Source organism: Gossypium arboreum, chromosome 6 (assembly GCF_025698485.1).
Source record: "Gossypium arboreum isolate Shixiya-1 chromosome 6, ASM2569848v2, whole genome shotgun sequence".
In the NCBI taxonomy this organism is placed as follows: domain Eukaryota; kingdom Viridiplantae; phylum Streptophyta; class Magnoliopsida; order Malvales; family Malvaceae; genus Gossypium; species Gossypium arboreum.
Genome location: NC_069075.1, coordinates 636,453 through 696,353, shown reverse-complemented (window position 1 = coordinate 696,353; position 59,901 = coordinate 636,453). Strand labels below are relative to the sequence as shown.

At 32.2% G+C, this 59,901-nt stretch overlaps 8 protein-coding genes across 8 annotated transcripts; 4 read left to right on the top strand and 4 right to left on the bottom strand.

The window, feature by feature from the left end:
* Positions 1-1,253: 1,253 nt before the first annotated feature.
* Positions 1,254-3,567, bottom strand: LOC108483507 (uncharacterized protein At4g28440-like). Its single transcript, XM_017786953.2, has 2 exons — positions 3,226-3,567; positions 1,254-1,925 (listed from the first exon to the last, which is right to left on the bottom strand). The coding sequence occupies exons 1-2, from the start codon at positions 3,482-3,484 to the stop codon at positions 1,708-1,710; spliced, it is 477 nt and encodes a 158-aa protein (XP_017642442.1). The 5' UTR covers positions 3,485-3,567; the 3' UTR covers positions 1,254-1,707.
* A 1,652-nt stretch (positions 3,568-5,219) lies between these two features.
* On the bottom strand, positions 5,220-8,924 carry LOC108483506 (MACPF domain-containing protein NSL1-like). Its single transcript, XM_017786952.2, has 7 exons — positions 8,451-8,924; positions 7,657-7,895; positions 7,316-7,502; positions 7,058-7,141; positions 6,802-6,985; positions 6,458-6,624; positions 5,220-6,329 (listed from the first exon to the last, which is right to left on the bottom strand). Exons 1-7 carry the CDS (start codon positions 8,718-8,720, stop codon positions 5,637-5,639), a joined length of 1,824 nt encoding a protein of 607 aa, XP_017642441.1. The 5' UTR covers positions 8,721-8,924; the 3' UTR covers positions 5,220-5,636.
* Positions 8,925-14,700: 5,776 nt separating this feature from the next.
* Positions 14,701-15,852, top strand: LOC108482256 (ethylene-responsive transcription factor 4-like). Its single transcript, XM_017785374.2, has one exon. It carries the CDS (start codon positions 14,862-14,864, stop codon positions 15,546-15,548), a length of 687 nt encoding a protein of 228 aa, XP_017640863.1. The 5' UTR covers positions 14,701-14,861; the 3' UTR covers positions 15,549-15,852.
* Positions 15,853-20,726: 4,874 nt separating this feature from the next.
* LOC108480734 (protein FRIGIDA-ESSENTIAL 1-like) lies at positions 20,727-24,764 on the bottom strand. Its single transcript, XM_017783822.2, has 5 exons — positions 24,366-24,764; positions 23,321-23,759; positions 22,969-23,189; positions 21,459-22,891; positions 20,727-21,246 (listed from the first exon to the last, which is right to left on the bottom strand). The coding sequence occupies exons 1-5, from the start codon at positions 24,520-24,522 to the stop codon at positions 21,217-21,219; spliced, it is 2,280 nt and encodes a 759-aa protein (XP_017639311.1). The 5' UTR covers positions 24,523-24,764; the 3' UTR covers positions 20,727-21,216.
* Positions 24,765-26,339: 1,575 nt separating this feature from the next.
* LOC108483720 (30S ribosomal protein S5, chloroplastic-like) lies at positions 26,340-29,213 on the top strand. Its single transcript, XM_017787278.2, has 2 exons — positions 26,340-27,106; positions 28,706-29,213. The coding sequence occupies exons 1-2, from the start codon at positions 26,454-26,456 to the stop codon at positions 28,953-28,955; spliced, it is 903 nt and encodes a 300-aa protein (XP_017642767.2). The 5' UTR covers positions 26,340-26,453; the 3' UTR covers positions 28,956-29,213.
* Positions 29,214-45,927: 16,714 nt separating this feature from the next.
* On the top strand, positions 45,928-46,671 carry LOC108481131 (protein RALF-like 19). Its single transcript, XM_017784298.2, has one exon. The coding sequence runs from the start codon at positions 46,068-46,070 to the stop codon at positions 46,380-46,382; it is 315 nt and encodes a 104-aa protein (XP_017639787.1). The 5' UTR covers positions 45,928-46,067; the 3' UTR covers positions 46,383-46,671.
* Positions 46,672-48,792: 2,121 nt separating this feature from the next.
* Positions 48,793-49,476, top strand: LOC108481130 (protein RALF-like 4). Its single transcript, XM_017784297.2, has one exon. It carries the CDS (start codon positions 48,929-48,931, stop codon positions 49,289-49,291), a length of 363 nt encoding a protein of 120 aa, XP_017639786.2. The 5' UTR covers positions 48,793-48,928; the 3' UTR covers positions 49,292-49,476.
* A 2,329-nt stretch (positions 49,477-51,805) lies between these two features.
* LOC108482688 (uncharacterized) lies at positions 51,806-53,660 on the bottom strand. Its single transcript, XM_053029956.1, has 2 exons — positions 53,071-53,660; positions 51,806-52,335 (listed from the first exon to the last, which is right to left on the bottom strand). Exons 1-2 carry the CDS (start codon positions 53,567-53,569, stop codon positions 51,917-51,919), a joined length of 918 nt encoding a protein of 305 aa, XP_052885916.1. The 5' UTR covers positions 53,570-53,660; the 3' UTR covers positions 51,806-51,916.
* Positions 53,661-59,901: the final 6,241 nt, after the last annotated feature.

The window sequence follows — 59,901 nt, the reverse complement described above, 5'->3', positions numbered from 1 at the left end:
TTATTTCTGTATACAGTAACAGATGATAATCTTGTCTAACCCTATTGTTTAATTTATTAATTTTATATGTATTTTTGAAACTTAATATTTATTATATATATATGATCCAACTTAGCATCATGATATAGAAATCCGAAAAATTAATATATTATAGTTGAAAAGATAAAAAAAATTGTGTTAAAAGGTCTAAATTGAATAAATAATTCTTTGGAAGAGCCAAAATTACAATTTTTCGTTTGGTCAATGTTGAAAAGGATTAAAATTTAAGTCTTAATTTTTAAGTGGGACTAAAATGGGTATTATCCTATTCGACAAGGGATAAATGCTAAAACAGACCTTGAAGTTTTATAGGTTCCTACAAGCTTTTGGTCGTTAATTTTTAAGTCTATATTTCTCTCATTAGTCGTTAATTTTTAAGTTTATATTTCTCTCATTAGTACTTAATTTTTTTTTTTTGGTTTTATTTTTGTACCTAAACACTTCCTCCTATATACTTTGTCTAAAAAGTTATCATTGTTCAAAAAAAATAAAAAAATAGGAGTAAACTACAAGTTTTGTCACTTTATTTGCTTTAAATTATGTTTCAATCACCGAACTTCAAAAATTTTCTATATGATCACTACCTTTATCGATTTTCGGTATCAAAATGAGATAAAAAAAGGCATAATATCAAATTTAGCTCTTAACATTTATATCTTTTGTCAATTTAGCCCTTATCTTTTTTAAGCTGAATTTGACCATCCACCTTTTAAAAAGAGTTTAAATGATATTTTTTTGAAAAAGAGTTTAAATGATATTTTTTACGAGAATACTAATTAAAATGTTAAAATTTTAAATATAACAATCTACGTGACAATCACAAATTTTTATTTTATAATTTTTAAATTATTTATTGACATGACATAATACGAATAATGTTATGATAACATGACGTGCAAATAAATTACCATGCAAATTGTCAAGTCAATGTTAAAAATTAATATTTTAGTCATCTTTTCCGTTTAAAAAAATACAATTTGACTCTTTTTTTAAAAATTAAGGACCAAATTTAACTAAAAGAAACACCAAAGGGAAAAAAAATTAAACATTAAGAGTTAAATTTATCATTATGCTTAAAAAAACCTCCAATCCCTTTTCGAGGAATGGAACCTTCCTCGCTAGTGTCTCAAAGGGGACCAAAGTACGTTCGGAAAATATTCATGCAAATACTGGTCGTGATTGACGTTAACATTGCATGACCAACTTAGAGAGAGTTGCCCCAATCATTCAAATATGAACACTTCGGCAATCCAACATGAACGGCCTTTTGCATGGATGTCCAATACAAATATGTAAAACAAATACCTATTCCCGAAACTAGACCAAACTTCGCATCACGGGATAATTACAATAAACCGAGAACATCTCGATGTATACGACGTATCCAAAGCAATGATCTTGGGAGTACTGATCATAATCGCTAATCCGTTTCGCCGCCGATATAAAACACTAAGGTATGGACATATATGAATTGAAAACTATGCAATTTAACCACAAGATAAGAGAAATAGTATTCTTCATAAATACAATGGCATAAAGACTAGCAAATCAAAGCAAGATTTGTATACCGAAACCCGACACTTTTTCGCAATGAAAACCTTGTTTTCCGTACCGACATTATGAGAAAAAAGAATCATTAGGCCAACTTCGTAACAACTTGATTGGGATCTAGTCATTGGTGTTCATACCAGCCTCTACTTCTTCGACAACGTTAACCAACTCGTACTCGACAAGGGAGAGATTGTTGTCTTCTTTAACGATGAAGTTAGCAGGTTCGGTGACCTCGATACGACCCCATTTGTCAACAGCTAGCCTCATTGAACCTTTAAACATATCTATCTTTGCATTACGAAGAATTACGGTATTACCTGGCTTCATCAACTCAACTGCAAAATGATTCAAACATGATCAGATTCGAACGCCTTTCTCTTGATATAAACAAAATTGAAAACTCGAAACAGGTTTTAAACAAAAGAAAAGAAGCTCAAACAATGGTAAATCAATTCAATCACAATACATTAATCACAGTAAGGAACTCAATTCATGTAATCAAACAACCATCAGAATACAAAATAACTCCTAAATGAGAAGATAAAAAGTAAGATCCTTTCTTTGATTATATCAAATTCAACCAAAAAAAAAAAAAAAGCAAAGATCACATGAAAATCATCAAAAATGGCAATGGATTTCACCTTTTAAACATGCTAAAAATTGAAAGAATAAAGCTTTTAGTATCAATAAAATGTATCATTCAATCACAGATACACTTTTTTGTTGCAGTGTTTATGTTCGGGGCTCGTGACTGCCCCTCCAAATAATGTCAGTCTCCAAGGTTCGAATTTATGCAATGTGCTTTACCACTGCACCCAAATTCATACTTGCACTAACGAAAACAAAAATATCATAAAAGTCATAAAAAAATGCAATAGATTTCATCTTTAAAACAAGCCAAAGATAAAAAACCAAAATGAAAGAACACAGCTTTTAGTATCAAGGATGAAACAAAATGCATCATCCAATAACAAGTCATTTTTTTGGTATCCTAAATTCGTAATATCAGTTTTACAGTCCATATTCGGGGCTTGTTGAACCTATGCTCTATCACTCTTTTTAAGTACAATACGACTTAACGCTGCAACCAAATTTCACACTTGCACTAACAAAAACAAAGAAACAAAGATTTATTTGGTATTGTTCATTTCCGTTTCAGGGTTCATGTTCGAGCTTATGTAAGCTATGTTCGAAATTCAATGTGACTTACCACCGCACCCAAATTCACATTTGCACTAACAAGTAACAAAAACAAAGATATTATAAAAAATAATAAAAAATTGCACTGAATTTCCATCTTTGAAACAAGCCAAAAATGAAAAAAGAAAACCCAAATTAAAGATCCAAGCTTTACCCTTTTTTGAGAAGAATTAAGATCAGATAAGTGAAATCATAAAGTTGTAATCACAATACAAAAATAACCCTTAATCACAGCTAAAAAAAGCTAAGATCCGTCATCATATCAAATCCACACTATCATAAAAAATGGCACTTAATTTCATCCTTAAAACAATCCCCAAAACTTTTTAAAAAAAACCCAAAGAAAAGATCAAAATTTTTACATACCCATTTTGGTAAATCGTAAAAATTCTTAAGATAAAAAGCAAAAAGAAAATGGGTTTTTAAAAAAAGGACCTTGATCATTACGAGCAGTGAAGAGGACAGTGCCGGTTTCATCACCGATAAGGCATTCTGCGATTCGGGTTTGACGGAGATGTTGAGAAGCAGCTCGACCTTTTTGAAGGACCATGTTTGAAGATAAGACCTTAGCGATTAAGGTATGGCCTTTGGTACCTGGCTTTAAATGGTCCACTTTCACAAACACTGGTTTTCTCTTCTCCGTTGATTTGATCTGTTGTTCTTGTTCTTGTTGTTGCTGCTGTACTGTCGCCATTGATTTCAATGGTGTAAAGCTCTTCTTTTTCTATAGTTTTTAACACCATACGTATGCGTGTGTGTGTATATATACTATCAGAGATTTGAGGGAGAATTGAGAAATGTGAAAGCCCTAGAACAGCAATCGAAGCGTTTCTTATTTGGGTAAATTACATCAAGGTCATTAAATTATTAGCAAGTTTACTTTTTAATCATTTAACTTAAAAAAGTTACAAAATGGTCACTAGACTATTAGAAAGTTTTTAAAGTCACTAGGCTATTAGTTTTTTTTTTTTTTAAAGCTCTGACTAGAGAGCTTTAAGCAGACGATTTGACAATCAATACCCATTGATGAGTAGAATAACATACCTTAGATTCAATTCGATGACAATCAATGTTGGAAATCGAAGAAGAAAGTTATTCACATTTTAATTCACGTATTTGTAACGTTCAAAGTTAATTCATGATATAAATTTTTTGAACTGTAGAAGAGAAGGGGATTGAGAGCTTTTAATTAGTACAATCAATGCAAATAGAGAAGGCTATGGGCGATTTTAACAACCTAATGACTTAAATGAAAACTTTTGAATAGTTCGATGATGATTTTGTAACTTTTTAAAATTGAGTGACCAAAACGAAATTTGCTAATAGTTTAGTCTTGAACTTGTAAATTTTTTTTAATTTGGTCCTTGATTTTTTTTGTCCACATTAATCCTAGAATTTGACAATTTTTTTCAATTTGATCTGTGAAGTTATATTACATTAAGGTATAATGACATAGCACTCAGAGAATCTACCATGTTATCATTTGTTAACAAGATCTAAATTCAAAGACCAAATCATGAAAAGCTTCCAAGTTTCGAGGTTAATATGGACTAATAAAAAGTTCAAGGACTAATGTGTCCTTGAAAATCACTGTCGATTTTTATACTATATAGTCCCTAAACTTTTAAAAAAAGTTCTAATTTAGTCTTCAATAGTATCTCATCAATAAGATACTTATGTTCTAGTCGTGGATATTTATACAAAAACTATCAATTCAAATCTAATATGAAGTATATTTAAAATATGTAGATTAAATTGTAAATACATGTGTACTTATCACATGAGTAGCTTGGGTGATCAGATTCAAGTTGTCCACATAACAAACATACACGTCTTTACAATTTGATTTATGTGTTTTAGATATATTTCATGTCATAATTAAGATAGCATCGACAAAATGACTTAACTAACCCTCAAATTATACTTTTTTTTCTCACTTAGATGTCGAAAGTTTTGTTTTTTAGAAAACGGTACAAAAACTATTAATTCCATCTCATTTTACTGAAAAAGTAACAACATTCGATAATAATGTGCCAAATGATAAGTTCTTATTGGTTGATATTGTGAATTAGGGTAAAATGAAACAAAATTGATAGTTAAGACACCATTTTTGACCCAAAAAAAAATCTTTTAAGTGTCTAAATGAGAAAAGTAATAAAATTTGAAGGCCAATTTTTATTGAAGCCTTATATTTAAGTTTAATTATTTAATATTTTTAATTAAATAATTATAATTTATTGACTAAGGTTCAGCCATAAAACTAAATTTGCCAATTCTGGTTCAAACCCAAAAATCCTATCAGATTAATGCAAATTTAAAGTTGATACAATTTGATTTTACCAAAAAAAATCAACCGAAACAACCTAAATCTATAATGACCAAAACATGAAAGCCCAAATGAAATAAACTCATAACAACTCAAACCTGGATTTGACACGAATTAAAATTACTTGAAAACTTTAAAACTCAAATAATCCAGACTTGACTTGAACTCGAACCTGACCCAACCTTTTCGATTCACTAACTTTGTATAAAACACAATTGACAAGAATGACCTCATAATTTGGAATAAATGAAGCAAATGGTAACATTTTTACAATGGCACAAATAATGCACATGAATTATATGGTTTCTCTTGGTAAAAGTAGCATGGAGGCTCTTGTAATAAGAGTCGAATTGTATTTTGTCTCCTCTACTTAAAAAATAGGTAAATTAATCCCTACACGTTAAATTAAAGAGCAAATTGATCCTTATACAAGGACTAATTGCCCATTTTCTAAGTAAAGGGAGCAAAATACAATCCGACTTTTAGTCCAAGTGCTTTCGTAGTACTTTTATGGTTTCTCTCACATTAACATCATACTATCTTCAGACAATATTGTCAACAATGAATACTTGGCTTTGATTGAGATTTTGCCACCTTCTACACAAAGTTTAGCTCCGGTAACCACCCAATATCCCGGTAAGTCCTCCGGACCCCTTACCGTCTCGTTCGTGTCAACGAAGCTGGTCAATTTCGGTGCTTTTGGAGGTAAAGGTGGACCTCCGGGGAAAACAGCCGAATTTAAATCCACTTTGGTTGGTTTCTCCGGTTGAGTCAGTCCGGAACTAAACCTAGTGCTGATCAACATCGAGAAAACTCCTGATTTCCGTGACAATGTCGAGGGTCCGTCCCATTCAGATCGACGGATCTTAGTGAAACTGACCATGGAGAATCCAAGCCTCAGGAATAGAACTTTCCTCATCCCGACAGACTTTACCTCAAACCAAGCCTTGGTTACGATGGCAGCGGTATCATCAAAGTGGCTTCCATTGTATTGTATAGGTGCAGTGTATACATGCGAGAATATGCTCCACTTGACTGGCTCGAAGTACCCGCGTCCGAGTGGCTCGTCGTTAGGCTCGTAATTGTGGTCATCCGAGAGCTGAAGGATTGTAGGAAGAGTTGAAAGATGCTGAAGATGGATTGCTAGATGGTCGTTCTTCTTACCTTCCAAGTATAAACGTATTCCCGTCACAGGTCGGTTTCCGGTATCAACCTGTAAATGACGGATTCGAGAACAAGTCGGAAATGTGGGACTTTAGTAGAACCGTGAGTATAAACTTTGACTTAAGCAGCAAGCAATTGTAACGAACTAGAATGTTAAATCGTGGTGCAATACGATACCGGAACGGTATTAACATAAAGCTTAGGCCCCATAAAAGTGAACTGAAGTGACGGCGATGCTTGTTTTCTTCGCTTGAGACTGAGAGGCAGATCGCCATATACAGGAGCCCATTGTCGGGGTACTTGAAACTCGAGAAATTCACGAAGTTCCTCTATCGGTGGTTTATCTGCACGGTAATAGTACATCGACATTTTGTCGAGTATAAACATGTGAATGAGCTCACTATGATCCAAGCAACAGGGAAATCTTTTCGGTTTATAGAAACTAAGTCATTCAAAGATTCGACTTCCTTTACCAGTCGGAAAATTTAAAACAGAAAGTATAAAAATTTATGCAAACTCACATCTTAGGTATAAATTCACCGCATGGCTTAAAAATCCGTTGCCTCGAGAACCACCCAGTAGGGAAGTAATAGGCACGAATTTCATCGATATAACATTGGGCGACTGCGATATAGTTGAAAGCCATTGACTATGACTTTGACCATAATCGACTCCTCCCCTTCGAATATAAACATTCACAATATCCTACAACGTTAAATGTAACAGTCATCACCATTACCGAATTTCTTAATCAGTGCATGTAACCGAGAAACTTACATTATTCTTTGATCGAGTAACAACGGGAGGCCTAATCGATGCAGCAGGCATGCCTTGAAGGTCCCACGGCATATAAGGTTCTTCCTGAAGCAATAAATAAACAAAATTGGACTGTCATTATTCCCTGAGCCTCATGGGCTGACGGTTTTTCATAAACTCGCATATATATTAGGTGCAAAGTGAACATTCCCCAGAAATTCGTCTAACTACCATAGAGTGCGAAAATAGAACAGACTAATACACATGCATTGTTTATACCTTTGGTTTTTCCGAGAATACGGGAGCTTCTTCATTTTCTGAGAACCTCTCATCAGCTAATTGCTTTAAAGTTTTCTGTACTTCATTAGGGTGGAGATTCGAATTGTTTGATTGCTTTATGTGTATAACATCTTTACCTCCCATTTTAACCCCAACGATGATGTGAGTACCGTATTTTTCAATGAACCTGAGAAAAAAAAAAGGAACAAAACAGGGATTGTTTTGCAGGTGTTATAATCCGAAAAAAGAGGACTGCAATTCATTACAAAATATGAAACTTCAAGTCCAAGCAAGTCTTTTACGCAAAAACGATCCCAACATCCGTAAAAAAAAGTACTTACTCGGCAATGGCAGTAGGGTCCCATGTCTCGGGCACATCTTGTTTTACACGCTCAGACAAAGTTATGTGAGCTCTGTCGAGCTCAACATTGTACAGCGTTATGAACCAACCGTCGAGAGCAAGACATTTTGTAGAACCGGCATCCTTTTGCCAGCAACCCTTGAACTCAAACATGGCATTGAATAAACCCGAAGGTATCTTGCCAGATAACGAGAGATCTTGGTTGAACTTTTCCGACATCTAAGCACATAATGAAACCAACAAGAAGTTAAATTCAGAGAAACGGAAAATTCCGTCAAGCAAAGACTAAAGAAAACACTCGAACTCCGGCCTCATTTATTTCCAAAACAACTTCCAAAGAACAAAGATGCATAATAAACAGCAAAAGTAGAAATGAGAAAAATATACATCTAAATATACATATACATTCACAAACATATACAATATATGTATGTACATGCATATACACATACACATAGACACATAGGCATATATACATATATGTATACGTATATCCATATCCATATCCATATCCATATCCATGTCCATATACATATACATATACATAACAGCTCAATTGAATGCTGTTTCACAAGAACGAATCAAAATTTTTCTAAATTCATTATAAAACAGTAAAAAAGAAGCTTTTCTTTGTCACTCTACACTCTATGCAGTAGCAAATTGTATAAATTTCATTAAAAAATTTGAATCACTATTAAATTTGCAGAAATTCCCATAACTACATAATTAAAATATATAAAAAATTGAAAAAAAATGAACAAAAAAAAAATTTACCTGATTGAACGAAAGAACATCGGAACGAAACCTAGTACGCTCGCCCTTATCGCATTTAATCGAATTGGGCACGTTTTTAACAGCAACCCCACCAGGAAAAACCAGTTCCCGACTCACCACTGAGTCAAGTTCAATCAATCTCGACCCGGAAGGACCAGGTTTACAAGCCGATAGCCTTAAATCATTATATAAATCGTACCCAAACCCGATAACCGAAACGGCCTTTTCCGCCGCCGATTGAGGATCCAATTGATGGAAGTTTCCAGCCATGGATATCGGAATCGACGATGTCTTGAATTGCTTGAAAGGTTTAATGAAACTGAGTTTGGATTTTGAGGTTTTTTAGTCCATTGCTGATGAAGGAGACGACGACCCATTGAATGGTCTTCGGTTCGATTAATTATTTTTTAATTTAAAAAACATATAATAATATATTTACTCAAAAAGTAAACTCTTGAAGTTTGACTTCAGACATAAGCTAATGTAAACGAAAGGACCAAAAGGCGGCTGGCGACTCTCTGAAAATGCTTACTTTTACGACACGTGGCGACGTACTGAATAGTTTCGGTTTTTTTAATTTCTATTTGCTTAAGAATATACGCAAACGTTTTTAAATTATTGGACATAATTTTGTTTTTTCAGAGTTTAGAATATTTTAAAATATTTTAGAAAATGTTTATAATTAATATATTATTTTTCAATTAAATAAAAATAAAATTGATTAATTGTTTTATGTTTTAAATTTTATAAAATATTTTAAATATAAAAATAATAATAATTCTCAAAATATATATTTAAAAATAGGTATTTTTCATTCGACTCAATGATGCTTCCGATGGCACTTTCAATTAATCGTGTCCGAGTAGAAAACAAGAGAATTGTTTGTAACGTTTTTCCCATTTTATTTATTTATTTATTAATAGTAATTTAATATATATATATATATGAAATGTTGCTTTAAAATATAAGCAATACCATTTTGAATTCAGGTGGGTCAGTTAAATTGATTGGAATATTAATTCTAAATGAGAGATTATTTCAGTTAATTCGTAAATTGATATAAATTAATTTAACGATTTTCTATAATTTTAATAATTTTAATTAAATTGATCGGATTAATGAATTAATGATAAAAATAATGAGGAATTACTGCTCAGATGAATTATAGGTAAAATCATCAAACTTTTATTAATATCATTATCAATTTTGATGTTTAATTATAAACTACATTAGTAGACACATAATTCTTCTTAATATATTTTTTGTTATCAAATTATGGAAGTTACTGAATGGTCATTCAACTATTAGTGAATTTCTTCTTTAATCACTCAACTTTGAAAAATTACAAAATAGTCATTGAACTCTACAATTTTATCTTTTTGGTCACCTAAGCATTTGAATTTTTGGTGTTTTTATTTTTACCTTAGCTCACTAGTGATCAATAAATACTAAATTGAATAATCGATGATCATTTTGTAACTTTTCATAATTGAGTGACACAAAAATACTAATAATTGAATGATCATTTTATAATTTTGATAATTAGGTGATAAAAAGATATTAATAATTTGGAATTAAACATACTGAAAAAAATACTTATAATTGAATGATCATTTTATAATGAATGAAATTATTTGTTTATTAACAATAAATTAGTTAAAACTTTATTTTTAAATATAAACTATTTATTGAATGAAAGGGTAAATTACACCATTAGTTACTAAATTGTAAGTAAGCTTTCGTTTTGGTCATCTAATTAAAAAATATAATTTGAATATTGAATTATTCAAAAATTTTTATTTAAGTAACTAAACTATTCAAAAGTTTTTATTTGAGTCATTAAGTTTGTAAACAATGAATTTTTCGAACCAATTAGAAAGTGCCACATGTAAAGTTAAGATTACAGTGGGTCAAAATCAAAATTATCATGGTGAAAATGATGAAATCATATATGTGTAATAATTGGATCAAATGGGGTAGTTAAATTCTCTGAAGAAGACGAAGATCTTGAAGAAATTATGAAGAACACCACATTAGTTCAGAAGAAAAGTCGTCTTCCAATCCAACTCAACCGTGGAGAAGAAGTCAAAAGTCGTTTATAAAGAAAGTTGCCTTTCAATTCGTTTCAACTGAAGAAATGAGGTCCAAATCCGTTTCAAGAGCAAGTTGTCATGACACTTGAAGCAATTCACATCTATCTAAAATCAAGTCAAATGACTCTTGGATCAAATTCAAACAAAAGAGAGCAATCAAAAGATATTTTTCTTTGTATTTAAGAAATACCCAAAGATTGTTACTTTTCTTTCAAAGTTATCAATAAATTTGATTTTGAATTTCAAGTCAATTTTTGACTAAAAATTTGAGTGTGCAAGGTTGTTAAAGGGTTTTTTTTTTTTTAAAGTTCCTCCAGCGGAGTTTCAAGTGATGATTTAATGATCGGTATAGTGAACCAGTACCAATTGACAAGTAGAAGAACATATCTTAAATTCATGTAGATTTGACCGTTAGTGTCGGAGATCAAAGAGAAAAACTATTTGAGTTTTGGTCCATGGATTCTTAACATCCAAAAATGTTTCATGAAAAAAAAATGAATTACAAAAGAGGAGGAAAGAAAGCTTTTTATAAGACCAATACGCACCAATTCTAATAAAAAAACAATGCATTTTCCTATATAGTATTGACTACATTTCGAACTTAGATTTCTTTAGGTCTGAAATTTTTAGATTCAAGCTCAAGTCGAGCCGAGCGGGCTCTAACGAATTTAAATAAAATTGATTTTTTTAAGTTATATATATTTTAATTTCGAATGTAACTATTTATTTTACTTTCATACGACGACAACACAATTCAGACGTGTCTTATAAAAAGCATCTTTTGAAACTGAAATAAAGGCATCCCAAACATCTCCTTCACTATTGCTAAATCTGTTTGCACCTTCACCACTAAAGTAAACGACTACCATGGTCATTTTTTTAGCAAAAAACTAACCATAACCATACATTTGACAAAACTCAAATCATTAAGCCAAAGGCAAATGTTTCAAATGTATAAAACCCAAAACAACAAGAAAGTGACTAGTTAACGAAAATAGACTAACAAATCTAACCATTTTCTTAAAAAAAACTACAATAACACTAATCAAGAAAAGTTGTAAAAATTATTTGTAACTCATATTTGATTAAAAAATCCCATAGTGCATACATCCACCCATTAATCGAGTAAAGGAGTGCAAACTTGTTCCATGTTAGGTAATTGAAATTTTCCACTCAGTTCCTCTGATTCTTCCGAGGCATTGAACTTACAAAGAAAAATAAATTTGGATATCAATGATGATAATGAAGATGTGTTGAGTTCTGAACTCAAGGTCTAGATTCACAAAGTTTCTCACAGCATCAAAGAAAATCATTTGGGAAAGAGAAAGACTGGGAGAAAGGGCTTTATTCCAATGTTAAAATAAGAACCAAGAGGAGCTTCACCAGCAACAAGATGGGGAGCGGTGGCGGTTAGGTTTGGAAAAGAAAAGGTTCTTCATTTTGAAAAGAAGTTTGAAATTGAAGAAGAAAGGTAAAAATAAATGAGAGAATTGTTTTATTTATAAATTTATTATTTTAATAATTAAATTCTATGTAATAATGTTTTTTTTTAAAATTCCATGTCATTCACGTGGAAAAAAATAAACTTTAAAAATAATTTAAACTAATCATATCTACCACGTCATCAGTTCCATTAGTTTTTAACATTCAACGGTGAAAGGGTTTATTTGATTAATTTTCTCAGTTGAAAGGCTCAATTGGGTGCAAAAAAATTGGAGAGACTTATTTGAATTTTTGAAAAAGTTTGAGGGTCTTTTACACTATTAAGCCTAACTTTTATTATAATCTATAATATAATAATAGTTAGATACATATATATATATATATATATATATATATGTGTGTGTGTATGTATTAATAGTTTGAGAAAAGTACAAGAATAGTCACTCAAGTTTTCAAAATTAAATATTTTAGTCATTCTTCTGTTATGGAAGTCTATCATGGATTTTGTTTTATTGCCTTAATAAAAAATTTAGCCCTCCAATGCTTTCACATTCTATTAATTTGATCCTAAATCTAAAAATTTAATAAATTTAACCTCAATGTTTAAAAGAATTGTCATTTTAGTCCTACTTAAAACCCAAAAAACGATGTTAAATTTATATTACAAAGTCAAAATTGATCACATCTGCTCTTTTTTCACATAATGCATACAATTACTCGTAGTCCCTCCCCAACCCATAAATAGAAGGATAATACGCTTCAACACACTCGAACTCATGTCTTCTTGCATTAACAACAATGCATATATCAATCGAGCTAAGACTCAATCAACAATTCACTCAAAACTTGAATTGTTTAATTTAAAATTTTAGAAAATTAATCATAATTTTTAATGGAGCCTGATTTTACTAGGTTTATGAGGGTTAAGTGCCAATCAACACGCGTGAGCAACAATCGCCGGATTGATTATTGGATGGAAGCGAACGATTCGAAAGGCAATAATTTAAGCTAAGACAAGCTTAACCTATGCAACCCTTTTCCCTCGTACCTCAATATTAGAAACCAAATTAACCGATCCAAGTCACGCGCCGAAATAGCAGTTTATGCCGACAATTTGTTCAAACTTCCTACTCTCATTCCACTCTCAAGACCTCACGCGCTCTAATTTTCTTTTACTTATTTTATTAGAGCAAATTGCATCCCAAGTCACTAAACTATTCCTAATTTTCTATTTTAGTCATTTAACTTTAAAAAGTTATTATATAGTCACCGAGCTATTTGAAAGTTTTAATTTAAGTATTAAATTATTCAAAAGTTTTCATTTAAGTTATTGAGCTGTTAAATTTTATTTTAGAAAAAGTTCGGCTAGCGACTTCAAGCGATGATTCAATGATATATACGGTGGATTAGTAGCCATTAATGAGTAGAAGAATATACATTACATCCAAATCTATCTGATAGTTAATGTCGGAGATCGGAAGAGAAAGATGTTTGGACTTTGATTCGTAGATTCATGACCTTAAAAGTTATTTCATGAAAAAAAATTGAATTATAGAAGAGAAGAGGAATGAAAGCTTTCGAGTAGTGCATGTAGTGCGAACAAAAAAGGTCATAACTTAAATGAAAATTTTTGAATAGTTTAATAACCATTTTGTAATTTTTTAGAGTTGTGTGACTAAAATGTAAATTTACTAATAATTTAATAACCTTGGATGCAATTTATCCATTTTTTATTTCATGAAAATTGTAAAAAAATTGTTTTTTATTTTTTATCGCAAGTTAATATATTATTTTATAAAATAATAACATAGCAATAACTAATAATTTATACAATTTTAATGAAAATAAATTAAAATATCATTATATCTGTTATTTTTGAAAAATAATTGCTTACACTTTTGAGTGAGGCGTGTAATAGACACGAGGGGAAAGAGAGTGAGATTGAGCCCATACCACCGCACGAATTAGCAGCCGTTAGATAATGATAACGTGATAACAATATAATGTGGTTTCTTCAAGACAACCATCCACATGTCACGTAATCCGGTTTTCTAAATTTACAAAAGGTTAAAATTTGTAATAGGATCTTCTACTCATTCACAAAATTAAAATTGAGTCCCTATATTTTTTTAGATTTTAAAATTTAGTTCCAATTGTTACACTGCTATTTTTTTTTTGTTTAATTTGGTGTGACATTTTGAAATAAAAAATTGAGTTGATAGTAATGTAACCAAGAAAATGATGTTACAATGAACTTAAATTTAATAAAATAATTTAAAAAATGTTAACAGTTGGATCTAAATATTGAAATATGAAAAGTAGAAGAACTAAATTAGTAGTAATAAAAGAATAACTTACTCTTTGTAAATTTGAAATTTAGTCCCTATACTTTAAAAAATTAGTCATTTTACTTTTTAAAATGTTGACATTGTTAAAATTATTTTTAATTTTTAATTACATGACTATCAAGTGAGTATTTTCTAATTTTAAAATGTTACATCAATAAATTTAAAAATAAATTTTAATGGTATTAACAACTGGACTTGAAATTTAAAAAATAAAGGGACTAAATTCTTGGAAATAAAAATATCTGGATTAAAATTTAAATTTATAAAGAGTATAGGGACTTATGGCATATTTTAACCTTTACAAAATTGCCATCACTACCCCACTCTTTAACTTCTCAGCCGCCCCCTTCAGTCAAATCCCTCGTTGCCCCATTTAATTCCTCGCCGATTCTTCCTTCCCCTCTATAAAGCACCTCAGCTCTCAATTCATTCCCCCCCCCCCCCCCTTATTCTTCTTTTAACCCCACACCAGTTCCAGCGATATTTTTCTCTCAATCGGATAGAAGAACGCCACGGTCTTTTATCAAATGGCGCCGAAAGATAAAACGGCGGCCGTCAACGGAAACGGAAGTTGTAAGGAGGTATATTTTAGAGGTGTAAGGAAGCGTCCGTGGGGCCGTTATGCGGCGGAGATCCGAGATCCAGGGAAAAAGAGTCGTGTTTGGTTAGGAACTTTCGATACGGCGGAGGAAGCGGCGAGAGCTTACGACGCCGCCGCTCGTGAGTTTCGCGGTGCTAAAGCTAAGACTAATTTCCCTCTTCCATTTGAAAACTTCAATAATGGTAATAAAATAAATAGCAAGAGTCCAAGCCAAGGTAGTACCGTGGAATCGTCGAGCCGTGAACCGACGCTTGTGATCGAATCTTCACCGTTAGATCTCAATCTTGGACGCGGGACGAGTACTGGATTCGGATCTCCCGCCTTTAGGTTTCCTTCCCAGAAAGTTTCGCCGGTGCCCGGCATTTTTACTGCAGCTGGTGGCGTACCGGTTGTCGCAAGCAATCAGGTTTTTTACCTTGATGCTTTCGTTCGACCTGGTTTAGTGAAAGGACAACAATATCAATGGATGAGATTCGATCATCAGGATTTTAATACAGCGTCGTTAAACTGCGGAGTACAAAGCGACTCCGATTCATCATCCGTCGTCGACGTCAATCCACGTCCACTTCTTAATATTGATCTCAATAAACCTGCTCTTCCGGAAATCGCCTGATTTTTTTTTCTCACCGTGGATCATAATGCCGGAAAAGCACTTTTTTTAACTTCCGTTTTTTAAATTTATTTAATCCCTTTTTTTTTACATTAGACCAAATGGAAAAAAAAAAAGAAACTTTTTTTTTATAATCGTCCGATCATGAAATCGACGGCGGTCGTTAGATCTAAAATACTTGGCTGATAATCTTCTCTCTTTTCTGACGGAGACATCACTTTCTGTTTATTTTGTTGTTCTATAACTAGCGGCTGTATTTTTTTTCCGATGAATTAACAACAACAACAACAAAAAGAAATTTCTACAAGCATTTATTTATTTTCTAATTTTTATTAATTTTAATGTTTTATAGTATAGAATAATATCAATCGTGAGGAATCCGAAAATTTATTTTGTGAGATATTTTAAATTTAAATTCATCTGATTGATATAACAATAATGATACTAATTAAACGTGATTAGTTTATATTAAAGATTTTGTCGGTTTAGTCGATTGAATCTTCAATCGAATCTTAATTTAATTGATATGAATATTATTATTAATACAGTAGAATGTTTTCTTATCTGTGGTTTAGAAGTTGAAATCTAATTATTAATTCAATCCTCAAAGTCTTTAGAAATTTTTATAAACCTTTTAAAATTTTTAAAATTTTAATTAAATTTTTAAAAATCATAATAACAACTTCTACTTTTATTAAATTTTATTACATGGAGTATAAAAAGATAATTTTATTTTGAGGGACTAAAATTTAAAAGTGGAGTTTTGGTAATGGCATAAAATATGCTTAAAACTTTTATTTAGATATAAATTTTAAAATTATATATGAACTTTAATTTAATGTGTAATATTATACATGAATTTTAATTTTGTGCGATTTTATACATAAAATTTTAATTTAATTCAAATTTCACAAATTACTAACACGAATAATTATATTAATCCAATATGAAAATAAATATATGTATTTATTTATTTAAATATGTACGATTGAATCAAAATCAAAATCAAAATCAAAATTAAAATCAAAATTTCATATATACATATAATTCTCATTTAAGTTTCGTGTGTATAATTGTATCAAATTACACATTAAACTAAAATTCATGTATAAATTTAATATTTATCCTTTGATTTATTGTTAAAAACAAACTCATATTTTGAAGTGGATAAAAGAGGCGAGTGACGGTGAGTTAATCAAGTTGCGCGTGAAGGAGAGGACAAAGGAGACGGAAAAGGTAAACTCCCAAGTTGACTAGAAGTTGTCGGGATATTTTCATGTCTGAACAGCACGTGTTAGTTACACACTTCCCGATCTTTGAGCGTGTGTTCTATTTATGTCTTCGAAGATGTGATTCCCACGTGGGTATTGTTGCTGGCATTGGATATGTAGCCGTCGATATGCTCAAAGATTTCGTTTTCCTTTCCATAATTAATTACTTTTTACTGTTGCAACAATTTGGATGATCAGTCGTTATAGATGTAAACCGGAACCACGTGATATAGATTTTGCTTTTGGTCAAAGTTTTCACAATCCAATCAGTGATTAAATTTGTCATATTATTAATATTTTTGATCTAATTATTGGTCCGATTCAATTCAAACAATCACGATTTTGACTCAAATTTTAACTTATTTCGTTTGTATCAACATATTCCGACAAACTTGAACTAAAATTGATAATCGAGAAGAAGAGAAAAAAGAATTAAAATCTAGAAAAATCGAATAAGAATTTAAAATTTAAAATTTAAAATATTGTCCTTAAAATTTATCAAATTTTTATATTTTCTCCTTCACTTTAAAATTATATTTAAAAATAGTACGCTACTTTCGCTATAGTGCTACTTTCGCTATAGTTCTTAATATATCCATTTATGATCACATCTAAATGTAGAATTTTTGAAATATAATAAAAGAAAAGGAGATATTTAATATTTGAGATGTGTCTTTTATATTCCCTTTTATTTAGAAATATTTATTTGTGAATTTTCTTTTAACCATTATTTTTAATTTTAAAACATTGTTTTACTTATTTTAATGAAGAGATAAAATTATTACCAATTTAAATAGATAACCCATTCATTATTATCAATAATTTTTCAATTTTTAGTAAGATTTCATTTCAGTCCAATTTTCTGTAAAAGTTGTGGTTCTGGCTTTATATATAATATTTGTTAAGATAGATGCGTCATTAGATCTTATTAGGAATTGGTATTGAAAGATTTTGTCGTAATAGAGCATTTTAATGGTAATTGTATGATTGGACTTCGAGATGATGAAGAAAGAAATAAGTCAAGACTTGACTTTTCGTACATCACTAATGTAGTGAGATCTTTGAAGAGTTTTTGACGGTGGTTAAATGGGGTTTAACATCAGAATGGTTTAACGATGACAAAGTTAGGATCATGACATTTGGTACCATACCGGTACCAATCGTATCAGCCAGTACTATCATTTTGGTCTTAAACTATACCAAATAATCTATAATTTATTAAGAAATTAAAAATTATACTATAGAAATATGCGTGTAAAAAATATTTAAAAAACATCGATAAACCTGAAACAATACATCGAAATATGCTGATATCAATATATACCAATATCAAAACAAAAACGATACGCCTACCTGTACAATATTAATTACTTTAATTAGAATACAATTATTGGGAGTTAATCAAGGTAATGCATCTTTAATTAATTTTTAAACTTTCTATTGTCAAGGTTATTATCAGTTTTACTTTTCCATCTACTAAACTCTTATTGTAGACAATGATATAGTGTTTTTATTCATCTATAGTATGTGCCATATGTATGTATAACTACTGATAAAAGTATTTTTTTTTCTTAAAGAAAAAACAATAGCAATCTAGATTCATTGATGTCTGCAATTCGGGTAATGAAATGAAAGAATCTCTCTGAATCAAATGACACAAATCAAATTCATTTAGAAATATTCTGTTAGAATCTAAAAATATAAAGGTAAACCAAACAAATCAGCAACAAAAATGTTATCCAAATATCATATGAACGCATGTTAAAGATGTATATCTCATTTGATCTGGCTTGAAAAGTTTGAGGTGCAATTCACTTGTTAAAAAAATAAAATAGAGAAGCAAAATTGGAGATCTATGGTGGGCTATGGCCTCGGGTCGAATCACTAATCTCGACCGCCCTGCGGTATGTACCTTGCCGCACAAGTTGAACCCGTATAGGACTGTACTTTTTCTATTAGACGGGTTGTTTAACCCTTTCAAACTACATATAGCCGAAAATCTCTTGTATTGGTGTTTTTCAACATTAGTGAATTTCTCCTCCTCTGCCCATGTTTTTTTTCTCGATAAGGGTTTTCCATATAAAATCTAAGTGTTCTTATTTTTCTTTCTTATTACTTTTCAATCATTCCTACTACTATTATTGACGTATAGTATAACAGTAAATATGAAGTTTGCTGTAGCAATCGGGTTCATAGCCCCGTCATGTGCTTATTTTAAAGATATTGTTCTTTTTGGACATCCACCGACCTTCAAGTCAGCAGTTCACTTGACTCTCTTTCGCAAGATTTATATCTATATTACTCCGACTCAAGTGTGATTATAGAATATGAGTATGTCTCCTGCATGTGTATGATTCCTTTTTATCTAAGTATTTCTATATTCTAATAAATGTCAAACATCAATACTATGAAAAGAAATGAAAAGTTGAATCAACATAATCATGTTCATTCAAAGACCAGAAACAAAAGTCTACGAGCATGAGCACTTACCGAAACAGTATAGATGATCGAGGGTTCGAGTTTGTATCGGGAACACCTGGTACAGAAATCAGAAAGCTTTATTGCAATCACAATATGATAACTCCAATATTCAGAACAATCTCAGGCAAATTTCAGGGTACAAAGAGTATAATGGTCACCATATCGCTGTAGTAACAACATTCCAATTCTTAATCATGATAATAACACAATAAGTTTCTCATGAATCAAATCAAGATGCAAAAAAGCAAGTTAAAAGGAAGTAAATCGGAGATGTCAAGGGCGTAAGGCATACTCTAAGCGCTAGAACCCTTGTCATGCCTTGGATGCAAGGCACACAAGTAGAGGTGACCTGTGTGAAATAAAACGCAATATGTATTTGTACGAGTAAGATATGTAATAAACTCTAAAGTGCACTATAGTTTATCTACAAAACATGCAAAAAATTTTATTGGTGAACATGCACGATTTACTTGTGATCTGTATTTGTTGTTGAATACTCAAACACGCAAAACGTAAAGAGAACTTTAATTAGACAGACTTTTTCTATGCCTATCGCCTTATAATGAAGTGTGCCTAAGTGCACCAGGCGTGTACTTGATCGAATAGGCTTTGCCTGAAAAGGTCTCGGGCACGTTGTCTAGTGCTAAGGCACAAGGCACGCCCTAGGCGCACGCCTTGACAATACTGAAGCAGATTGCCTCATGATCTTGGTTTGGCCAGAAATTATTTCAATCATTTGTCTCTCTCATGGCTGCCAGAACAACTAAGAAAGCACATTTTGCCCAACAAGGAAGAATCAAGTCACATTATTTCAATAATTTTTTTTTTCAGAAATAAATAAGGCACCTGAGTTTTAAGAAATTGGTCCAAATCAACAGGGATTTTTAGAGTCAGTTGAATAAAAAGTTACAAATGTAACAATTTCACTAGTATAGTTGCCAAGCTCTCACATTCAAAGTCCTAACAACTCCATTAATATACAAATATATACCAAAGGGACTGTGATGTAATGATTTGGAGCTAAATTTCCCAGGGTTTGCCAGATGCTAACGATCATGATTGTATAACTTTAGCATAAAGACTTATGAGAAGCTACCTGACATGTTTATTGACTGTGCTTTAAGTTGTACATGAAGCTTTGGAATAGACTATGAGACATTACTTCGTAAAATGGCCTATTAGCCAAATCTACTTCTTTCCTAGACCTTATAAAAAAAATTTTGCAGCAGCAAATAAACATGATTATAAACAAACATACAATAGCAAAATCATTAGGGGGAGGAGCTACAAGAAAACTGCTTAAGGACTTCTACTATATAATCCCTAAAGAAAAAGAATGCTTTAAGCAAAAAGAGATGAGCAGATTTCATTAGTGAAAAAGCAAGGCAAGCCAAGGAGATGATCACACCAGAGTAAGCCTCCACAAAAATTCTTATACAAGTCCGATCCATTATCTTGAGGTACAGAGACCATAAATATCAATATTCATATCACCATAACCACAAAGCTTAAGTTTCACATTGCAACTCACCGAAAAGTTTCTCAAAAAACTGCAAGGAGTTATGAAATAAAATTTAACTTTTTTACAATTCATATCTTATATCCATAAAAAATGTTACCTAGCATACAAGTAATCTTGCAACTAACTATTCCATTGTCCTAAAGAAAGTTTAGCTGAAACTCCTTTGGAGACTTCCCAACATGCAAGCTAAGAAGAATAACATGCTCTCCTAGACTTAGCAACTACTAGTAAGACATGTATTGTAGAAATTCTTTCTACATACAACTAATAAAGGGAAAAAAAGAACGAAAGCATTTCATGATAAATATCCATACACTTCCATGATACTCAGTTTAAATAGTTCAAGACTTCCGTTAATAAAATATGCAATAAATACAGTAGCACCCCGCCTAGCATCTCAAGATTTTTTGTATTTTTCGATATATCCCTGCAAAAAAGAAAATAAGAATGTCAATTTTATTAATGAGTTACATTTAAAATATACAAACTGTAAATATTAGACCACCTAATTGATAGACAAAAAAGGCAATATTCATACGGTAAAAGAAAATATCTTTGGTTGGAAGAAGGAGGTTGGTAGCATTTATTATCTAGATCTTGCATAGAGTATACAATGCATCTCAAATCAAAGATTCTCACCTCAACAAGTCTTGTTATTTTTGGTTGGGATGAAGAAAGATATTGCTTAACTGACTCGAAGGTAACTGGAAGCTGATGAGGTTGTATGCTGCCAAAAACTTTGTCAACTGCTTTTTTGACTATTGTATTATGAGCATCTTTACTGAGATGACCCTCACGCCAAGTTGGTTTCAACAGTTCCTTAATTAAATCTACAAGAGCAGCATGGAAATGCCTCATTGCTTTTGATTCTTTATAATCCCCATCTGCCTTATGCTCAACCTCAACATCTATTTCATTCTTTTCTCTAGCCCTATCTACTTCTAAGTCTTTTTTGCATCTAGACCTGCCTCTTCGATGTCTGCCATCATGATCTCTATCATTTTTGTTTGCCTTTGAAATGTCTTTGACATGAGAAGCAACTGAGGAAATCTCTTCTTTCACTAGTGTTCCATTTTGCATGTCAACAGCAGAAGTTCCATCATTTGCATCAGTTGTTAGTGAATCTTTTCCAGAAGGGTTGCAATTATTGTTGACCAAGTTTTCATGGTCTCCATTATGACAAGATGCAGTTCTTTTATCATCATTACATTCAGGGAGCAGTGGCCTTCTTGATGCAGAGTTGCCATATGTTGGTGGATCTGCTACATTCAAGAGGGATGGACCCTGATTAGAGAAAGAAAATTTAAGTGGCCTCTCTCCCGCATTGGACACATCAATGCTGTCACGAAGAGGATCATATTCGCTTCGTGGGGATGATATACCAGAGGTGACAAAAAAGGATGGCCGAAAGGGTACTGATGGCTCCCAATCATCTGAAGATATTTTTATTCTATTTTCTGGAAAGTGCAATGGATCACTGGCAATATCATTTACGAGAAATTTTTCTGGTTTAGAACTAGAGAAGGGAAAAGGGCCTTGCAGCAAAGAAGACAACTTGGAAGGATGACGCCCGCGGTCACTGTCCAACATCTTTTGAGCTCCAAGAGAGCATGCACTCAAAGAAAAATTTAAAGGCAATGATACTAGGTGTGTTGAGACATGATGAGATTGGTTCTCACTATATATATCGCCCAATGATGTAACTGAGCCACTCAATGATGATTTATATTCAGGAAGAAAACCATTCCCGAAGGTAGATCTATCACTCAGTGAAACAGGCAAGTTCTGACCTATACCATTTTGCCTTACATCCTTAGATGGTCCGAAATCATCTGTAGATGCAGAAAACCACTGAGAGGCAGGGGCAGTGCCCAAAGATTTATCTTTACTTTGGAGTAAAGGGAACTTATTCATTTCATGAAATAAGTGTAATCTTTGGTTTTCATCATGCCCCAATGGCAGGATTCTTTCTGAAAAGAAAAGAGAAGACAATCCGGTCTTATTTACAACTGACGAAGGCAGTGCATCAGCAGAAGCAGGTGATCTTGATCTCTCAGCAGCACTTCTAAAACCTAATACAAAAGGTTCTAATCAAAATACAATTCAGAGAAGATTATGGATCATCCATAATACAGAAAATATTTTTTACCTTCATCAAGCTCAACAGCTCTTTTCCCATCTGCTGCAGCTGTATCTTCTTCAGGCAGTTGTCCAGGATTTTTCCCACCATCTTTTATGTGAAGAAATCTACATGAACTTCCTTTGATACACCAACCTCTAGCAAAAAAGTCACATATAAGTGCAGGGCGTTTGTTCTCGCTATTACTGCTAGGTGATAGACTTCCGGCACTTGTCTGAGGAGCAGCAGATCTGTGAAACCTATTGATTAGTAAATTAATGGATGTATAATCATGGGAAGGCAGAAACTTGCTGGCAAAAAGTACATAATAAAGAGCTTAAATTCATTCTATGTTATAAAAGGCATATAGGTCTCACCACACCTTGATTTTATCTTCCTCTTATCATCATCTGTTTGCACATCCATTTGCTTATTTTTTTCCTCAAAACCTAGATCATTATTAACTCCTCCTGAGTGATACCCAACTGGGAGTGAATTACTCTCATCGACAACAAAATGGCCCTTGCCATTAGTATGCTGGTCGGGGTAGTCTTGAGAGGCTTTTCTTTCTAACATGTTACGAGAATCTTTTCCATTGCCAATATATTCTTGAATGCCATTTTCCTTTGCAGGCTCTTTTCCAGATACTGAATACTTGGAACCCACATAGTTTGTGCATAGAGAAAATTCAAAATTAGCACTACCCTCTCCTACATTAAGGGTTTTAGCCGGTATTCTTGGTTCGCAATTTCCAGGAGTACTTGACAAATCTGACCCGAGTTGTCCATCATGTCCCCTGGACTCCACAACATTACCAGCATCTACATGAAAGAAAAACTCAATCAAGATGACAAAAATTAACCAAATTTTCCAGTCACACTATGAAATTATACTTAACGACAAATGAAATCTTTACATTTTGTTTTCTTATAATCTCCAGACTTTAGCATATTTAATCACCAGCCAAAGCGAAGAGTAAACAAATTCAGGTGCTTGCACTGCTGTTTCATGGCAGTACTGCAGCAACAAGTAAAATATAAGACCAATTCAGCTGATGCTAAGAGGTCAACAACACTCTATAACAGTGTTAAAAGCTAACTGCAAATCACAAAAATGGATACAAAATTTCTCAAATACTAAAATACTTTGTTTCAACTGAAATGCCAATCAATTTGTTGAATAAATGTACACAAAATATATATATATATATATATATATATATATATATATATCTTTGTTTCTACTTTAAAAATTAATCTGTTCTTTTTCCTCTCCTTAGCTTCTAAAACGCTAAAATCTTCAACAGCCATTCAATTTTAATTTATAACAAATGTCAATATTTAAAATTTAATCTCTCCTATTAGAGAACTCAAAATGTCAACAGTATTATCATAATCGATTGACCGAAGGTATAAAAATTGACTAACCATTTCGATTCGAAGAGCTTTGCAAATCCTCTTCGTTTTCCTCATCATCATCTATTTCCATATCGGAACTGTTAATTTCTCGTTCCATAATTGAGGCGGCGCGGATTTCGTCGTCGTTACCGGCGCGTGGGACGGCGGCAGAAGTTGACGAAGACATTACCGGTCTTCCTCGGTGATTAAAAAAAAAAAAGAGGAGAGAGAGCGAGTGGTGAAAAAAAAAAGTCGTGATGTGATTCTGAGCTGCGCGTGAGCTTTATTCGTGGCTTGCCATTTGGACGTCGATCATTTCACCTGAACGAGAACCTTTCCCGCTTACTTACCCACGCGCCTGCTTCGATGGTGATAAACTGATGATTGATTGATTGAGCTATTACTACTTTTGGGCCATGATTTTTAAATGTGTTCTTTAAATCACACAATTGGGTTTTTAATAGGCCATATTGGTCTTACTTAGTTTTTGGATAAATTGCAAATGAGGTTATTAAACTATTAGTAAGTTTACATTTTAGTTATTTAACTTCAAAAAGTTACAAAATGATCACTGAACTATTCGAAAGTTTTCATTTAAGTCACTGAACTATTCAAAACTTTTTACGTAAGTCTTTGGGTTGTTAAGTTTTTTTTTTTAAAGTCTGGATAGCGAGCTTAAAGTAGCAAATTGATGATCAGTATGATTAGGGAAAAGTAATCGATTTAATCAGTTAGTTTGGTAGGTTTTTTTTTTTTCGAACCGAATTAATTGACTTTAACATAAGAAAACTGAATTAATTGACTTTAACATAAGAAAACTGACTTGACCAATTTTAGTTGAGAACACTGATCCAATCAACTTTAGTTGATAAAATTGACTAAACCGAACTGACTTTGATTCGGTCGATTTGGTCAATTAATTAATCTTGGGTTATTGGATTGAGTTTATATGGTTATATATCTATTATATATTGTAAAATATAAATAATATAAAATGAGTCGAGTTTTTTGGTCAGTTCGATTTCGAGATTAAAAAACCAATAAAATTATCAATTAAATTGAGATAAAAAACAACCAACTCACCCCACCCGACTAAATCGAAACCAAAAAAATTGAATCAAATTTTCTATTAAAATTGAAAATTGCTCCTCTTTAATAACCATTTTATAAAATTTTCGAATAATTTAATAACCATTTTATAAATTTTTGAAGTTGAATGACCAAAACGTAAACTTATTAATAGTTTAGTAATATTGAATATAGTTTACCCTTTAAAAAATTAATATTTATGGGTTCAGTCTAGACCCGATCTAAAAAAAAATCCAAGCTTGGATCGAACTTTCCCCATTAGAAAGTTTTAGTTTTCATTCAATGTTCGATTTGAGATAATAGTTCACTCTCGTAGTAACTAAAGATTCGAGAATAGCGAAAAATATCATTTGATAGAAAATCAAGAATCAACGAATTTCGCTAATCCAGAAACACATCTACTAAGTTCAAATTTATTGCCATGGACAATACAATAAAGGCAGGTTTTTTGTTTTTTGTTTTTTTTGAAATTTCCATTTTCATAAATAATTTTTCTGGTAAGAGTTAAATTGGTCATATTATATTTTGTTCCCTTTACTCAAAAATTGGATAAATTAGTCCCTATATATTAAATCAAAAAGTAAACTAGTCTTTTCTATTAAAAAAATTGTCCTTTCCTATTGTTAAAAATTAGTGTGACTCACGGAATAACTAAACAATTATACATGTACAATATGCTGATGAACATAAACTAATTTTTAATAGTAGAAATAGTTTTGATTTAGCTTACAAAGATTAATTTATCTATTTTTGAACAGAGAGGGCAAAATACAATATGACTCCTTGAATCCTACCAAGTTTCAGGATGAATGTGAACCAAGAAACTATTCAAGGACTAAGATGAACAAATTACAAAGTTCAGGGACTAAATGTTATTTTATACCTTTTAAAAAATCTGGTCCATATCCGTATTGTTCGGGTTACGCTTTACATCGTCTCCCCCAACATACATACACAGTTTACTTATTTTTCTTTTTCATAAGATAAGCCTTTTTTTTGGCTTTTCATTTTGCTCCTTGAGCCTTATCCATGGCGGCAACAACAACAGCAATAGCCTTAACCCTTTCTTCCTTTACCCTTAGTTCTACCATTCCTTCCAAAACCTTCTTCTTCCCCAAACCCTCAAAACCAATTTCTCTCCGCCGCACATTCCGCCCTCTTTCCCTCACACCACAAGCTAAATCCTCCGACATCGACACTTCCTTTTTCGACGATGTCAACCCCGAAGAAGACATCGTTTTCGACCCACCAACACCACCAGAAGGTTTCACCCCACCGCCGTCTTTCGACGAGGGTCCAGAAGAAACGGAAGACGAAATCGCCGCAGCTTACGAAGAACTATACGGTCCGGCTTACAGTGGAGTCTCTGTTTTGGGAAACGATGTGTACGTAATGGATTCGAAAGTGAAGAAGTCTAGCGCTTTTGGGAAAGTTAAGAAAGAGAAAGTAAGGGATGGGTTTGAAGAAAGAGTGGTTCAAGTTAGGAGGGTTACTAAAGTGGTTAAAGGTGGGAAACAATTGCATTTTAGAGCTATTGTTGTGGTGGGTGATAAACAAGGTCAAGTTGGTGTTGGGGTTGGGAAAGCTAAGGAGGTTATTGGTGCTGTTCAGAAATCAGCTGTGAATGCGAGAAGAAATATTATTACTATTCCTATGACTAAGTATTTGACTTTCCCACATCGGTAAGGAGTTTATTACATAAAAGAAGTGTTTTTTTGAGTCTGTTTAGATGATGTAATTGAGTAAATTTCATTTCTTGGGGGTATAAGAATGATTCTTGTTGCATGTTTAGTAGAGGGTCTCTTTTATTTTTTAGAAGTTTTTAAATTTGTGTTGGATACATATTTGGATATGGAGGCCGTCATACGAATGATGAACTACTTGTACACGATCCTGATTAATGGGGGTCGGTAGCTATATTATTTGGATTGGGGTGTCAATGTCAGATACGGGTATGGTTCGATTTTTTCCCATTGGAGGTTAAAGCCTTATCCATGTGTCGGACATGAGTGTTGGACAAGGGTACTTCGAGAAAAATGAAGAGTCCAACTAAATTTCCTTTCTTGGGGGTATAAGAATGATTCTTGTTGCATGTTTAGTAGAGGGTCTCTTTTATTTTTAACTTTTTTTTTTAATTTGTGTTGGATACATATTTGGATATGGAGGCTGGATATGATGCTCAGACTAACGTTGAACTACTTGTACATGATCCTGATTAATGGGGGTAGGTAGGTTAGCTATATTATTCGGATCGGAGTGTGAATGTTAGATGTGCTTATTTATATAAGACGGGTATGGTCCGATAGTCGGATGATCTTTCAATGTCATATCTTCGTCCATATGTTAGACATCACATGAGTAACAGTTGAGTAAATTTCCTTTCTTGGGGGTATAAGAATGATTCTTGTTGCATGTTTAGTAGAGGGTCTCTTTTATTTTTAAATTTTTTTAAAAATTGTGTTTGATACATATTTGGATATGGATATGTTCATACTAATGTTGAACTACTTGTATATGGTCCTGATTAATGGGGTAGGTTAATAGCTACATTATTGAATTGGAGTGTGAATGTTAGATATGAGTATATGAGACGGGTATGGTCCTATTATTTTCTATTTTTCTATGTAGTTGGAGGATCATTGGAAATCATATCTTTGTCCATATGTCCCACATGAGCGGTGGACAAGGTACATAGAGAAAGACTTAGTGTCCGAGTAACGTAGTGACTTTCATTTAATGTAGTTTTAACATGTAGAAGTTTTTACTCAGTGATTCCCAGTTTTTGGTTGAGGATTGTGTATCTATTTTTGGAAAGGTGATGAGATGATCTTAGTTTGTTGTATTTAAGAATCTGGGCTTTTCAAAATGTTTTAAGGAGTGTTTTTTATTTTAACCCATTGAAAGTGGTCTCTTAAGCTTTTCCTCTACGGTGATTTTCTGTTTGTGATCTGTGGATTATATGCAATTTTAGTCTTTAAGTTCTCTGCTGAACTTGGAAGGGCGTAATCGATACGCATAATGAAGCAAATATAAAAATTTGTTGAAGCATTTATAGCCTACAATACTTTGCAGTCACTGGAAGTAAAATCTCAGGAGGCTTCATAATCTTGAAATTTAGATAGGATTTCATGTTGGAAAACTGTGTCATCCCTATTACAGATCACTCATTAGGATCATGTAATTATATTTTCATGGTAGCTGGCTCAATTTAGCCTAATATAATGGTGAAAGATGGCATGCCAAAATGCTTTTTATTAATGTCATCGTGAAATGGCTGGCAGATCGGAGGGTGATTATGGGGCAGCAAAGGTGATGCTTAGACCTGCAGCACCTGGTACCGGAGTTATTGCTGGAGGAGCTGTGCGAATTGTTCTTGAAATGGCAGGTGTTGAGAACGCATTGGGCAAGCAACTTGGAAGTAAAAATGCCCTTAACAATGCCAGAGCTACGGTTGTTGCTGTGCAGAAAATGAAGCAGTTCCGAGAAGTTGCTCAAGAACGAGGAATTCCCATGGAAGAGCTATGGAAGTGATGGTTGTGGAAATAACTTCACCGTTACCCTCAATTCTCCTCTGCAATGTAGATACAGTACATGAGGCTTTGGTAATGTAAGTCAACCAACAAGATTTGAGCATCTCTTTAACTGTCAATTATAAAAGTTATGTTACTCTGAGCTTCTATTAGAAATTTTCCATTTTCTTTTCATTTCTTGTCTCTGATGTTTGTAAAAACTGAGTTTCTTGAGAACTTGCCATTGATTACTTAAAAATCAAGTCCCTTTTGTAGGCAATAGACTCTTTAGTTGTTGACTGTTACGTTTAAGGAAATATAGAACTTGACATTATAATGACACACAAGCATAAACACTGCATGAACCAGCCCAACCATAAATAGAGCAGCCATGGTCATTCCCCCTAAAAGCTTCATTATTGTCAAAAGAAATCAGCAATGATCTATCATTTCTCATGTAAAAGAAAAAGGATCCAAGTCCAAACGACTAGCCAACAAGAAAACAGAAAACAAAAACCAGCACTTTAGTCTATGTATACACTTGACTGTTTATTTTTGGCTGCGGTTGCCATTCATCCAAAAATGCTCCATATGTACACATGGTTCTGATCCAAGCAAATGCATGATTTCTGATGGAGAGGCTTCTTTATTTCCATAGCCTAATCAACTCATCATGGCTTGTAGAGGCAATCATTTCAGTGTCTAAAGAAGATGCCAGTGAAGAAACTGCATCCATGTGTGCTTCAACTTTCCATGTTTTATTGGTGTCTAATGGATTCCATAGTTGAAGTGACTGACAAAATTTGAACAATTAGATCCCAATAGAAAGGAATATCATCACACCATGACTGACTTGCATTCTTGTGTATTTCAGATATCAACAATGGCTTGCATATCTGATTGCAAAATAATGAAGAAATAAAACAGTATCTGATAATAAATATTCTTAAGACACTTTACCTGCTCGGCACCAATGACCCAGTGAAGCCAATACCCTGGATGGAATGTGCAACACTGGAATTTGTTGTCTGTTGCACGCAATTCATGCAAGCAGTTGTGCTGAAACACTGACCACAATCTTGCACTGTCTTCACTGATGGAGGCAATATATATGCCGTTTGGATCCCAACAAATTGACTGAACTTCATTTTCATGTCCCTGAAACAAAATATTAACATTTGTTCATAGATGCAATGACACAAATAGACTATGTTAGTTGGAACTCTTGGGTGACTGTTGGGTATGGATATGTGTTTGACATGAATAGACGATATATTGTTAGATGCAAATGAGTGCTATAATAGCATCCAAATCAATTCAACCTCGAAACGGGCACAGATCTGGCTGGTCTCAACATCAATTAGGTTGACAACATTGTCTGAACAAGTTGCAAGAAACCTTCCAAAGAGAGGCTGGAATCTGACTTGTTTACTAGCTCCCTGCAATTACCTCACACAAGGAAATATAGGTAAGCAAAATCAGGGATCAGTCCTTTATCGTCTATGAGATACTCTAAGGTTAAAATATGCCTGTAGTCCCTATACTTAATTTTTGAGAAGTACAGGGACTATAGACACATTTTAACCATATTCTAATAGATGCTATCTGACCTGAAAGATATGAATACAAGAACCTCGGTTGATATCCCAGAACCTAATCTCATCAATCCCGTCAGAGGAACAAAGGAGATTCTCCCTTTTGGGATGGAAATCTAATGACAAGACCTGGTTGATATGCTCTTCAAGCCTTACAGGAGGTCTCCCACTCTGCCATAGGAAGACATGTCATCAAAAGGAAAGTAAATGCTGTAGTACACTCATTATGTTACTCGGACTAGGATCTAAGCGTCGGGCCAAGGTGTGTTTAGTTCTTTTTGAATATTTTAGAAAAAAATATTAAATAAATATCTGAAGTTACAAGAAGAACATTGTTACTTTAGGATCTTCCCATATTAGGACAGTCTTGTCATAGGAAGATGTTGCAACTATGTGTGAATTTGGTCCAAATCGAACATCAGTAATGGGAAGAGAATGGCCTGTCTTACTTCCAATATTAGAACGATGCCTCATGTGCCAAAAGACGACCTACCAGAAGAAAAAGTGAAATTAGCTTTGAACTTATACAATTAGATGTTGTGTAAGAAAAAAAGAAGCTAATATTACACCTTAATACCACCTTTTCAGGCCCTGCTGTAGCTAGGAACTTCCCATCTGAGGAGAAATGGCTGCAGAACGTTTCCTTCTTTCTTTTAAAGGGGAGGCAACCAACCTCTACTAAGGAGAAGCCTACACCATGGATGACCAATCTATTATTAGGGACTCAAGTGTGAGTATCAAATAAAGATACATGACTATGTTTAGTTTCTTCTGTTAGTTGTTGACAGAATTACCGTTATTTTCTCGTTCACTGGAAAAATAGGAAGTGCTTGGTTTATTACCCTGCAGATGAACATATCATTACAGTTATGATACTTTCCACTGACATTGAATTTCTATCTTCTTCTTCTATGACTGATCACATATTACTGATCTCAGTTTCCATGATGCTCTTTGGTTTGCATCGTTCAGTTCATCACAAATCAGTCACAAATGAGGAAAACAACTATGATGGTTTTCATATGAGAGTGAAAGGAATTCTAACAAATAAAACTGCTAATAAACAGCAGCATGCAATATGTTGCTTCAACTTTTCATTTTCCTCAAGCACTCATGTTTGGACATGAGTATTCAGATATGACCCTCCAAATACCCTTTTGAATACATGGAAAAACCTAAAAGTATCCGAAACTTGTCTCTAAAACGAGGGCTTAAACAGCTATAAAATCAAAACAAAGATTATAAAAATTCCACTTACAATCATATGCAATATGTTGACTGGTGGCGGCTCAATTAATTCACTTGGTCCTGAAAAGATAATAAAAAGTCCATGAATGTATGATATACATATACATGAAGTAAACCAAGGCAAACACTGCATGCATCTCATGCATGTCTTCTCAAATAAAGCAGGTACACAGTATTCATCTCCTGTTTCTTTTAACACTGAATGAACTAAAACCAGATAAAAGGCCAAGCTAACCTTCACCATGATGTCCAGTGGTGTTGACTGGTGGTGGCTCAATTGATTCACTTGGTCCTGAAAAGATAATAAAAGATCCATGAATGTATGATATACATGAAGTAAACCAAGGCCAAAACTGCATGCATCTAATGCATATCTTCTCAAATAAAGCAGATACACATTATTCATCTCCTGTTTTTTTAACACTGAATGAACTAAAACCAGATAAACGGCCAGGCTAACCTTCACCCTGATGTCTAGTGGCAGTTACCGGAAGTTGGAGGTTTTGTTCCCACTGGAAGGTGGTTGGATTTATAGGAAAGTTAGCGCTTTGACCTTCCGACTGCATATTGAAAATGTTAAGCGAAATTACTAACAACCCGGTGTTAATGCAAAGGTGAACTGATAGTTTAGAACATACCATTTCAACGTCCTGATCAAGATTTATCTGTGGTGGCAGAAAGCTGATTGATGCAAGAAAAGAATGTAAAAGACAAAAACAAGAAAATGAGATACATGAACATGAAAATGAGATGCATGGACATATGTATACCTTGAAAATGGGGGCCTCATTTGATTATCTTCAGCATGTGATTGGAAAGCGGAACTGGAACAGAAATCTGTGAAAGTAGGAAAATATGTCTGTCCAGTCCATTGCTGATTCATCATTGATGTCTTCTTTTTTTTTGTTCGAACATTTTGTGCAGCCTGTAATATTGACAAACAACACATAACTAGACAAGATTGTAATAAAAATCACCGTAAACAATCACCATATGATCTTTAAGTTCCATAAACAATCACCGGATCTGAGGTTTCTGCCTCAGAGTTTGCTTGAAGAATTGGCGGCCCAGGGGTAAGTAGCTTATAAAATGGTTCACACCATTGTTTTAAGAATCCTTGACCTTGAGGGGAGTTATAGTCAAATGCTGAAAAGAAAATGGATCTCTTTTATAATCAACAAATCACAAATCCCAGAACCTTCAACATCAAGAAACTATATGTTGAAACATTTTATTAGGAAAAGTGAAGAGTTCATACGGACTGGATTGTTGGGAACATTGCCTTCTTGTCTAAAAATTGCAGCGGTTTCACGCATATCATTCTTCATGAAGTAATCGTGCAAGTAAAGCTCGAGCCTTTAGTTCCCCACAATCAAACAAACATAAGCTTAATCAGTAAACAAGTTTAAAACTGGAAAGCTTTAAAATCGCATGGCTATGGCGATGTCAAGAACACTCTATGGGCGAAAAAAAAAAATTAGAAAACTCACAGTTTTTCATGGTTTGGATCGTCCCCCTCAGCCATGATTGCCTTCAAAAGGAAAGAAAAGAAAACTCTTCACTTTCACTGTAAAAACAAGAAAAAGAAAAGAACATCAAAGCATTAAGCGGACGACGTTGGTAATAAGACTTATGGAGAAAGAAGAGAGTAACCCACATGCAGATTAAGCCTCAAGGATCAGTTGAAATCAAAATGAACGAACAAAGAAAAGGGGAAGTTGGGTCTTCAAAACTAACAAGAAGAACAAAGAAGAGTCCAGGGGGATGCAAACATATATATACCCAGAGGTGGCTAGGCAGCAAGTGACAATACCATGCATAAGAAAACCAAAATATAATGAAATGAAGTGAAGCAAATCTTGCTTCAAGCCAGATGACTTAGCAAGTTATGTTTGTACATTCAAGAATCAAGAATGATTATCTATCTGACTGTTACAAGTATTTAAACATGCAGTAAACAGAATAACAGACTCAACTAACTGTAATTATAGATCTCTCATTAGGATCATATATATATTTCCATAGTAGCTAACCCAATTTAGCCTAATATAATGGTGAAAGATGGCACGCCAATATGCTTCTTGTTGATGTCATTTGGGAAACGGTTGGCAGATCAGAGGGTGATTATGGGGCAGGAAAGGTGATGCTTAGATCTACTGCACCTGGTACTGGAGTGATTCCAGGAGGAGCTGTGCGACAATGACGGGTGTTGAGAACGCATTGCGGAACCAACTTTTAAGTTAAAAGGCCAACAATGCCTTGTAGCGCAGAAAATGCCTAGAACGTGAGATTCCATGGAAGAGCTTTTGTAATGCAGATACAGTACATGAGGCTTTTGTAATGTAAATCAACCTCTTTGCCATCTTAAAAGTTTGTTTCCCATTAATGTTACTTTGAGCTTCTATTAGAATTTTTCCTTTTCCTTTTCATATATTTACAGGTGCATGTCCAAACTCAAGTACTTGAAAACTTGCCATATATTCTGATGTTGGCTGACAGTCTTTACAATCAAGTCCCTTTTCCAGGCATTAAAACTTTTGGTTGTTGACAGTAAAACTTGACATTATAGAGATATACAAGCATCAACACTGCATGAACCAACCATGAATAGAGCAGCCATAATCCTGTTGGTGTCGGGATAAAAATGAACTTAAAAGAAATTAACAATTGCTTCAATGCGTGTATCAATTCTACTTTCTTTAAGAGACTATTCTCTCCCACCTATATTATTTTGTGCAAAAGAGTTACTACAAATGAATCTCGAGAATACAATAAAGTCCAATGATTGTCTACGTTTTGCACTAAGGAAAACAGTCCACTGAGCACTCCGCTCTCATGTCTCTTCATAGAAACATAACTATCTAAATGGATAGTCACACCTTTTAACAAATTATTCAATAGATGTATCCATGAATAATCATGATTCATTGTTAACAATAAAGTGATATAATTTTTTAATTTAAAAGGCATAATTCATCATTATGAGATTTGATCACTTTTGGTTAATAATAAAGTGATACAACTTTTCACTTGCAACGATTGAAAGACTATATATATTTTGAAACTGTTCCAACAAATTCTTCCCCCTAAAAGCTTCATTATTTCCATTAGAAATCAGCAATGATCTTTCATTTCCCAAGTAAAAGAAAAAGGATCCAAGTCCAAAAGACTAGCCAACTAGAAAACAGAACAAAAACCAGCATTTTATGCTGCAGCGTGTATAAAATCTTCTCAAATAAAGCAGATACAGATTATTCATCTCCTGTTTGGAACACTGAATGAACTAAAACCAGATAAATGGCCAAGCTAACCATCAGCATGAGGTCCAGTTATCGGAAGTTTGAGGTTTTGTTCCCCATGAAGGGTGGTTTCATTTATAGGAATGGTTCTCCCATGCCTCGACTTTGTTCCTGCATTTCAGAAGGTCCGGTTATCAGAAGTTCGCAGTTATGTGCCTCATGGAGGGTGGACGGATTTGTAGGAATGGTTCTGAGTTTAAGAACAATTCAGTGTTATTGCAAACACGAATAGATAGTTTAGAACATATCCTAACAAGTTCTTGATGCCGAGCATAATTTGTCTGTGGTTGCAGAAGGCTGATTGATACATGAAAAAATGTTAAACAAAATCAAGAAATCGAAAAACTCTCCAAAAATTGTTGAAGCAAATTAGATACCAGAATGGATAATCATATACACTTCACTAATAATCTAAAATTATACTCTTCACCAATATGCTAAACTTGGCACTGAATCATGTAATATGTACCAAACTATAAATTGTTTGTGAATGATACAAGCCTTGTAATTAGTTCAATAAAAACATATTTATACCTTGAACTAGATGCAGCAGAATATGGGGGGCACACTTGATTAGTTTCAGCAAGTGATTTGAAAGCGGAACCGGAATGAAAATCTGCGGAAGTAGGAAGATATCTATGTCCAGTACGAGCATTTTATGCAGCCTGTGATATTAACTAAAAACACATCACTAGACAAGATTGCAATAAAATGAACATGTATAGCACAATATGATCTTAAGCTCCATAAACAATCACCTTAGCAGAGGTTTCTGCCTCAGATAAGTCTTGAAGATTTGGTAGCCTAGAGGTAAGTTGGTTATAAAATACTGTCCACCATTGTTGTAAGAATCCTTTGGCTTGGGGGGAGTTATAGTCAAATGCTGAAAAAAAATGGATCTCTTTTACAATCAACAAATTACAGGCCTTGCAAAACGAAGAAACAAAAGATTCATGTAGAAGAATAAGCCAATTTTGTTTATGAATCGTTGTTCAAAAGAGAGTTTAACCAACTTACAACCTTCAACATCATGAAACGATATGTTGAAAAGTGCACAACCATTTCATTATGAAACAGGCTTTTAATAAAAATGAAAATATTTTGAAAAGTGAAGAGTTCATACAACTAGCTTCTTCTCTGAAAATTGCAGCGGTTTCACGCATACCATTCTTCATAAAGTAATCATGTAAATAAAGGTTGAGCCTTTAGTCCCCCATAATCAAACAAATACGATTCAATCAGTTAATAATATAAAACTGAATAGCTTTAAAAACCAATGATTATGGCAATGCCAAGAACAGACTATGGGCGAAAAAATAATCTGAAAACACACAGTTCTTCATATTCCTGGTTGTTCCCCAAATCCATGATTGCCTTCAAAAAGAAAAGAAAGCAAAAGTCTTTACTTTCACTGTAAAAACAAGAAAAAGTAAAGAACATCAAAGCATTAAGTGGAATACATTGGTAATAGACTTATGGAGAAAGAAGAGAGTATCCACATGCAGATTAAGCCTCAAGGAGCAGTTGAAATCAAAACGAAACAGCAAAGATAAGGGGAAGTTGGGATTGGAAGTAAACAAGAGGAATAAAGAAAAGTCTAGGGGATGCATCTATATATATACACCCAGAGGTGGCTAGGCAGCAAGTGACAGTGCCATGCAAAAGTTAACCAAAATTTAATGAAATGAGATATAATAGCAAGTTATGCTGAAATGGTTGGCAGATCAGAGGGTGATTATGGGGCAGTAAGGTTACGCTTAGAACCTGCTGCACCTGGTACTGGAGTGATTGCAGGAGGAGCAGTGCAATATTTTGATGTGGATGCTTTTATCGGAAAACAATATCAGAGAAAGAATAGGAAGGGAGACGGCTGCCAATATGAAATAAAGAGGTAAGCAATTTATAACTTTATTTGGAGGGGTTTTACTCAAGGACGAATCTGCCTCTTGAATAACCATAGGTCAAAACATCTTCCTGTGCATAACACAATGATAGGTGTTGGCAACACTTTGTGGCATCAACTTTTAAGTAAAACTGCCAACAACGCCAGAGCTACAGTTGTTGTGCAGAAAATGAAGAAGTTTTGAGAGGTTGCTCAAGAACGAGGGATTCCCCTGGTCCCCTGGAAGAGCTGTGAAAGTGATGTTCATGGATGCAACGTCACCATTACCTTCATTCTCCTCTCCAATGTATCTATACAGTACAAAAGGTTTTATAATGTAAGTCAACTTCTATGCCTTCTTAAAAGATTGTTTCCCATTAATGTTACTTTGAGCTTCTATTAGAATTTTTCCTTTTCATATATTGGCTGACAGTCTTTACAGTCAAGTACTTGAGAACTTGAGGACTTGCCATTTATCCTGATATTGGCTGACAGTCTTTACAATCAAGTCCCTTTTGCAGGCAATAGACTCTTGGTTGTTGACAGTAAAACTAGATATTATAAAGATATACAAACATCAACACTGCACGAACCAACCATAAATAAACAGCCATAATCCTTCCTCCTAAAAGCTTCATTATTGTCAATAGAAATCAGCAATGATCTTTCATTTCCCATATAAAAGAAAAAGGATCCAAGTCCAAAACATTAGCTAACAAGAAAAGAGAACAGAAAGCAGCATTTTATGCTTCAGTGAGTATAAAATCTTCTTCTGGATGTAAACTTCCGTCCGTAAGTTGTTTAGTCTATGCATACACTTGTCTTGACTGTTTGTTTTTGTCTGCAGTTGCCGTTAACTTCATCCAAAAATACTTCATATGTAAACATGGCTCTGGGCCAAGCAAATGCATGATTTCTCATGGAGAGGCCCATAGTTTAACTGACTTGTCATAGCTTGTAGAGGCAACCATTTCAGGCTCTATAGAAGTTGCGAGTGAAGAAACGAGTTCCTTGTGTGCATCAATTGTCAATGTTTTATTGCTCTCAAATGGATTCCATAATTCAAATGACTGAAAGGAATATCACACCATTACTCACTTGCATTCTTGTGCATCATCAACAATGGCTTGCATATGTGATTGCAAGATTACAAGAAATAAAACTGAATTTGATAATAAATATTCTGAGAGACATTACCCGGTAGCCACCAATGATCCAGAATTTCCAGTTCCATGGATGGAATGTGCAACACTGGAAAATATTTCCTGTTGAACTCAATTCATGCAAGCTTTTCCGTTCAGACACTGACCATAATCGTGCACTGTCTTCACTGATGGAGATAATATGCTTGCCATCTGGATCCCAGCAAATTGACTGAACTTCTTTGTCATGTTCCTGTAACAAAATAGAACATTTCTTCATACATTCTAGGAGGCAAATATATCAAGTTACTTGGAACTTTCGGGTTACTTCAGAGTATGGATGCAAAGCTTGTAGATCTGAACACAAAATACTAGCTTAGATGCATGAAAAAGCTATAATAGCATCCAAATATATTCGACCTTGAAAACGGCATAGAGCTTGTAGGTCTGAACATCAAATACGTTGACAACATTTCCTGAAGACGTTGCAAGCAACTTTCCATTGCGAGGCTCGAATCTGACTTGTTTAGTAGCTCCCTGAAATCACCTCACAAGGCAATATAGGTAAGCAAAATCAGGGTTAAGTCCTTTAATATCTCTGAGATATTCTAATAGATGCCATCTGACCTTAAAGATATGAGTCCAAGAACCTTGGTTGATATCCCAGAATCTAATCTCATTATTTCTATCAGAGGAACAAAGGAGATTCATCCTTCTAGGATGGAAATCTAATGACAAGACATGGTCGCCATGACCCTGAAGCTTTAAAGGAGATTTCCCAGCCTTCCATGTCAAAGAAATGAAGACATATCATCAAAAGGGAAGCAAATGTTATACATTCGGCCTATGATTTGAATGCCAGATATTATATGCGTTGAAAATACTAAAAATATATCTGAAGTTCAAGAGGAACATTGTTACTTCAGCAGAATCCCATATTTGGACAGTCTTGTCATAGGAAGACGTTGCAACCATGGTTGAATTTGGTTTAAATCGAACATCGCTGATGGGCAGAGAATGGCTTTCACCAGTTACAAATTTATTATGATCTTCGGTATTCCAAAACAAAACCTGCAAGAAGAAAACTGAAATTAGCTTTAAACTTGTAAAATATTTAAAATCTTGTGAAGAAAAAAATACCACCTTCTCTTCACGCCCTGCTATAGCTAGAAGCTTCCCATCTGAGGAGAAATCACAGCACAAGACTTCTTCGGTACTACAGTTGAGGCTACGACCCTCTCCAAAGAAGAAGGCTACACCAGTAATGACAAAATGATTATTAGGGAATCAAGTGCGAGTGTCAAATAACGATACATGTACACACAACCCCAAGAATTTAAGGGTCCTTAGAGGATCTTATCCATGTACCATACACACAAATTAAAGTATAGCTGCAAAGCTTTTTTGTGCTAGTCTTGACAGAATTACCTTTATTTTCACTTTCACCAGAAAGGCCGGGAGATGAATTTCTGACAGGGGTGCTTGTATTACCAACAGAATCCTGCAGATGAACATTTCATTTAGTAGCCAACATTTATGATGCAAATCTGTATGACACTTTCCACTGACATGGAATTTGCTATCTTTGGTAAAGAAACCTAATGACTGATCACATATTACCTGCTGTTGCTGTAGCATATCATCTGTGTTTTGATTTTCTTCGGTTTGCATCATGTGGTCACTCATCTGATTTAACAAATCAGTCTTTAATGGGGAAAAGAACTATGATGGTTTTCACAAATTAATAAGTATATAGCACTACATGATCTTAAATTCCACAAACAATCACCTGAGCATAGGTTTCTCCCTCAGAGTACTCTTTAAGAATTATGTCAGAACATGTTGACCACCATTCTTTTAAGATACCTTGGGGATGGTCAATCTCTGGAAAAAAAAAATGATGTCTTTTATAATCTACAAATTACAAGATTTATAGAAAATGTGAACATTTTAAATAATCTCAAGAAAAAAAAAATTGGAACTCCTAATTCTTTCTTGCGTTAGAAGAAACAAAACGTTGATGAGTGAAGACATGGTTGAAAAAAGGTACATGCCAGAAATTTCAACACCAAGAAACTTTATATTGACAGTGAACAATCAATTCAATAGGAAACAGGCTTTAATAAAAATGAATATATGGTGAAAAAGTGAAGAGTTCATACGGACTGAATTGTCGGGAACACTGGCTTCTCGTCTGAGAGATGCAGCAGTTTCATGCATATTGTTCTTAATGAAGTAATCGTGCATGTAAAGGTGGAGCCTTTAGTAAGAACAACCAAACAAACATAAATTCAATTAGTAAATTAGTATAAAACTAAAAAGCTTTAAAAACCAATGATTATGGCAATGTCAAGAACACCCTATGGGCGAAAAAAAGAATCAGAAAACTCAACAGTATTTCATCATTGTCCTGACCGTCCTCCGAAGCCATGATTACCTTGTAAAAGAGAAGAGAACAGAAGATTTCACTTACACTGTAAAAACAAGAAAAAGAAAAGAACATCACAGCATCAAGTGGACTACATTGGTAATACACTTATGGAGAAAGAAAAGAGTACCCACATGCAGATTAAGCCTAAAGGAGCAGTTGAATCGAAACGAAAGAACAAAGAAAAGGGGAAGTTGGGTCTTGAAAGCTAACAAGAGGAACAAAGAAAAGTTTGGGGGGATGCATATATATATACTCACATATTATCTATATGACTGTTACAAGTATTTAAGCATGCAGTAAACAGAATAACTGACTCAACTAACTGTAATTACAGATCAATAATTAGGATCATATATATATATTGACATAGTAGCTATCTCAATTTAGCATAATATCATGATGAAAGATGGCATGCCAATATGCTCTTTGTTGGTGTCATTGGGAAATGGTTGGAAGATCGAGGGTTGATTATGGAGCAGTAAAGGTTATGCTTAGACCTACTGCACCTGGTACTGGAGTGATTGCAGGAGGAGCTCTGCGATAATAATGGGAGTTGAGACCGCATTGCGGAAATGCCAACAATGCCAGAGCAACAGTTTTGCAGAAAATGAAGCAGTTTCCAGAGGTAGCTCGAGAACGAAGGGTTCCCATGGAAGAGCTGTGGAAATGACGATCATGGAAGCAACTCCAGCATTTCCCTCATTCTCCTCTGCAATGCAGATATAGTGCATGTCAGCATGAGGCTTCTGTAATGTCAGTCAACCTCTTTGCCTTCTTAAAAAAAGTTTGTTTCCCATTAATGTTACTTTGAGCTTCTATTAGAAATTTTCCTTTACCTTTTCATATATTTTCAGTTTCTAAACAAGCTGCCATTAAAGAAATTAATTCCTTGTGTGCTTCAACTTTTCCATGTTTTATTGGTCTCAAATGGATTCCATGGTTCAAGGTGACTGACAAAATTTGAACATTTAGATCTCAATAGAAAGGAATACCACACCACTACTCACTTGCATTCTTGTGTATCATCAAAAATGGATTGCAGATGAGATTGCAAAACAAGAAGAAATAAAACAGCATCTGATAATAAATATTGGAAGACACTTTTACCTGGTAGCCACCAATGAACCAGAATAGCCAGTACCCTGGATGGACTGTACAACACTGGAAATTGTTGCCTGTTGAATGTTGTTTCATCCATATTATTCTTCATGAAGTAATCATGCAAGTAAAGGTGGAGCCTTTAGTTTCCCACAATCAAACAAACATAGAGTCAATCAGTAAATAAGTAAATTGGTACAATGACAACTATAAAACAAACAAAAAAAAGCTGAAAAGCTTAAAATCTCATGGTTATGGCAATACCAAGAACACCCTATGGGGACAAAAAAAAAACTGAAAAACTGAAAAGCTGATATATAATAGTTGAAAATAGCTGATTGAATTTCCTTGTGATCTTGATTGTGTGATTGACTATAAAATAAATATACATCTAACGCGATTGCATTTTACCTCCTTACTAAAAAAATGATTAAAGTAGTTTTTATAGGTTCGATCAAAGAGTAAAATGATCATTTTGTTAAAATTTTCATCTATTTTTATTGTTAAAAAATAAAAATGGGTTCTTAAACGTCAGCTTGAGGTGCATATGGCATGCCACGTATAACTGTTTGATCATTTCATTAACTACACTAATTTTTAATAGTAAAATTGGATGAGATTTTTAATTGGAAGGACGAGTTTGCTTTTTAATCTAATGTACGACGACTCGTTTATCCATTTTTTGAATAAAAGAGATAAAATGCAATCTGACTTTTAGTATAAAGGCTTCCATGATACTTTTACCGAACCTATTAATAATAATATATAAATAGAAAGATAAATTTATAAGCTTTAGTTCCAAAGCTTAAATATTAACTTAGTTAAGAAATTACTTAAAAATATTCTTTTAATAAAGAATTTAATATTAATATAATGGTATTTTCATCTTTTATTATTTTTATATGAACTCAAAGCTTGAATACTAACTCAATTAAGAAATTACTTAAAAGTATTCTTTTAATAAAGAATATAATATTAATATAATGGTATTTTCGTCTTTACAAGTCTAAACTAAAAACATAGCAGAGGACAATACAAAAGTTGTTTATCTAGTTTGAAGGTAAAACCTGGTTGTTTAGCATTACTTATGCCTTCAAATGGTGTTTTTCAATCTTTAAAAGCAATGCTAAACAAGGCTTAAATTTAATTATATTGATTAACTCAATTTTATCCAAATTCGATTCATCCCTAATGTCCCGATCAATTTCCGCTTAAAAAAAGAGAAAAATTTAGAAAATATGGAAATTTTTTTATTTTGAAAAACACTTGGTTTTATTAAAAACCAGTCACTACTTATATTTTTTGGCTAGGTGCCTTAAAATCTAGAAATATGTGGGTTTGAGAGTCGTTATGCATGAGAAAAATTTTAGCACCCTCGCGATGCCCAAATGACACCTTATTAAATGTGCATTGTTTTAATTTTCGAAAGTATGAATTCAATTTTGATACTTAAATGTGATATCATGAAATGAAAATTTTTGTATTTATATATTTTTAGAGTAAATCCCATTTTATTTAAAAACAAAAATATCTCCGAATATTCGCCGAGTTTAATTTGAAAGATAAAGAAAATTTGACATTAATAATTTTTTTGTCAATTTGACATTTATTCTTTTTTTAGTTAAATTTGTCTCTTAAACTTTTAAAAAGAGTCAAATTTAATCATTGCCGAGTTTAATCCCTGTTGATTTCAACAACGAGCATCTAAAGATAATTAATCACAAGGTTGATGCTTTTCGTCAATTATACATATGTTTTTATTAGCATAATAACAAATTTAGCCCTCAAAATTCATACATTCTATCAATTTAGTCTTGATTTAACAAATTTAGCCCACAACATTCTCACATTCTATCAAACTAATCTTGATTTAATAATTTTATCCCGTAACATTTATATAGAATATATAAACATCGAGAGTTAAATTTATTATCATAACAATCAAAATTATGTAAAATTAATGAAATATATTAGCATCAAATACACCGACCCATTAAAGCCAAGCATAAAACAAAGACCTTCGGCAAACACTACATTTTTAAACTTGATAGGGAGTAAATTGCTCTATTTTTTAGAGGGATCAAAAGGGTGTTTTTTTTTTAACAATCTCATTAAAAGTTCTAATTGTTATCTATTCTTTTTAACACAATAGCTAGAACTACCCATAGTCCCTTCCTAACCCATAAATAAGATAATAATACACTTCAACGCGCACTAAAACCTATGTCTTACTGCATTGGCAACCATACTCATACCAATCAAGTTAAGACTCAATCGACTCAAAAGGATATTTTAACCCATAAACTATATACATTTATTTGATAAAACTAAAATGAAGGGGAGAAAATTACAAAGAGAAAAACAAGGGCAACCAAAAGAAAAATCAAACTAAAGAAAATTATAAACCACAAATCAACCCCTCTAAATCTCTCACCATCTTTGCCTTTAGTTTTCCCTTTTATGAGGAAAGGCAAAGCTTAAGCTTTTTTCTCTCACATAACTTCAACTTTGTTTTCTTCTTCTTTTTACAATTTCATTTTCATCTTCACACATTTTTCTTTAACTTTTTAGCATTGATTTTTAAAACTCATTCTTTTAATTCTTTGTTTTTGTTTTTTTTTTTTTTTAAATTTCCCTAAATGGGCTCCAAGGTTTGGCTTATGTTCATGCCATTGGCCTTGGCAATGATGACCGGTTGCTCTACCGCTACCATATTCAACAAGGGCCATCGCTATTTCAGAACCAGTAACAGAGGCTTGTTGGTCGAAAAAATCGACGAGATCGAACCCGAGATGATGATGGATTCCGAGACCGACGACCAGTTGGTTAGCTTAGGGATAAGATACGTTAGCTATGCATCACTTCAAGCTACTACAGTCCCATGCAATAAACGTGGTATATCCTATTACAATTGTGCACAAGGGATTAAGTACAAAAAGAGATGAAACAAAACCCTAATATGAAATATCTATATTTATAAGAAGAGGTATTCACTTATATAGGTATGAAATTAATAGTTTTATACCTTTTTTTTTGTATGATTAGTACTTTTACGACCTAAACTGTTGAATTTTTTGATTTAATCGTATTTGTCATGTATTTAAAATTTCAAACTAATTTAATATCTCTATCATATCGAATTGAAATACTGTATAGATTAATCTTTATTGAACTGTTAATTTTTTTTGTATAAAACAAATAGTTAAGATTCTTTTTAATTTACGTTAAATTTGACATGCATGATCTACATATATAAGGGAGGTATCTACTTACACCCATGTAAAACTAAAGTAATTTTATATCCTTTCGTGTTTTACACTAAAACAACCCGTATTTTACACTTTTATAACATATTCATCCATGCAGATAGTTTAATTCGTTCACAATAGACAACTTCTTTTTATTTTACTACACATCTGTTCAAATAATTTAATATTCTAACCTTTCAAAACGGGATTGTCTAGTCGTATATCAGTCACTAAATCATTTATATCTTAATCTACAAAATTTTAAATTAATATCCGATTGTTCTTTTTAAAACTAAGCTCAATGAGCTTATTACCGTAAAAATTTCAAAATTCATCTTCTTGTACACGTATGAGCTCAAGTTAGAAATTAAAGAAAAGAAACACTAAAATAAAGTAACAAAGTTTCATTTCAAGATAAACAACCCATTCCATTGCCATTAATACTTGTTTTACTTTTGGTCCTTTGCATTAAAGTCCCCCAAATTTATTAAATGGACTATGCCATACCTCACCAATCAGGCAATCACATCCTTTTCTCTCTTTTTTTTTTCTTTTCTTTTTTGTTTTTTTTTTTTTGGTGAATTACAATAACATGACAAAACCCGAACAACAAACACGACTAGCGAGACTCGAATTCAGGTCACACTTGGAGCGGTGAACACCCTTGATCATCAAGCTATCATATAGGGTTCTTTTTCCTCTCTTTTTAACTCACATTTTCTTAATCAGTTAAAATATATCATATGTCTTTGTACTCATCTTAAATTTAAAGCTTATCTCCTATACTTTTATTTTTTAAAATCTAGTCTCTATACAATTAGATCTGAATATTGAAATTTGAAATTTGAAATGTACAGAGACTAAATTTTAAATTGGGAAATAAAAAGGGATGAAAAATGAAAAAACAAAGAGAAAAAAAGGATGTGATTGGTGGGACATGGACAATCCATTTAATAAAATTGGGGGACTTTAATGCAAAAGGACCAAAAACTAAAGAGCAAAGTACAAGTATTGATGGCAATGGAATGGGTTGTTTATCTTGAAATGAAACTTTGTTGTTTTATTTTAGTGTTCTCACTTGAGCTCATAGGTGTTTGAGTATTTTTAGTTTCGTCAAGACCAAACTTTTTTCTCCCTTTCTTTTTAACTTCCTTTTCATTTTCACATAGTTTTAAGCATTGTTCTTTAAAAATGGGTTCCAAGGTCTTGCTTATGTTCATGCCTTTAGCCTTAGCAATGGTGGCTAACTCTTCCACCACCACAGCCACATTCAACAAGACCCTTGCCCATTTTGGAACCGGTGTCGGAGCCTTGTGGACCCGCAACATTGAAGATAACGAGACCGAGATGATGATGATGATGAAGGATTCCGAGACCAATCGCCTGTTGCTCAACGGTGAGAAACGAAGGTACATTAGCTATATATCACTTCACCAGATTTTGATCCCATGTGACCAACGGGGTCAGTGCTACTGCGCTTGCCAAAGAGGGAAACCGGCTAATTAAATACAACCCTGGTTGTTCTATCAAACGTTACAAAAGGTTTACTTAGTTAAGGATATGAAACCGATGTTTGTAGCTTTGTCTTTACAAAATCCTAACATCATACGCTACCACCACCCCATTATTTACTACAAAAGGTTACAAATCATCATCAACTATTCGAATTATGATAATTGATTACCCAACCATTACTATAATAACGGCACATAATAGTCGAGTTATCATTTTGTAATGATCCGATAATGTTATTGTTAATTTTAAACAATTCTAAAAGTTCAATGACTTAAAAATATTTTTCTCTTAATGTATAATTCGGATGCATATACAGTTTGTTATGTTAGAAACTAGATTCGATCAAATTTCCAAACATATAATTGATCCTTCTAATTCAATTTCTACAATTTTTATTAACCAAGAGAAGTGCTTGAACACTAGAAATTAAAAAAAATAAGATAATAAAGTTTGATTTCAAGATGTTTTTGGCTTTACAAAAACCCCAATATACATTGGCAAATTCGGGAATTTTTTTTAAGGGAGTTGAAATCAACATTTTATCATTTTAAGGGGGTCAATGCGTAATTTTATCTTTACTAATTTAAATTTTTAAAATTTCTAACAAACCTAAATAGACAATTTTTCATTTTAGGGGAGTCGGTGCCCTGCCAAATTTCTTAGATACGCATAACGCTAATAAAATATATATTTATAAAATTATTTTAATCAATGATTATAGATGGAGTGGTAAGAAATTATTATTTGAATTTATTGGTTTTGTGTTTGATTCAGTAAATAATATTTTTCAATTGTTTTATTTGAAATATTATATAAAACTGTGAAATAACAAAAAATATCATTATAATAATATTAATTACCCTTTTTAAGTTAAGGGTATTTTAGTAATTTTATAATTGAATCAATATCAAGTTGACTCATGACACCAACTCAATTAGTCATATTATATATATATATATATTGTTGTTGTTTTAAAAGAAAACAAAGAAAAAACATAAAATATGATACGATAAACTACAACTATTAGCAAATTTCTTTTTTTTTGTTAATTAACTATGAAAAGTTACAAAATAGTTTTCCAATTACTCAAATATTTACTTTAAACAATTAACGAAAAGATGATGTGTCACTTTTAAAATTGGTATAATAATGACTTTAACCCTCAAATATTTATATATTATATCAATTTATAATCTTAATTCTAAAAAATTTAACTCCCAACATTTACGTATCGTTAATTCTTACAATCATTGTTGTATCGACATATATCCCAAAAGGCATACAAATTGAGGATATTAAAACCCATATTATAGCTTTTATCTTACAAAACCCTAATATAAATAAATAAATATTATATACTTTGTTAAATGGGCATGTGTCATGCTCCAAATTTATTAAATGTGCATTTATATACTTTGTTAAATGGGCATGTGCCATGCTCCAAATTTATTAAATGGGCATGTGTCATGTCCCAAATCAGCAGGGTGAAATTAAAAAAAATTAGATTAAAATTAAATTATATATTTTTACAATAATAAAAATATAATTTTATCATTTTAATATCTTGTTTATAATTTTGAAGGGCTAAATTAAATTTTTATCATTTTGAGGTCAAAATGTAATTTTACCATTACTAATTTAAAATTTTATAAATTATAAGGTGTTTAAATTGAAAATTTACCATTTTAGGGGCCATAGCCCCTTGAGTGTCGTAGTTTGAATTTCTAATGATCTTGTTAATAGAATAAATTTAGTTTTAATTATGAATATGTTTAATTTTACATTTAATTTGTCAAATACAATCCGTTTGATGTAATTTAATTGAGTTTTAGAATTGATTTGACTAAAATTCATAATTGATCAACCCCAAAATCCGAATTAAACACTAAAAAGCTAACACAATTATAAATACCAAATTAGACAGAAAAAACTAATATCACATTAGGGCGACCGGAGAGGTAGGCAAAGGAGAATCTAGGGGGCTAGCAAGGGCCTTGACCCCCCCTAAAATGGAAAATTACTATTAGGCTCTTAAATTTTTTAAAAAAATTTAAATTAGTAAAGGTAAAATTGTATTTTGGCCCCCTAAAATTATAAAAATTTGATTTAATCCTTTAAAAATTATAAAGATATAGACTATAAAAAGTTAAAAATTCATCCGGTCCCCCTTAAAAATTGTTTTGGCTTTGCCCATGGGGTAGACATGGTCATTGACACCACAAAAATTGGAAAATTGTATTTTTTTTACCCTTTAAAATGTATAAAATTATAAATTAGCAATGATAAATTTACACTTTGACCTAAAAAATATTAAGATTTTAATTTAATCCTTTAAAAAATTATAAAGATATTAACTAATATAATGGTGAAATTGCATTTTAACCCTTATCAAAATTATATATTAAACCACGAGTAAACCATCTTCCCTACAAAGCTTAAGCTTTTCTCTCTCAAATAGCTTCAACCTTCTAATCTGATTTTCATTTTCACATAGTTTTAAACATTGTTCTTTAAAACCTTCTGCTTTTTCTTCTTTAATGGGTTCCAAGATCTTGCTCATGTTCATGCCTTTGGCCTTAGCAATGGTGGCTAAGTGTTCCACCACCGCAACCACGTTCAACAAGACCCTTGCCCATTTTGGAACCGGTGACGGAGCCTTGTGGACCGTCAACATTGAAGATATCGAGACTGAGACGACGACGATGATGATGATGGATTCCGAGACCAACCGCCGGTTGCTAGCGACAAGAAGGTACATTAGCTATGAAGCACTAAAAAAAAACAACGTCCCATGCCTCCAACAGGGTCGGTCCTACTACGAGTGCAGTACAGGGAAACCGGTTAACCCTTACACACGTGGTTGTACTTACGCTACGCGTTGCAGAAGGTATACAGCTTGAGGATATGAAACCCATATTGTTGCTTTGTCTTTACAAAACCCTAATATATATATATATATATATATATATATATATGTCTATGAAAAGTTGACCATTACACCAGTAACAACGTTTTGTAATTATCCTAGTGAAAGTTTTAAAAGTTGGGTTAGTGAAATGTAATTTTAATTAAAGTTAAGGAATAATTGATATAGTTTACCCATAGTTTAATTTGATCAGGTTTAATCCCTGTACTATTTGAGTTAGTCAATTTTATTTCACGTGCTTTGCAAAATTTGAAATTTTAATTCTAACTCAAACGGTAGCAGTTAAATCCGGTTAGTTAAATTCTACTATTATCTTGTACTATGCGTTAAATTGTAGATTTAATCCTTGTTCTCGGATCATCCTTAGTCCCATTTTTTTTTAATTTGAAAATTTTAGTTTTGACGCAAACAATAGCAGTTAAATTCATTAATTGGCTTTTTTTGTGAGTAATATATGGAAATGTACATGTGATAATATGTTTTCCGCGTCAAATTCTAGAAATAGGAAAAATTAACCTAATGAATTTAATAGTTACCATTTGATCAAGACTGAAATTAGAAACTTTGAAAAATATGGGACTAAAATTAACAAATTAAAGTATAAGGATTAAATTTGAAACTTATACATAGTACAGGGACTAGTGGCAAATTTTAACCATTAAAAAGGAGTGGTTCAAAAGATTATGAAGGTTTTCTTTGCACTTTCTCTTATATTTTTTAGTATGTATTTTAGGAGAAAATAATTATATATATATGAACAAGAAAAACTAGGCTAGAAATGTACTTTAATAAAATTTCTAAGGGTTAAATATGTTATTAGTACTGTATTTCTATAAAATTTGAGATTTAATCCATGTACTTTAAAACTTAAATTTTCAATCCTCCTACTTTTCTAATTTAAAAATCCTACTCCACTCATTATCATTGTTGATAGCTCTCAGTAAAATTTGTCTACTTTAATATATTTATTTTATGTCAATTATATGTCACATCACATGAGGATAATCTAATCAACATGTCACGTTGATAAATTTTGACAAAAAATACTTACGATTTTAATGATTATGACAATGTTCTATCATTTAACCTCTTATAAAAAAGAATATGGACTAAATCTCAAATTTTATTAATGTACAAGGACTAACTACATATTTTAACTTTTCTAAGAGGCAACTGTCTGTTATTTCTCTTATAAAAATTACTTATTCCAATTTTACTTATAAAGATTTTCTATTTTTACTTCTTAATTCTAAAAAATAATATGAAATATAATTATATATAAAAGATATAATTTTAAATCATTCTAATTACAACCTCAAACTATTAAAATTATGTCAATTAGGTCCTTCCGTTACTAAAATTGTTAATTTAACTATTAATTGACACATCAAATCTTATGCGATATAATTTAAAATGAAAATTTGAAGAAAAATACATGTTTTAAAAATTTTAGTTTTGAGGTTTTCGATACTTTTACTAAGTTTTATAAAAGTTTTATTGTTCATTTTTTAATTTTACTTTATTTTTAGCTTTTCCTTTAAAAAGTTACCTAACAACGTTCTATTTTAATTTAAAATTTTCATTTTAAATTCAACGGCATAAGATTTAATGTGTTATTTAACGGTTTTAATAACGAAATAACTTGATTAATATAACATCGATAGTTTGGTGATATAATCGAACGTTTTGAAGTTTAAAAATCATATTAGAATGAGGGTCGATTTTGATTCAATTAATGTATACTTTTAAAGAAATGAATATATCAATTTATTTTTATCTTAAGTATAGTTATTTATGTATATTGGCATTAGGGATTCATGAAAATTGAACCAAAACATACTCTCGTGTATAAAATTGCATAAAATTAAAGTTTATTATATAGTATTGCACATTGGAACAAAATTTTCGGATTTATCTTCTTATGTATGTATAGAGTAATTACACTTAATAAAAATGATATTTTAAAAAAAAATTAAGATGATATAATAATAAAATTTAAAACTCTTACCCAACAATAAAATAAAAAATCTTAAAAATTAAAATTATTTAATATTAAGAAGTATTAAGATGCTCGAATTGATGCACTCGATAGCTTGAAAATGCTTAAACTTAGGTCTAATTATTGAATCAAATTCAAATTATTTTCGAATTAAACTTGAATTATTTACAAGTAAAAATGTATCATTTAAACCCTTTAGGTAGACTTGTCAATTGGACGAGTTGAGTTGATTTTGGTCATTTTGGGGTTTTAAAATATGCACGTAATTTCAATTTCACTCAATTTCATATTTAGATCGTACCAAGTTCATATCCTTTTGAGCTAGACAATTTGAGGCTTGAGTTTTTTGAACTAAGTCATTATAGGTTTGAATCATTTCAAGTTTTAATTACTTAAGGTTCCGATAATTTTAGATTACTTGTTCAAACTGTTTTAAGTTCGGATCATTTCTCATTCAAGTATCAATTTAGTTTTAGATTTCAATTCGGATTAAGGTTAAACAAGTTTGAGTTCTTAATAATTAATAATTAATGATTAAATCAGACTGGATTGGAAGAGAAAGAAAAGGACAAAATTTTTGGTTATTTTATCTAACAACCTTTATACAACCTCAACCGCTGTACAACGCACATCGGAGAAGTTTTCAAGCAAATCTACAGTTAACATCGAAGCCCTCGGTTTCGGCAAACGACCGGAATCTCCTACTGGCAATGATCTCGTCGATGTATTCCGTTCACAAGGTTTTAACCATTTAGCTTGCATATAACTTTGTTTCCTCCATGGTCCCATATGCATTTTCTTTTCCTTCATACATTTCTTGGCAGCCAAACACAAAATCTTTATAACGTCATTCAACCTCTCTACTTTTCCGACGAAAACTTCCGGCAACCGTCGAACTAAACGATTGTAATCTTCACTTGCTCTTGCCATCTCAAATTCTGCTCTGAAATTCAATTCTATGATTATCCTTACATCACCTTTACTTGAATTTTCAATTACATCCAAAAAACTATGCTCTCCTGCAAAAAAAAAAAAAAAAATTCAGATCTGTTAAAATTGTATGGTACAGGGACCATGTGTGTAATTAAACCTTTTTATTTTTATTTTTTTAGGTAAATAATAGTCATCCAATTATTTTGTTTTTGTCAAAAGTTACATAAATATCCCAACTATTAGTAATATCATAGGTGAATCCAAAAATTATTTTAGCAAGGGTCAGAATTTAAATATATTTTTCATAGATCAAAATATAACTTCATTATGTATTAATTTATAATTTCATCATTTTTAAGGACTAAACAAAAAATTCATTTTTAAAGTGATAAAGTGCAATTTCATTATACATTAATATGTAATCTATTTATTTATAAGAGGACTGAACTGAAAAATTCATTTTGAAGGTCCAAAACCCTGCCTGCCCCTTCAAATTCTCCTATTAGTATTTTTTTTTATTACCACTATAAAAATTATAAAATAATCACCAAATTATTTAATTTTATCTTTTTTATGCATCAGCTAACTAAGATAAAATAAACCTAAAACTTCAAGTTAAATAGGTGACAAAAAATAAATTAAACAATTGAGTGATATTTTGTAATTTTTTATTCGGTAGTCAGAAAATAATTACTAATTAGGTGACTGCTATTTACCTAATCCAAAACTAAGCATTTCAAAAAGTTCAAATCTGTTAAAATTGTATGGTCCAGGGACCATTTGTGCAACTAAACCTTTTTTTATTTTTTATTATTTTCTACCTGATGGGATATGTGATGTGCTTCTCCATTTAGACCGGCAAATGGCGGTGTTGAAACCGGCGGTTTGGAGACGGCGAAACACTTCTCTCATTAAACAAACCCTACAACCCTCCGCCATTGATTTACCACCACAACCGCAAACGACGGTCGTCGTTTCTCTCTTAATATCTCTCAAAGCTTCTTTAATGGCGATTCTAATCCTCGATTCTAAAGAACTGATCCTACACACCGTAGCTTCCAAAACCTGGTGCTGAATCTCCCAAAATTCCTCTTTATTCTCACCATCGGTTTCTTTTCTCTCATCGTCGTCGTCATCATCATCACCGTCCTCATCCCCATCGTTGTGGATTCCGACGATTTGATCGCCATCGTCGCCGTCTTCGAGAAAACCGAATTCCATACCCGACGAATCCGAATCCGGATTCTCCGGCAAATTGAATACTTGATAATTCATTAAATTCCGGTGATCCCATAAGATTCTTGTCCCTACGCCGGCCATTTTTAGGGTTTTATTTTTTATTTTTTTTTGGTAATTTTGAAAGCTGGTTTATGGCTTATGAGAGTTTCGTTTTTATACTAAAAGGATTCGGGAAAAAACCGGGACCCGGTTCATTTTTTATTCAACTACCATTGTCGAACGAGCCGCCGCTAAAATGAGCGAGAAATTGAATTTTCCAACGTGGCGAGGACTGATCCAGTCTACTATTCTTGGACCAGATAACGAGGACCCACGTATGGATATACTCGAATATTCACATCACAGCTTTTCTGCGTAAAATTATTTTTTGGGGCCTAAACTTATCAACTTTTTTATATTGGGGCCTAAACTTTTTTTTAAGTTAGGCCCTGAACTTGACAATTGTTCCTAGATTGAGGCCTAAACTTTTTTTATCCAAGTTGGGCCCTGAACTTGATAAGTGTTTCTGCATTGGGACTTGAACTTTTTTTTTTTAATCTAAGTTAGTTCTTAAAAGTCGTAAAATTTGGGAACAATTACCAGGTTTCGACCCCAATGTGAAAATAATTGTCAAGTTCAGGACTTAACTTAGACAAAAAGGTTTAAGCCCTAATGCGGGAACAGTTGCTTAGTCCAGGTCCCAATGTGAGAAAATTTGCCAAGTTTAGGGCCTAACTTTGACTTAAAAAAAGTTTAGGCCTCAATGTGAAAAAAGTTGTCAAGTGCAGACTCCAAATAATTATTTAACCCTTCTTTTTTCAATTATAAAAATTGAATTATTTAAATCAGGCGTGGATAATAGAATAACCAGGCAATAACACGTGTTATATTATATATACCTCATGCTAACATATAGAGACTTGTTTTAACAGTAAAAGTGAAAGGAAATTTTAACAAAACGACTAGTTTACTCTTTAATCTACCCATTTTTTGAGTAGAGGAGATAAAAATCTTTTATTTTTAATTCTGAAAAAAATATTTAAATCTTTGATTACTAAAGACTTATTGTGAAAAAAATCTTGTACAAGAACTTCCTAGTATGTTTTATTACTAAAGATTTAACTTTTTTTTATTTTTAGTTGTGAAAAATATTTAATTTTGAATTCTTTTTATTTTTGTTATGGTGTTTGTCATAATAGGCCAATTATTCGAATAAGATTAATCCGACCTTTATTACTTCAATAAGTACATGAGTTCGCACATCATACATATAAACTTATATTCAAGAGACATGTGTTGACTCTAAAATATGATACATATTATCTAATCTTAATACGTAAAATTCATAAACCGTCAACAAAAAAATCTATGCTTTTTGGAAACCTTGAAAATTATCAATTAATCAACCGGAATTGATTGATAATTAGATCAATTTACCATTTCATGAATCATGATTTACCATTTCATGAATCATGATCTCTTTAAATTAGAAATAGACAAAAGTGAGATGATTTTCAGGTCAAACGTGGCAAAATCCTAGACGTTCAATGTGTGATTTTTTATGTCTTCCCTAACTTATTTTCTTAATTTTGAATATTTATTTATATATTTATATATATATTTATTTCTCAATATATTTATTGAACAAGTCCACCAATTAATGCTTCACATTTTGTAAATTTATTAAAAATAAATATTAATAACAAATTTTAAAATTATGTTGTACTTAAATTTAAAATAAAAATTAAACTCTCAATTACGGACTAAAATAGAAAGTACGCTTACTGTTGCATAGTATATAATTTGATGAAGTAAAAGTTGTTGAGACTCAAAAAAGTTATGTCGTGAATAAAACGCGGCCTTTCGCCACTGGTTTGCTATCTTTTTAGAATCCGACAATACAAGATTCTACCTATACAGCTATACTTATTAGGGGTTGTTTTATTAGGACACGTTTCATGTTCTAAAATGTCATGGCTAAATATCACTTGAAAAAGAAACTTTAATTTAAGTTGGAAAAACGAAAAATATTTTAAAATAAATATGATAAATAATATATATAATTATTTTTATAATAAAATCTTGTAAAATCCGTTTTAAATCAATAATTATAATTAAAAGATAAAAATAAAAAATTTATTATTATATATAAAAAGTATAATATATGAAAATATATTATATTCACATAAATGCTAAGATTATAGAAAACTTAAATTATATTGGTAGTCACTCAATTATGATTTTTTTAATTTTCTATATTCTATTACGAAAAGTTATAAAATGATCACTTAACTATTTAGTAATTTTTCATAATTAAGTGATAAAAAAACATAATCGAGTGACTAATAATACAATTTACCCTTATATTTAATTTTTTCTTTATTAGGATTAGAATTTCAATTTAATCTATAAATTTAGATTCTGTCAAAGTACGATTGCGTAGCACTCTCTGTTATCATTTTAAAATGGAAAAAAAGTTGAAAATTGTTAAAAAATGTTAAAGTGTCACGTTTCAAGACTAATATAAATATAAAAAATTTAAAGGACTAATTTGAAAATATTTTATTATGAGAATAAAAAAGTTTTAAAATAGATTTAATATGACTTGCACGGGGCTCGTTGAAGATTCTTGTTGATCTCTAAAAACTTATTAATTATTATTTGATCCCTATAATTTATACCTCTTATTGTAGTAGGTTTACATAATTAAAGAATGGTTTAATACATAATTTAGTATTTGAGTTTGACACTTTTTTAATATGGTACTTGTGTTGTTTTTGGTCCAATTTGCTACATGTATTTGAAAAAGGTATATACTTTGGTACCAAAGGTAGTAATTTTAAATTTTAGTGTTTGATTTAGATTTTCGAGTTGATTTAACTAAATTACATAATTATCTAATAATGTTAGCAATTAAATTTTATCAAATCAATCCTATAACCTGAAGTAAATCACCTCTACTAGACTGTATTTGAAAAATTAAACTCAAAATTAAATAAATTCGCAAGTAGTATTAAATTTATTCTATTAATAAAATCATAAAAATTTAAACTTAATTACGTTAGCAATTGATTTTCATTAAATTAACCCTAAAACCTGAACTAAGTACAAAAAAGTTAGCATTGTTATATTTGACTATCAAAATTGTAGCGACGTAAAAATTTTGGGTTCGGGTCGCTAATTGTAGCGATCTATTGAAAACTTGAAAATTTAAATTTTGATTTTTAAAATAAACAGGGAGTCACCACCGATCTTTTTACTAGGTGTGATCGGATACCTATTAAATTTTTTCTTAAAAAAAACGAGAAAAAGGTCGAGTTAAGGTCTACGTTAAAAAGCCAGAGAAAAATTAGGGTTCGGGAGTCGGTTACGCGCAAGGAAGGTATTAGCACCCTCGCGACGCCCAAAAATTGGTATCTCATAAACAAGTGTTGTCTTGATTTTCAAAATATGAGTTCAAAGTAATATTCAATCGTGATCCGATTCAAAAACGAAAACTTTCAATTTTTGATTTCCTTCTTTTTTTTTTTTTGAGAAGGGTATACCGTCCTAACACGAGTCGATTGATGTTCACCCAACATAGCGATGAAATCGACGACATGGTGTTAAATCGATATATTGCCTTACGTATTGAGATTAATAAAAACATGAATAAATATTTTAAAATAATGAAAAACGGAGAAATATACAAGAACGGACGGGAAACGAAAGATAATAGTTGGGAGCACATCATGGCACATAATACATACAACAATGATATTTAAAAATAATGACAATGCGCGTGATATTAAATGTAACAATAGTATCATACATGAGAATACAATGAGAATACAACGAATATACATACACGGATAATTAAGAGTATATATGTAATATATAAATATGTATATATATATATATATATTTAAATAGTAGTAGTGTTGGAAATATACTATATATATAGTGTTAGGAGTATATACATAAGATAGTAAAATACATAACTATTATCGATAAAATACATATGACATGACATATATTGAACATATATAATACATACCTACCTTAGAAATAATAAATATAATAATAATAAAACTATTTTTGCACATTACACACATACATACACATATAAATACATATATAATTTTATATAAATAATAGTATTAGAAACGTATAATATTAGAGATACACATAATAGTAAAGAAACATAGATACCTAATAATATTAAAATATACATAATAATATATATAAAATATAATAATTAAAACTTATGTACGTAACACGTGTAAAAGAAATATAATATTAAATCCTTTACATAATATACACATGTGATTTTAAGGTTAAATACATATTTGAGTACTAATATTACATAAAAATAATTATATATATAATATATTAAAGTTATGTACATATATAATAAAATACATGAACAATACCACATCCAACATGTATATAATATATAATTAAAATGATAATACATACAACATATAAATTACATAACAAAACATGTACTATGATTATAATAATAATAATAAAGATAATATTGAACTAAGAAGAAACAAACACGACATTCATGAAATATTGAATAAAATGGAATCAAAAATATTGAATATTAAGCAATACATATATACATACACATATGAAGCGGAAAAAAGAAAAAATATTAACACATAATAATAATAATGATAATAATAACAATATTAATGATATTAATAATTCAAAAATAATGATGATATTTAATAAAAACAACAAAAGAGACGAAAAGGACTAAAATTAAAACAATAACGGTTATGGGGTCAATTTAAAAGGAAATAAAGAGGAGGGACTTAATTACAACACGCGTAACTAGGAGGGTCAAAAGCACAATAAACCCAGATGTTAAAAATTGCAGCAATGGGGACCGAATCGAAATCAGGCAAAACAATGGGCGAATTTAAAATATAAAAAACTTGATTATAAACGTTGAAAAGCGGAGGGCCAATCTGCGCAAATAGCCCCCTTAAAAAAAACACGGATCCTCGGTCGGACGGGTCGGGTCGACCCGACCCGCATCAAAACGGCGTCGTTTTTAAGGGGGGTCCAAAACGGTGCGTTTTGGACCCCTATATAAGCCAAATTTTTTTGTTTTTTCATTTAAAACAGAAGAAAGAAAGAAAAGAAAAGAAGGGGAGGGAGAGAAAAGAGAGAGCGGGAAAGAAGAGAGGGAGGGGAGCTCGCCACGGGCCAATCACCGGACGGCCATGAGGTCCGGCTGGCTTGGCGCCTGCCACTGCTATGTGATGGGCGGAAAGGTAAAAATTTGATTTTTTTATATTTTATAATATTGTATATATATATGTATGAATGTATTAGAGTCTAGGAAAAAAGCCAATAAAAAGAAAATGATTCGGTAATATGAAAGAGAATAGGTTTTTCACCTTTTTCCTTGATCCTGGTTTTGATAATATTCAATACTGATCTATTGTTGTTCCTAAAAACTGATGTGTGTGTTCTTTGCTTTTTGTTTTTAAACTATCGAAAAACCGGAAAAAAAAAAGCCGGCCCCTGGCAGTTTTTGACTTGGGTTTTTATAACCCTTTCTCACCGATTTTTTTATTCCTTTTGTCTTGTCTGATTGCAGGGAATGGGCACGGACGGTGGGGTGTGTGAGGGCTCAGCACGCGCTGAGTGTGGTGGCCGACATGGTGGTGCAGTGTTAGGCGCACATGGGGCAACGGCGGTTTCTGGCTTTCCAAAATTTTTAGAGTTTTGGGCCTATCGGGCTTTACTGTTTTGGGTTTGTAAAAGTGTGGATGGGTTTGGGTTTTAAGGGGTTTAGTGTTTTGTAAATGGGATTTTAATTTTGGGTTGGCTGATGTATTAGTTGGGCTTAATGGGTATTGGGTTGTTTAGGTTAGGGTAGGTTAGTTGGGTTTTAGTGTATTGGGTTTTGGGTTTGTAAGGGTTTGGGGTTATTGAGTTTAGATTATTGGGTTTTGGGTTTGGCCCAAAATTGGCCTGTACAAAAATCTATAACTTTTGTCAAATACAGGTGCTAAATTGAACAAAAAAAACACAAATACCACATTAAAAATATCAAATTCGGAGACTAAATGATATATTAAGCCTTAAAGAATTTAGCTAAATTCATGGAAATTTTTATTTTAGAATTATTGTTTATTAATTAAAAAGGTAAAAATATCATGAAGGCTCATGTACTAGAAGTTGGATTATATTTTGCCTCGTCTATTCAAAAAATGGACAAACTAGTCCCTATACATTAGATTAAAGAGCAAATTGGTGATTTCTGTTAAAAATTTCATCTATTTATATTGTTAAAAACTGACATGGTTATTAGAATAACCAAACAGTAACATGTGACGTGCCACGTATACCTCATGCTGACATACAATGATCAGTTTTTAATAGTAGAAATTGATGAAATTTTTAATAGAATGACCGGTTTTCTCTTTGATCTA

Bases quoted from the DNA above. Each gene is read 5' to 3' on its own strand.
- LOC108482256 (XM_017785374.2), top strand. From the start codon at position 14,862: ATGGCGCCGAAAGATAAAACGGCGGCCGTCAACGGAAACGGAAGTTGT.
- LOC108482688 (XM_053029956.1), bottom strand. From the start codon at position 53,569: ATGGCCGGCGTAGGGACAAGAATCTTATGGGATCACCGGAATTTAATG. The intron at 52,336-53,070 runs GTAGAAAATAAT...TTTTTTTTGCAG, and splicing joins CACATCACATATCCCATCAG to GAGAGCATAGTTTTTTGGAT.
- LOC108483720 (XM_017787278.2), top strand. From the start codon at position 26,454: ATGGCGGCAACAACAACAGCAATAGCCTTAACCCTTTCTTCCTTTACC. The intron at 27,107-28,705 runs GTAAGGAGTTTA...AATGGCTGGCAG, and splicing joins TATTTGACTTTCCCACATCG to ATCGGAGGGTGATTATGGGG.
- LOC108483506 (XM_017786952.2), bottom strand. From the start codon at position 8,720: ATGGCTGGAAACTTCCATCAATTGGATCCTCAATCGGCGGCGGAAAAG. The intron at 7,503-7,656 runs GTAAGTACTTTT...TTTTTTTCTCAG, and splicing joins GACCCTACTGCCATTGCCGA to GTTCATTGAAAAATACGGTA. The intron at 6,986-7,057 runs GTAAGTTTCTCG...TTAACGTTGTAG, and splicing joins TTACTCGATCAAAGAATAAT to GATATTGTGAATGTTTATAT.
- LOC108483507 (XM_017786953.2), bottom strand. From the start codon at position 3,484: ATGGCGACAGTACAGCAGCAACAACAAGAACAAGAACAACAGATCAAA. The intron at 1,926-3,225 runs GTCCTTTTTTTA...ATCATTTTGCAG, and splicing joins CACTGCTCGTAATGATCAAG to TTGAGTTGATGAAGCCAGGT.
- LOC108480734 (XM_017783822.2), bottom strand. From the start codon at position 24,522: ATGTCTTCGTCAACTTCTGCCGCCGTCCCACGCGCCGGTAACGACGAC. The intron at 23,760-24,365 runs GTTAGTCAATTT...TCTTTCATGTAG, and splicing joins AAGCTCTTCGAATCGAAATG to ATGCTGGTAATGTTGTGGAG. The intron at 23,190-23,320 runs GTGTGGTGAGAC...TAGGTTTCACAG, and splicing joins AAGAGGAAGATAAAATCAAG to ATCTGCTGCTCCTCAGACAA.
- LOC108481130 (XM_017784297.2), top strand. From the start codon at position 48,929: ATGGGTTCCAAGATCTTGCTCATGTTCATGCCTTTGGCCTTAGCAATG.
- LOC108481131 (XM_017784298.2), top strand. From the start codon at position 46,068: ATGGGTTCCAAGGTCTTGCTTATGTTCATGCCTTTAGCCTTAGCAATG.